Here is a 53,483-nt window from a genome sequence, read left to right as displayed (position 1 = left end):
CTTCCCAGTGTTAAATCAAGGTATAGCTGTTATGCAACATGTTAAATATATTCATAATAGAGATTTTTATTAAACTTTCTTCCTGACTTTATGTAATACTCAGAATTTTGGACAAGTTTAAAATCAAAATTTGCTTTAAAATTGTTTTCAAGCTAAAAACATAAATTATCTATTAAATTATAAATAAGTTTTGGTCTTCTTAACAAACAGAAGCTTGAACTGTATGTTTAAAGATTGAAATAAAGACAAGCCCATGATTTTTATCAGGCATTAAATATTTTATTGATTTAAAAGGTTTGGAGTTAACACCCTGTTAACAGACTCAAATAGCCTACAAAGTGCAGAACCAGGAAACCATTTATATTTCAAATTCAAAATCAAGTCGACATTTAAAATATGAATTTTTCTTCTCTTAACGAGAAACATGAGTATAAAGTGTAAACCCTGTGAATCTAAAACTGGGAACGAATCTAAAGTCTGGGAGAAAAGTGTAAGTGCTTCACTGACCTCAGATCAAGGATCAAAATTATTAAAATTATCGAGAACAGATAGAGTGTCAAGGTTGGGTAATTTATTTTTCTCCGGGGTTTTTGTTTCTCCAAGAGTTCGGGTCTTGGATCCACTCCTGTTTCTTTTGATTTCCAAGATCTGCTTGATTTCTAAATTCTTTCCTTTGTTCCAGGGTTCTAATGAATTCCTTGGTTCTTCAAGTTCTCTAGGTTCTCTAGGTTCTCCAGGTTCTCTAGGGTTTACAGGTTCTCTAGGTAATCCAGGTTCTTCAGGTTCTCCAGGTTCTCCAGGTTCTCAAGGTTTCCCAGGTGTCCCAGGTTTCCCAGGTTTCTCAGGTTTCCCAGGTTTCCCAGGTTCTTCAGCTTCAACGAGTTTACGAGTTCTTTGCAGGTTCTCTGGGTTCTCCAGGCTTTCCGGATTTTCCAGGTTTTCAAGAATCTCCAGGTTTCCAGATTCTCCAGATTACCCAGATTTTCCAGGTTTTCTGGGTTCTCCGGGTTCTCTGGGTTCTTCTGGTTCTCCAGGTTCTACGAGTTTTACGGGTTCTCAAGGTTCTCCTAGTTCTTCGAGTTTACCGGGTACCCAATACATCTTGATTAATTTCTATGCATAGTATATACATATATATTTAAGTAACAGAACATGGGATGAGCAAAAGGATTAATCAAAAATAAAACAAGGTTAGTTTGAATTTCTAGAAAAATAACAATTCGGTTAATTTTTTGTTCAGACCATTTTCATTCATCTCAAAATCCCCCCCTCCTCACACGATCTCCCCCCCCCCTCACACCATCTCCACCCCCCACTCCACCATTGCACTGTAAGTTGCATTAGGAAGAATTTCCCGCCAGTTTATCCTAAGGGTTCCCTCCCACTTAATTTCATGTCAGGATTTCACGGTCGATTTTGATCGTTTTATCATCACATCCGTTTCCTTCTTTTCATTGATTTACTGAATAGTAAATGGTAGTTTTTTAGGACTGCAGGGGGGGGGGAGGTAGTAGTAAATTCAAGGATAAATATACAAATAAATAATAATGAGAACATGAGCTCTGAGGAAAACATGAAAGAGAATCAATAAAAAATATGAAAAGGAAACAGAAGTTAAAGGAAATACTTTATGTTAACATTTTTGTATTTTACATGAAAGGAACTTTTAAATTGACTGAAGACGACATTTAAAGTGAATCAATGTAAAGAGAGTCACATGTCCGAATCAAAACAATATTCTATAAACCTTTATCATGGTAAAAATAAGGAGATATCGTCGTTTTTCCACCTTAAAAAGTGTAAAATTTGCACAACTTGCTTAATTGTCACGGCATAATCCGCAAACCTCTTTGCAGAGAAAATTAAAGGATGTATTATTTACCCTTGATCAGAAAAAGGTAAGTTTGAATTAGGCTACTGGAAAAGTATTTGACTAATAACAATATCAAACGTAAGATGGCTGAAATTTCGTCGATTTATTCCACAGTTTTATGGGTTCACTGTAATCAAATTATTAGCCTACTAAGTTTAACATAGAGCGGGTTAAACCAATGATGAATTAGAAATCTTATCTTTATAACTGTACACTAGTATAAGTTCTACCAGACATATACTATAGGCATAATCCTCCTCCCGTCAGGGATAGATATTCTTTATCTCCTAGATTTACAAACCATTCTTCTCTCGTATGAACCAGGGTACCCGGAGAAGGATAATGTTTGAGCCATCTGTTTCTATCCCTGGCAGCTTAATAGAGGTGCATCAGGAACCCTGACCGAGAAGGATAGAAAGATAGAAAGTCAGAGAACGAAAGAAAACCAACTCAGCAAAAGTGAAAATAATTTACACCAGACACGTGTACTTTGCACCAGACATGTGTACTTTAACGCAAGCTCTTAATTATTTTGTTTGCAAAAATATTTAGCCTTATTCACGCCATTTTCCTTGACCTTACTTTAATCCTATCATATTATCATATTAGAAATAATCCCTCCCTTAACTTTCATTGAATCGTTTCAACCTGATTCCTTTATATCTAATTTCTAATCTCAATAATCCTGCCGGTCTTTTGCAATACTTTTAATTGCTTTATTGCAAATCTAGGCCAATTTTTCAAAATACGCCTGATTTCTTCTAATCATTCTAGACCACATATTGTGAAAGGAATTGAGTCTTTGCAGCAAACTCAAATTTTCTATATCTTCGCAACCCTGTGTCCCAGACCTTTGATATTCTAAACTGATCCTGTTCTGATCAAATAATCTAAATATGAAATATCAAAGGTTTACATCATAAGGTTGCTAAGATATATGGATTAGTAAATTTGAGTTTGTGGCAAAGACTCAATTCCTTAGTCTGATTTCTTTAATAAAATCAATCTAGACCATATATAGTGAAATTAGTCTTATTTCTTTAATTTAATCAATCTAGACCAGATATAGTGAAAATAGCCTGATTTCTTTAATTTAATCAATCTAGACCAGATATAGTGAAAGTAGTCTGATTTCTTTAATTTATTTAAAATTCGGTGATGGTGATGGACCAAACCTCTGTAGAGTAAAAAAAGTAGATGTAGTTCCACATTTATTAAAAATATATTTCGGTCTGGGTTGACCCTCGTCAGTTCTTACGATATAATAACCATCAAAATCGATAAAAAAAGTTTTTAAAAAATTGTTAAAAACCACAAGAAAATAAACAAAGAAAAAAGATTTTTTAAAATAAAAATTTGGGCTGATAGAACAGATATAGTGTAATTAGTCTGATTTCATTTATTAAATCAATCTAGACCAGATGAAGTGAAATTAATCTGATTTCTTTTATTAATCAGTCTAGACCAGATAAAGTAAAATTAGTCTGATTTCTTTAATTTAATGCAATCGATAGTTTTTAACCAAACTGCATAGTTTAGTCTCATTGATACTTATGATAAATTTTGAAAGCATGTAAAGTTTTGAAAATTATTTTACGGTGAAATGAAACAATTACCTTCTACATATTTCTCTCCGTCCAGCGTTGATCGCATTTTGTGAATTTGTGAAATTATGAAAGAAAGGCAAACTTGAGCAGCGGGGGCCATGGCAGATCCCACTAAAATTTCCATTATCTAAATTCTACAGCCAGTCAACATTTAGAAGAGAAAATGGAAATATAAAAATGTCAGAAGCTATTAAAAGTATTCGTGTCAATATTTCAATACATGAGAATATTCTGAAACCAATTACGTGAGGTAATTATGTCTAAATACTTGTAATATAAATGCAAACCACTAATCAACTAATCAACCTACATTTACACATGCATTCATGTTTTGCAACGTTGCAAAAACCCCATTCGCATTCACAACTTTATTTGCATTTGCTACTTTATATATCCAGCTCCTCCAGATACTTTATATACCCATCTCCTCTAGCTATTTTATAAATCCAGCATCTCAAACTACTTTATATATCTAGCTCCTCCAGCTACTTTTTATATCCAGCTCCTTTAGCTACTTTATATATCCAGCTCCTTTAGCTACTATATATATCCAGCTCCTTTAGCTACTTTATATATCCAGCTCCTTTAGCTTCTTTATATATCCAGCTGCTCCAGCTACTTTATATATCCAGCTGATCCAGCTACTTTATATATCCAGGTCCTCCAGCTACTTTATATATCCAGCTTCTTCAGCTACTCTATATATCCAGGTCCTCCAGCTACTTTATATATCCAGCTGCTCCAGCTACTCTATATATCCAGGTCCTCCAGCTACTTTATATATCCAGCTTCTTCAGCTACTCTATATATCCAGGTCCTCCAGCTACTTTATATATCCAGCTTCTTCAGCTACTCTATATATCCAGGTCCGCCAGCTTCTCTATATATCCAGCTTCTTCAGCTACTCTATATATCCAGGTCCTCCAGCTACTTTATATATCCAGCTTATTCAGCTACTCTATATATCCAGGTCCTCCAGCTACTTTATATATCCAGCTTCTTCAGCTACTCTATATATCCAGGTCCTCCAGCTTCTCTATATATCCAGCTTCTTCAGCTACTCTATATATCCAGGTCCTCCAGCTACTCTATATATCCAGCTTCTTCAGCTACTCTATACATCCAGGTCCTTCAGGTACTCTATATATCCAGCTTCTTCAGCTACTCTATATATCCAGGTCCTCCAGCTACTCTATATATCCAGCTTCTTCAGCTACTCTATATATCCAGGTCCTTCAGGTACTCTATATATCCACTAACCAGCTACTCCAACTAGTCAGTTCAAACTTAATCTTAGTATATTTAGATTTATTTACTTGCTCGTGTGAATATAAATCATATGATGTTTGATATATTCCAACTAGATATAGGACCGGAAGTTTAACAGTTAATAAAGTGGAACTATTACAATCTATCTGCAAAAACAAACTAGCTTTATATGGTTGACTGGCGTGCTTTAATTCTATCGTATATTCAGATTTCATGATTTATTCACCTTTTGACAGAGCACTGCTTCATGATTTATGTACAACAATATTTCTAAATTTAAACACTATCAATTCTCAATTATATTCCAGTTTTATTTTTCTAGTTCTAGGTCTATATTTATAGTTCTAAGTTTATATTTCTAGCTCTAGGTTTATATTTCTAGCTCTAGGTTTATATTTCTAGTTCTAGGATTATATTTCTAGTTCTAGGATTATATTTCTAGCTCTAGGCTTATATTTCAAGTTCTAGGTTTATATTTCAAGTTCTAGGTTTATATTTCTAGTTCTAGGATTATATTTCTAGCTCTAGGTTTATATTTCTAGTTCTAGGTTTATATTTCTAGCTCTAGGCTTATATTTATAGTACTAGGTTTTTATTTATAGTTCCAGGTTTATATTTCTAGTTCTAGGTTGGTGGTTTAACTTACCAGTGTTAAATCAAGGTATAGTTGGAGGTCTAGCTTGCCAGTGTTAAATCATGGTATAGTTGGAGGTCTAGCTTACCAGTGTTAAATCAAGGTATAGTTGGTGGTTTAGCTTTCCAGGGTTAAATCAAGGTAAAGTTGGTGGTCTAGCTTCCCAGTGTTAAATCAAGGTATAGTTGAAGGTATAGCTTGCCAGTGTTAAATCAAAGTATATTTAGAGGTCTAACTTCCCAGTATTAAATCAAGGTATAGTTGGAAGTCTAGCTTGCCAGTGTTAAATCAAGGTATAGTTGAAGGTCTAGCTTGCCAGTGTTAAATCAAGGTATAGTTGAAGGTCTAGCTTGCCAGTGTTAAATCAAGGTATAGTTGGAGGTCTAGCTTACCAATGTTAAATCAAGGTATAGTTGGTGGCTTAGCTTGCCAATGTTAAATCAAGGTATAGTTGGTGGTCTAGCTTGCCAGTGTTAAATCAAGGTATATTTGGAGGTCTAGCCTACCAATGTTAAATCAAGGAATAGTTGAAGGTCTAGCTTGCCAGTGTTAAATCAAGGTATAGTTGAAGGTCTAGCTTGCCAGTGTTAAATCAAGGTATAGCTGGAGATATATCTTACCAGTGTTAAATCAAGGTGGTTTAGCTTGCCAGTGTTAAATCAAGGTAAAGTTGGTGGTTTAGCTTACCAGTGTTAAATCAAGGTATAGTTGGTGGTTTAGCTTTCCAGGGTTAAATAAAGGTAAAGTTGGTGGTCTATCTTGCCAGTGTTAAATCAAGGTATAGTTGTAGGTCTAGTTTGCCAGTGTTAAATCAAGGTATAGTTGGAAGTATAGCTTCCCAGTGTTAAATCAAGGTAAAGTTGAAGGTATAGCTTGCCAGTGTTAAATCAAGGTATAGTTAGAGGTCTAGCTTTCCAGTGTTAAATCAAGGTATAGTTGGGGGTCTAGCTTGCCAGTGTTAAATCAAGGTATAGTCGGAGGTCTTGCTTGCCAGTGTTAAATAATGGTAAAGTTGGAGGTCTAAATCGTGGCATAATGGTGGGTCTAGCTTACCAGTGTTAAATCAAGGTATAGTTGGAGGTCTAGCTTGCCAGTGTTAAATCATGGTAAAGTTGGAGGTCTAAATCGTGATATAATTGAGATTAATCTTACCAGTGTTAAATCAAGGTGGAGTTGGAGGTCTACCAAATGAATGAACCCCAATATTTGGAAAGAGAGCTGATCGAAAACTAGAATATTAGTTTGGTTTAAAATGTTCGGATTCCAAGTTATTTATCGTTGAGTGTACGACAAAGTAAACAAATGTAGTATTTACAACATAATCCCAGAGTACTGTGACGAGAACCAGGGTGTCCCAATGCTTTGATTGATATTCAAAAAAGATACCAAGTAATTTAAATTAAAACATTTTTTTCCAAAATCGAACAGATTTGTAAGAACCTAGTTTTTGTTCAAAAAGTTGTTGAGCGCCCTGTATGTAGAGTTTATCTCCCTGAGGGTGTATATATATATAATAAGACTAGGCTTGACATTTATACCTGGTACTGTAGGGATATAATAATCAGGAAGGGTGGGACCAGGCGCAGATAGTTAGATAGATAGAGAGAAAGGGGTCATATAGATATTTAGATAGAAAGAGAGAGAAGGGATCATACAGATAGTCAGACGAATAGAAAGATAATGGTACCATACAGATAGAGAGAAAATGGGCCATAAAGACAGAGAGACAGGAAAAGAAAGAAGGGGGCCATAGAGATAGAGTTAGATAGAGAGAGAAGGGGCCATACTGATAGTTAGATAGAGAGAGAAGGGGCCATACTGATAGTTAGATAGAGAGAGAAGGGGGCCATACAGATAGCGTTAGATAGAGAGAAGGGGGCCATACAGATAGTTAGATAAAGAGAGAGAAGGGGCCATTCTGATAGTTAGATAGAGAGAGACGTGGCAATACAGATATAGTTAGATAGAGAGAAGGGGGCCATACAGATAGTTAGATAGAGACAGAAGGGGGCCATACAGATAGTTAGATTGAGAGAGTAGGGATACAGATAGTTAGATAAAGAGAGAAGGGGGCCATACAGATAGCTAGATAGAGAGAGAAGGGGGCTATAAAGATAGTTAGATAGAGAGAGAAATGGCCATCCAGATAGTTAGATAGAGAGAGAAGTGGCAATACAGATACAGTTAGAGAGAGAGAGAAGGGGGCCATACAGATAGATAGAGTTGGGATACAGATAGTTAGATAGAGAGAGAAGAGGGCTATATAGTAAGATAGAGAATATGGTTTTATACAAATATAGAGATATAGAGAGATGGAGAGAAAAAAAATCATATAATGAAAATCTTATCTGAACTCTTTTGTTTCAGAAGACTTTTTAAAGAATGGCCGGTTATTTTTTCACACACACAATTATGTGTATACAAGTAGGTACATCATATTTACATAATACAGAAAATATAGAAATATCATTGAAACATTTTAAGTATCTCGGATAAAAAGGTTTTTTATAATTTTGAAATGAATTTATCAATAGACCCGTCCCTACAAATTGCCTACCATCCCTTTAACACTGATTTTAATCCAAGTTAAATCCATTATGCGCAGCTCATGCAATATTTGTTAAATAAGCCTGGCAGATAAACTCTACTCCTATTGTTTTCCGTACTTTACTGTCCATGGTGTCCACTTCCCTCTTCATTTATGACACGTGCACTGCAGACGCAGTTGTATTTATGACAAGACGCAGTTGTATTTATGACAGGTGCACTGCAGACGCAGTTGTATTTATGACACGTGCACTGCAGACGCAGTTGTATTTATGACAGGTGCACTGCAGACGCAGTTGTATTTATGACACGTGCACTGCAGACGCAGTTGTATTTAGGACACGTGCACTGCAGACGCAGTAGTATTTATGACACGTGCAGTGCAGACTGACACGTGCACTGCAGACGCAGTTGTATTTATGACACGTGCACTGCAGACGCAGTTGTATTTAATTATGATTGAAAATGGCATTCCTTCAATAATTTATAAACAATGTAGTTTCTTGTTGCAGATTCTAGTGTTATTCATAACAATTAATAATTATCTAATTGTAAACAATTAGAGCAATTAGAACGCGTCTATTCCGCGTTTCTTGTGGTTAATCATGCTACTCAATCATAAAAATAATTGGTGCATTATCTTTAAACAATGGCGCGGGTTTATATTTTTCCTTGAAAATTCGCACCTAATATTTCTTTGTGAGATTTGAAGCTCTTCTTGTTTCCTGTGATATTCCGCCTTATAGGGATTCTTTTTTTTTTTATTAAAATAATTAATTTTTTTACAAAATAAAAAAAATTCCAGAGGCAACTCCGGGCACTTCAGATAGTAATTAATAAAAAGTAAAAACGCTATTAAATGCAAAATGGATTTATGCAAGAAAGAATCCTAGATAAGATATGCTGTAATGTTTTCCAATTTTGGGATATTATAGTTAATGTTTCAAATAGTTAATACAAATCTAAACAATGCCCTTATTTTATATATTTTTTAATCAAATAAGAGGAACTTATTACTGTGAAAGGTCTTTGATCCATAGTTATTTTGACTCTGAATATTAAAAAATGAATCGTGTTCAACAAGATGTCAAAAGATTGTTTTGAATTGCGAAGGTTCCGTGATTATTTTATCAGGATGAAATTGAACAAAAATATTATAATACATTGTCCGCAACAGATTTACAAAATTTTATTTTCAAAATTCTTATTTTCCTGTTTTTCCTTTCCCCTAAACTCCAGAGTTGAATGTTTATTGTTTTGTTTTATTATTGTTTTGCACAAAATTCAATTCAAATCAAAAAATCTAACCTTTCAGGGTTCTCCCGGGTACCTCAGGTAAAATATTTACAAAGAGAATAAAATATGTGGAGTACATCCTAAAAAAGATAATTGAGTATCTGAGTGTTGCCCCTGTATTAATATGTAAATTTGCATCTAATAATTCCGTATTCCCATTTTTTCTAACATAAAGTGTTATTCCCAAAAGCTTGAAAAATGGTAGGATATCACGGGAAATAAGCATTGAAAATATTATCTTGAGCATAAAACGATGAAAAATTATCAAAAATTATGCTTTTTCTGTTACGTTTTGCCAATTATTGAGTGAAAGCTAAACAATACTGCAAGAGTGCAAAACATACCAGCCTTACTGCAGAATCCGACCCTATGTTTTATTTCTTCAGTTTAGACCTTTAACTGGTGTTTTTATAATAAATTGACAAAACACAGGATTCCGGAATTATTATATGAGTATTTGTATAAGAAGACAGGGGCAAAACCATAATACTCAATTCTTTTCAGGCTTTACACCAAATAATTCGTTCTCTTCATGAATCTGTTACCATTCTTGCTGTTACCTAGGGTATACCTGGAAGAACCCTAAAAGGTTAGGCTGACCCCCCCCCCTAATACCCCACTGTGCCCCCCTTCCTCCAGATATTAAATCTATTAAGAAGTAACCTATCACTAGGATACAATGAAAAGTTTAGTTTGAATTCTTTAAATAAACTTTAATTATGCCCTCCAGTATTTTTCATGACAATAAGGTTGAGAATACCAGGGTTCAGGTTTCAAGTGCTGGAGTGTCCCAAAAAATATGAAGATTCTAGTGTAAATTCAGGATCAACTTTGTTAATAATTAGAGTTGTCGTACCTTATTTCAAAAGTCAAAATAAAGTGACGTCTGTTAAAGTGTGTAACCGTTATAAGAGGCTGATTTATTATTCTACAAAATTCTATAGATATTATGCAATATTGCTCAAAAGTTAAACTTTACTGTGGTTGTATATTATGATTTTCTTAAAAGTCAGTATGAAATTAAACAACACATAAATATATCAAACGACGTCTACGGATTGCAGATCACCAGAACATTCCTGTATGCCGGGTCCATTAGTGCCTGATCCAATCAGGATTCAATCATATGTGTTTGTTGTCGATTCTAAACCAATAGAAATTGTACGGCGGTAACATCTATCTTTCTATCTATCTCATTATCCAATCAGAGTTATGAATTCTTCAATCGGCGCTATCAGTAAATGTAAATATTAACTTCTACTGAAACTATGGTGAGAAGGCATCACATAGTAAATCAGAAATCATAAACAAAGACGATTTTGAATCAAATTATTATTGGAACACGCTGTACCGTATAGGGGTGATATTTTTTATGGAATGTTGGGGTGCGGGAAATAATTCCTTGTCATTCTTTTTTGTTCGAAATGTATAATGTTTTATAAGACTCTGCCCTGGGTCTATCTATTGGACAGGTCGGATAAATTTAATTAAGATCCCGAGATCCTTTCTAACCTTAAAAGCATTTTTTTCTATGAATTCCATACTAAATATATTGAAACTTATTTAGTTCCTGGGAACCCAGCTTTGCCCGGAAGCTATCTTTCTCTATAAAAGTCAACATTTTCCGTGGTTCTACCAAGTTCCCCTGACAATATTTGATGCAAGTCGGTCTAGGAATTCATGAGTTATGATCGGATAGAAATATTTGATTAGATTACATCTATGTGTTTAAAGTAGTAATCTATGTCTGTCCGATCATCTATATATATATATATATATACTTGGCTTGTTTGTTTTATCCAATAAACGTCAAAACGGCTGAACCGATCGTGCCCAATTTGTTTGCAGGACCTCGCGTGACCTTGGGGTTTGGTGATGGATGATCGAATTTTCAAAAATTTCCCTCTAAAAAAACTCAATTTTTGAAAATTTTGAAAATCCACGAATTTTTTTTTGTAAATCCGCGATTTTTTTGTTTTGCTTTTGTTTTACAATGTATAGTTGTTTACACAGCGAACATGTTCACACTTAAAGCCTAGTAACTCATAAACCCCTTGACTAATTTTTCTCTAATTTTGATTGAAGAACTCGTTAGAACCAAAGAAATGTTCTTAGCTTGGTATAACATGTTTAGGTTGAGCGGTTTCACTTTATAAAGAAATTTTAGTTTCCATGCAAAGCTGGATTACCAATAATAAACGTGTATAAGTTTCTACATTACATTTCCCCTCCTATTTAAAGGGACTGTAAGTGTAATTTCAAGTGACCCTACATACAAAAATTGCAATACACGATTTAACGGTATACCTTTAAAAGCTTTCTCTGATCAAGTTTGAATTAGAACTCCATGTTTTTGATTTTGAAAACTGTTTAATTTGCCTTGTGGTTGACTTGGGCAGTATGGAGAAATTCACAGATATAAACCTTTTTCTCTCGTTGGTATCCGTGACATACCGACTAGAAACCTAATTACATAACTGAATTACGTGCAGCGCGTGACGTTTTTTTATTTTTCTCAAACTATCTTTATTTCAGTAAATTTCACGTCAGATAGTAGATCATAAAATAGCAGAATATTTCAGTAAATTTCACGTCAAATAGTAGATCATAAAATAGCAGAATATTTCAGTAAATTCCACGTCAAATATTAGATCATAAAATAGCAGAAACACCTGAAACGTGGGACTCTGGTTTAGAACTGAAGGATAATTATATTAAATCCTGATTTCTCTGATCTTTAATCTCAACTCCAAACAAATAGAAATGATTGCGGAGTCGTGCAACCCTAACTTTATAAAACATGCTCAGTGCACACCTTAAAACTAAACCAAGGGAGAGAGAGTAAAGATAAAAACTTTATACCTCTCTGTACTATTATTACATCTTTAAAAACAAGAAAATTTGGATTTGTTTCGAGTGGTAATTATATATTTCCGACCATTTTGCAGTAATTGTTTTACATTTGTTTAATAAAATAAATTTTACAGTAATTGTTTTACATTTGTGTAATGAAATAAATGTTACAGTCATTGTTTTACATTTGTTTAACGAAATAGATTTTACAGTAATTGTTTTACATTTGTTTAATGAAATAAATTGGGGGAATTCTAAGTTGCGAAATGTTCACGTATGGTTGTTGATTTTTGAGTAAATATTTGAGTATTTTTTATTATTCCTAGTCTACACATTTTACATCTACAGATTTTACGCAGTTCTGTACCATTTTTGTTTCAATAAAAGTTTGAAAGAGAGATTTTTCAAGGGGAATGAGATTCAGGAACAGTAGGGGGGGGGGGGGTCCTCCACCACCCCATTTCCCCTCTGGGGGTCCTCCACCTCACCCCCTTTCCCCTCCTTGGGTCCTCCACCACCCTCTTTCCCATCACCTCTTTCTAGTTGCACAATACACAATAAAGAAAGATCAATTTGAAATTTGAATCATGTCAGATAATTAGTTTTCGATAGTTCAGCCAATCGGAATCCTTTATTTACTAAAACCTCAATAAACAAATAATCGGAAAGTGATAAAACACATAGTTTAATTACTATTTAAATATCAAGAAGATGTACTATGACTTATGAACACTTGCCTCAAAATCAAATGAATTGAGTCTTTTCCACAAACTCAAATGTTCTTATCCTTGCAACCTGATAATGTAAATTATAAAATTATAATGTAAAATGACAATTCAAACTTTTACTATTTGATTAAACAAAATTCATAGTTTGAAATATAAAAGGTTTACGACATTTGGTTGCAAAGATAAAGAGACCGGAGTATTAGAGTTTGTGGCAAAGACTCAATTCCTTTATAATCTCTTTATCTTTGCAACATCCTGATATTGTAAACCTTTTATATTCAAACTTTGAAAATTTGATTGATTCAAATTCAAAGCCCAAAATATCAAAATTTTTATGACATCAGGTTTAGAATTAAGATTAGAGTTTGTAGCAAGTGTTCAGACTTCAGATCTTTTGTTTGTTTGGACGCATGTATATCAGTTTAACTGGGAGGGGGGGGGGGGTACAAAAATTCCCTCCACCCCTCCTCTTGGGATTTTATTGCCTCTCCTCAAAAAAGAATTTTTGGCTCAAAAAATGATAATTCACTACACCGTTAAAAAAACGCATGAAGGGGGAGCATGAAGCGGAAGTACGCCACTTCAGACTCTTACACCTCTTTCCCCCAAACACTTCTAATGGGCAAAAGAAATTTAATCCTGTATACGCCCCTGTACTATCCAGCTTCATTATGACGTTATTTTGAAATGTTGTAATGCCTTTTTTATCTTTCGTAACCTTTAATAGTCTATGTAAAAGATGCTTGTTTAGATGAATAGTTAATTTGTAAAGGTTGGCCTCTCAACTCTTCACATCTAAACCTTCTCATTCAAGATCTAATCCTCGGAGCAGGATGAAACTGGTCCTGGATGCTCTCCTGGTTCCTCGGAGCAGGATGAAACTGGTCCTGGATGCTCGCCTGGTTCCTCGGAGTAGGATGAAACTTGTTCTGGTTGCTCTCCTGGTTCTACCTACAGTACTAGGATCACAAACAACACTTGGAGGAAACTCAAATATAGGGAAACATACTGAACATTCTAAAAACCATAAATATCCTTTTAATAAAAATTGGGGGGGAAACCTAACTCTTAAAACATAAATCATAAGAACTGAAATCATGTTGTTTCTCTATGAAAAACCATTTTTAAAATCCCTGTATTTTATAAGAAATAGACATTGCGCTTCCCGCCCTTCTATTTTTTAAACCATCAATTGTTGTTCTATCTGTGAGCATCTTTTCTTTGTAATTTATAAACCAACTAGCTGAAGATCCCGGCGTTGCCCGTTGAAAAACAAAATTTCGAATTTTGAGAAAATTTTCTTTAGATTTTTTAGAGAAAAAAATTCGATTTTTGAAACTCTAAGCATCCTTAAACCTTTCATGGGGTGGGGTCCCACAAAAAATTAGGCCCGCGATGGGTTCAGCCGTTTTGACGTTTATCGGTTACAAAGAAACAGACAAGCAAAGTGTATGTATATATATATTTAGATAAAGAGACTTGACAGCCTTGGCTTAAAACATACATCAGTATAATTGTCATATGTCATAATCATTATGATGTTCACACCATTTGTTGCTCAACATTTCTTTAAATTATTAAATGCAAACTTCTTCTTCGTGGTTAAATCTCATAAAGATAACTTATCAATATCTGTATGTAATGTATGTTATCATTAGATATGGACAAATTATTAGAATCTATTAGTTCTCTTCTTGGAGTTTCTAACTCAATACATTGTACTCTGGTAGTTGTTGGGTAATTCATAGTTTAATAAATTTGATAATAATAATAATAATAATAATAACAATCATAATAATAATAATAATAATAATAATAATAATAACAATAATAATAATAATAATAATGTCCAGAAATGTTCCTGTATACCCTGAAATCCCCGTCCTTTTCCTATCGAATGAATCAGATCTAAAATCTATAATGGGCCTGGAGAACGAATTCAACTACATCACCCCCAGCAACTGCTGGATTGGGTTCATCAACAAGTATACAGAGGAGAACAGAAACCTATTGTATAAAGTCCAGAACATTCTGAAAAGTATTCCGAAGGTTTGATTTTTTTTTCACTACTTTTAAAGGTGTTGCTTAGATATCTTAACTATATTACTTTACATTTAAGATTTTTTCTTTATACAGTTACTAACAATATATTTAGTTTTCATATATTAATTCGCAATTTTTCTGATTTTCTTTATAAAAATTGATATTTAAAACAAAGAAACTGAGTTTTGCCACAAAACAAATATTCTAATGCCTTTTATCTTTGCAACCTTATGGTTTAAACCTTTGATATTTTAAACTTAGATTATTTGAACTAACAGAATTCATAGTTTGAAATATCTTAGGTCCTCAACGTTGGGTTGCTCAGATAGGGATTAGAAAATCATAGTTTGTGGCAAAGACTCAATTCCTCCCCGGCTATATAAAGGGAGAGAGTGCACACCTACTCAATTTGCTTAATTTGCCATCACCCAAAAGTGTTTTGTGGCATGCGCTTTTCTCCATATGAAATCACCACCACTTTTAAACCATTATTTTCTACGGCTATTTTATATTATTATTGCACTTTTTGTTTTGTATTTTTTTACGAGACGTTTTCTTCTTAGGAAATCATGAATATGATGAAACAGACAGTGTTAATTACGTAAAGTTGTCTCTGAAGTCTTATCCTGAATGGGTTACCCTTTACACAAGGGTGACATACAAGGAAATTCAATTGCGGTTGTGTATACTCTGTGTACATATTGAAACCAGTTCTCTCTGGGCGGAATTTGTAAACAAGAATAGATGCATCAGTGTTCGTTTAGTATCCTAGGAGGTTAAAAGCATTAAATTTTGATAATTCACATAATAGTTTCCTATGACCAGAATATTTCATTGATTTTTTTATGTAAAAGATGGATCCCATGTCAGGCTTCGATATCCGTCTTGTGTTTACATTAGCGCCCAGAGACAGTACACTTCAGTACAAAAGATGTGTACACTTTGAAATAACTTTCCCTGCATCTCCCTTGCCTGTACATAAGTATGATGAAAAAGACAGTGTTAATTCCGTAAAGTTGTCTCTGAAGTCTCATCCTGAATGGGTTACCCTGTACATAAAAATGATGAAAAAGACAGTGTTACTTCCGTAAAGTTGTCTCTGAAGTCTCATCCTTAATGCTTTACCCTGTACGTGTTAAATTGTATATAGAGTGGATCCAGGGAGTTACATTGGAAAATTTGTTTCCCCTGGACCTTAAAATGCAGGGGAAATCAGTTCCAAAACTAATGTCCCCTGAAATGGGAACAATGTTCCCTATTTTCCCCATATAAAATATTTACTTCTAAGTTCTAAGGGGTTCCTTGGAAAATTTAGGGGTAACACGAAGGACAATATCTTTGCACTACGCGTATACCAAATTAAATAATTTCTCTTAAAGAATTCCTGTATCTTGCATCCTGTATCTTGTATCCTGTATCCTGTATCCTGAATCCTGTATCCTGTACCCTGCCCTGGTTGACAGGCACTACTGTTTCCTGCCCTAGTTTACAGGCACTAATTTTCTCCTGTTGCAGTTTGTAATGGTCAACTCAGCCAAGATGTTGCTTGACGACCTGACCTGGGATCGGCCGGTTAACTGGGTCAACATAGTCGACCTTCATTATTTGTATATCAGATGTGCAGAATGCAGTACAGTTTACAGGTATACAATCCACCCAAACAAAGCTTTCGGTGTGTACTGCAGTAATTTGCAGAACTCTGAACGAAGTAATAAATAGTGGGTTTTAGATTCAACTATTTCTTTCTATTAATCAAATCCGTTCTCGTAGAATATGCAGATAGTTGGTTTTTGAAGTTTTGACTAAAAATGTTGACTCACTTAAAGAATAAATTGAAAAAAGTAACCAACTCTAAACAAACAAAAAGCATTTCTGTATTTTCTATTTTAATTTTTCACAGATGTTCAGGAGATGATGGAAACTTCCCAATGAACATTATTTTTTTAATTATTGTTTAAGTATCTTTAAGCATCCGTTTTGTGTGAAAGTGCGAGTTTAAATAAAATGACATACTGTAAAACTCTGTCTTAAACTATTGTTTACTGTTTATTTGTACTTTAAAAATACACTAAAATATGTTTAGAGTTGATAATTTTCCTCATTAAAGGCAAGTTTTAGCGCAATTATGCCCGAAATTTGTGTTATCCTTCTGATATCCATATCAATAGAAACATTGGAAAAAAAGATTCCTTTTCTCATTCATAAAGAATTTTAAATTTTGAACTTTTACAGATAAGTTACCCGGCTACACATTTTTGTGCTTTCATATTAATAAAAGTTTATTTACTCTAAAACAGTCAATATTCAACATTATTGTAGAGGATATTGGGACCCTGAGAAGAACCGTGTTTCTTCCAACCTTGAGAAATATCTAACCTCAGGACTCTGCTGTAATCCTCATTTTCAAAAAGAACTTAGGTTAATAAAAGTTTATGGAAATTTTGAATTTTCTCTTGTAATCTACCATTCGCCATTTTGAAAAAAACGCCATTCTAAATTTAAGAAAGTAAACCCTATGTTATGCATTTTAAACAAAAATTGCCACTTTAAACAAAACTATTATGTGTAAAAAAGTTTTAATTATTAATTGAAACTCAATTTGAAAGAATAAATTAAAACTAAAATCGTAAAGACACGAAACAATTATTTGTTATAAATTAGTTTTTCATGCAATTATTTCTTTTCTAGTTTTTTCTGTCACTAAAAAACAATAAAACAATATCTGGAATGTAATAATCTGATTTCAGGGTTTCTTATACAACTTTTCCACCGTACTTTGAGATGCCTGATGTCAAGGGAAACTTCATCAACTATTTTATTGTCAATGTTTTTGTAAATTTTACCTATCCAGAGTCTAAAACTAAAGAATGCACGAAATTTAAGTAATAGCTTAAAAGTTCTGTAAAATAATGAGTTGCTACAAAAATATTACTTTCTCAATTTAAGCTTGAAAGTAAATTTGAATTTCCCGGGGAAAATCTGAACCAATCAGAGAAAAGAATTCACGTAACGATCGCTCATCAGCTGTTTTTTTAATTTTAAGTAATTTACGTAACCAAAAACAAAACATTCTCAGCTGAATTATGATTGATTAATAGACAAATAGGAAAAATGCAGAATTTCTAGACTTTAACCCTGGTGGGTTTAAATTTTAACTCGTCGATTTTAGCGAGTTAAATATTTAACCCCAAGGTTAAAATTCAGGTTTAAATTACGTCAGAAGAGGCATTTAAGCTGAAACTTAAAATTTAAGTCGGAACTTTTCATTCTTTAGTTTTAGACTCAGCCTGCAAATATTCAGATAAGTAAAAGGTTTATACCAAAAACAGTTCAGATTGGAAAAAATGTTATGATAGAAAATTATGTAATTTTAAAAAAATATTCAGAGTTACAGATCTTGTTGTTCGGATTAGAAACTGATATCTGATATAAAATTTCAAAACTGTCATTTAGAAACTCGATTTCGAAGGACAATTCGAAATTCACATTTTTGGATTAAAAACACTTCTGAGTTTGGGTTAGGAACATATAAATGTTTGTGATCAAACCACCTTTTAATTAACTTGCGCGGTTATCAGCATCATTTCTTGTTGAAGCTTTTATGCACAGTGATAATCAGAAAACTGTAGAATAGGAAGACGGCATTTAATCAAATTGAAGTGTTTAATGTGTTACAAAGCATATAGCTTTACTAGCAAGTTATTAGGCCACTTTAGTAAAACGGGTTTGTACACACTTCACATTGCTGTTTCTTTTGTTCTTTGGACTATAATAACTTGATTCTATCAGTCGATTTCCTATTTCAGAGTTTTCAAAAATTAAAATTACCAATTTTATTTTGTAAGGTTTTTTCTCAATTTTTCAACCTTAAGTAAGATTATTAAAATTATCAGCATAACTTTAAATTTGTATTCATGTTGATCGCATTGGAATAGAACTTGAGCACCTTGAACACCAACACTCTGGAGTACTACTACCTCTCACTCTTCTTAGAAAAGAATAGGTTCGTTTAAACATTTCTAAAATATAGTTCAGAACATTTTAAACAAAAATAATATTCAGGTCTCCGTAATTTAAACGTTTACTTAGGTCATTACATCCAAAGTAATTCCGAACTTCCTATTTCTACTTTTCACNTTGCAAAGTTATGTAAAATGTTTCTCTAAAAATAAGTAAGATTTAGGTTGGTTTTATTCTCAATAGAAAAGAAGTTATGCTTGAAAGTGTGTAAGATTTACAAACTTACAAAATAATGATGTGTTGGTGTTGTAAGGAGCTATATCTAATCAAAAAGCATGTTTTTTTTGTTTAAATTGAAAGACAACAAATTTAAAAATCTTAAAATCCCACGACCTGGAATGAAGTTGCCAAAATATAAAGAACACAACATTCTTCAGAATATGTATTGTAGAGTTTGAAAGATGAAAGCTAATCATATATACCATATGTTAACCTTGTATTTAACTATATACGTAGGATGACTGTCAGCTATAGAGACGCTAACTTCCAGTGGGGAGCATGGGTCAACGCAACTAACTCATGGAATGGAGTTGTCGGAGATGTGAGTAAAGTTAAAGTTTTTCATGAAAATAAGTTATGAAAGGTTAAATCTTCCTGCTTACAAGAGAAATGTAAATTTCTATCTAATAGGCTAGGAAAACATGAATTATTTAAATTCTGTTTGTTTACTTCGAGACATAATCAGTTTATAAATTTAAACAAGGTTTATCAGTTAATAACACGTTGAGAACCTTGGATAATCGTCCCGTAATTCGCGCATATTAACCACGGAACTCTTTTTATGTTGATTCTTTGGATCAGATACCATGTTGGATACTTATTTGAGGATATCCTCTATTTTGGTCGTGGATACAATCTCAGGGATTTAGGGATATTCCCTTTTAGGCTGGATACATTCTTAGTAATCTCGGAATATTTCTATTTCGGTTGGATACACTCTCTGTGATCTCTGGATATCCTTTATTTAGGTTGGATACAATTTCAGTGATCTAGGGATATTCCCTTTTAGGATGGATAAAATCTTTGTAATCTCGGAAAATCTCTATCACTATTGGACGCTTTCTAGAATATCGTCTATTAAGGTTGGATATAATCTCAGTGAACTAGGGATATCTTCTATTAGGTCGGGTTGCAATCTCAGTGATCTAGAGATATCCTCTATTTATGTTGGATACTATCTCAGCGATATATCGATATTGGATATCTTCTATTTAGGTTGTATATAATCTCAGTGATCCAGGTATATCTTATATTAGGTCGGGTTGCTAGTGATATCCTCTATTAGGTTGGATACAATCTCAGTGATCTCTGGATATCCTCTATTAGGTTGGATACAATCTCAGTGATCTCTGGATATCCTTTATTTAGGTTGGATACAATCTCAGTCATCTAGGGATATTTATATCTACGTTGGATACAATTTCAGAGATCTAGGGGTATCCTTTATTTAGGTTGGATACAATCTCAGTGATCTCGGGATATCTTCTATGGGATATTCAGCAATCAGGCAAACCCATGTTGATTACACACATCATCTTCTTCCAATGCACTTCAGATGGATTTCTAAGGCTCCAGGTAAACTTAAAAATAACCTTGCCTGGGACAATATGAAAAAAGTTCCAAAATCAAAAATCTGTAAGGGAGGTCGATTTTTCAGCTTTTTCAAAGCATGCCGATATGGATATTTAAAGCTGCGCCTCAAACCAGTGACTATTTCCGATTTTTTTTTAATTGTTTGATCTGGGGCCAAAAAACAAGGTTTTTGGAGGATTATTTCAACTAAAGAACAATTTTTTTGAATATAATTGGTTCCATTTTTTACAGATTTTTATGATTTCAACGTTTTTGAATTCAGTGTTTTGAAGTTTTGTCCATTTTGACACACTTTGATAAACTATATATTTTGCTTGAACTAGTGAATTATTCTTTTACAAAAATGTCATGTTCTGGGTGAAATTTTTTTTTATAGTATAATAAACTTTTACGTCACATCACACTCTGAAAGGATCTCAATATTTTTAACAAAAAGTGACAAATGCAGTCCCACCATTAATAAAAAGGCACATAATAACTTTTGTTCATTTTGGTGCAAAAATGTATTAAGATTTTGTCAAACACTTCTGAAAAACTGAAGTTGAAAAAAAGATTAAAAACATCCAATATTTTTCTTTACCTAGGCAAGGTGGCTCCATACAAGAACTTTATTCTCTGCTTTGATCCGATGGTTTGGCTCGGATTCATTAGCAGTTTAATTGCAATGTCCTTAGCAGTAGCAGGAGCTGTCAAAGTAGGCCAGGTAAACGGCTGTCATAACCGGCCAAGTAAATAGCTGTCAAAATCGGCCAAGTAAACGTCTGTAAAAATCGGCCAGGTAAACGACTGTTAGAATCGGCCAGGTAAACAGGTGTCATAATTGGCCAGGTAAACATCTGTCAGAATCGTCCAGGTAAACGTCTGTCAGAATCGGCCAGGTAAATAGCTGTCAAAATAGGCCTGGTAAATGGCTGTCATAATCGGCCAAGTAAATAGCTGTCAAAATAAACCATAAATGGCTTTCAAAATCGGCCAAGTACATGACTGTCAAAATTGGCCAGGTGAATAGCTGTCAACATTAACCAGGCAAATATCTGTCGACATAGGTAAGATAAACAGCTGATTATGTCCACTAAGTAAATAACTGTCAAAATTGCCAGTATTAACAAACAAAAATAAACTGTGAATAAGTAGAAAGAGCTGTTAAAAAAAATTTTTTTTGTAAAATTATATAAATTCACAAGAAAATAATCTCCAATTTTTTTAATTGTTTAATTATACTGTAGGAAGAGAAAACGCTCACAAATAGAGTAACAATTAAAAGTTGAATTAGAAGATGAGCACGAAGCGCATTAAAAGAAAAAAAATGTTGGCAGCAACTAGTTTTCTAATTATGTTTTCTAAATATCGCTTTTTTCATGTGGTGAATGTTCTAATAATTTTTTTTAAATTATAGCTTTACGGTATGCAGTACAAGGATACATACTGGGCACTGTTCGTACCAATGGCATACTTATCTCAAGAAGGTAAAAACAGAGTTAATTCTTTACAGAAAATATGTCTGGTGAAATATTTATTAAAATGATGAAAAGAGAAGTCCGGAAATATCTTACCTCAATCATTGATAAGTCAGAATATTTTCTCTATTAATAATAAACAAAACCAGAAAACTGTGGAATAGGAAGACGACATTATAGCAATTCAAAATTAGGTGATCAGAAAATGTTCAACTCTGCGAAGAACAACTCTGGGCGAGGGTTCTCTGGAAACTTTCTCCTTCTCAACTGGGGATTGACTGGCATGCTGCTCACTTTCGCCTACTCCAGCAATCTACTGTAAACAAATTTATCTTATTTAAAGGGAGTGTCTAGCTAGACATGGTAGTTGAACTGAGAATGCAGAATTGTACAGACATTTTTTAGGATTCATTTGAGACCTATATGAGACGTTAAATAGTGCATATTTTCAGTAAGAGCACAAAAATAGTTTTTTTTTAATTATTTCATAACGGCGATCAAATATGTCACAAAATTCTACATTGAACTAATTATTTGTTTAGGAACATATTTCTCAGATGCTTACCGCTCTCAGAGGGGTACGGAACTCTCTCATAGCAGCTCCCGGCTGCACAGTTTGAAGGAGCACTGGGTTTAGTTCCCCATGATGCATCCTACAGGAGAGTAGCAAAACGTAGGATTTAAATAGTAAGAAAGAAGTCCATCTTTACCTTTGTTCATATCAACATCTCAGCTGAAAAGTATAACTCCTGATAGTTATACAAGCCATGCTCAACGATACCGGCTGTGAGGACTGGACTGCTGTGAAAGATTCCACCTGATGGGGCTTTAAGGCTTTCAACAACCCATTTGGCATAAGCATTGCAGTTATGGGTCTCCTTAAAAGTTCACTTAGTTGGAAAGACTTTAACATGAAGGAAAGCAGGGGGTTTCCACTGAAATCCCTCATACCCTCCCTCCTCCAAACCTCCTTATCTCTCTTCAACTCAATGTCACAAGAAATATTTGGAGAGGTCTAAAAACGTAGAAACAAGAAACAAAAAGAAAAAAGAAAATTGAACAGGAAAAATTGAAAGAGAATTCTCTGATGATAAGGTTTACACTATTAATTTTTCCTATGGCGAATGAAGACAGAATCGAAAGATAAAAAATACACTAGAAATGTGTGTTTGTAGCTGAGTCAGCTCAGCTCAAATTTAGTCGCTGAATCATCCAATTATCAAGTCCAAAATAAGAAAGACACCTTAACCTACATATAGTTATAAAACTGACATTTTTTGGCAAACTGCTAGGATGTCTGAAAAATATTCTTTTTTGAAATTGGCCAAATTATGATTGAAAGATGTACAAACAAGAAAAAAGGAAGAACAGGGAATATAGAAATGGCAAAATATTTGCATCTGCTATCATATAACTATTTAAAGAATGGAATATATTTCTCAAAAGAAATTTATCATTAAATCAATGTGAGAGTCAATTATTTCTCTTTTATCATTTTATTTCTTATTCTAAATGAATTTGTTTGCAGATTTTTTCAAATTCTTCAAATGTTGTATTTTCAATAAAACTTTTAGGAAATCTACGCAAATGTTTGTGAACATTGAGTCATTACAGAAAAAAATAACGAATAAGATTACTTATTTTAGATGATATGAGTTTATTTTTATTTTCTCAACCTTTTCCTGAACATCTAGTTAGTGAAAACCGATTCTCAAAATCATTCCTCCAAAATGAACAATCTTTAAGGATTTTAAGGATTGAACTGGCGCTCTTGCTGGACAAATATGCACCGTAAAAACGTCCCATAGGTCTCAAATGAACTCTAAACATTTCTCTACAATACTGCATTCTCAGCTCAACTACCATGTCTAGTCTGAAACTCCTTTTAAGTCCTAAATCTTAATCAATTTCATATCTTAAAAGTAAGTAACTGGTGCAGGGTGGAGTTCTCGATGAGTATGGAGCTGCGTTTTTTTTGTAGTTAGAGCATCGTAAATTGAAATCAGAACTATGTAAAATTTAAAACAATTGAGTTTTTGCCACAAACTATAATTTTCTCTTATATCTATATCTTTGCAATCCGATGTCGTTAACCTTTAAAGTTTTAAACTATGTATTCTGTTAAGGTTGCAAAGATAATAGAGATAAGAAAATTTGAGTTTGTGGCAAAATTAATTTCCTCATGCATAGAACGTTGTGTTCTGTGTCAAGAAATTTTTTAACAATTTTAGAAACATCTGACAAACACAATAACAGATTTTAAGTGGGATTTTTAAAATGTTTTAAATTAAACTTTTATTTTGTCAGGGCTTTGCTTACCAAAGCAGAGTATGGAGCTCCTATTAATAATATGGAAGATGTAGTTAAATCTGGTCAGAGGATTCAGGTAAATATAAATTGGTGTGCTCAGTGCCACTTCTTATTTTGGAAATCTTTTAATCATGCAATGAGGACAGTCTTGCAAATTTGAATTATTGAATAGAAAAGTCTTCTTGATAGTATTGATAAAAATGCTAACCACTGTAGTTTTAGGTCTTTTATACCAAAAATTTATTCTAAAGCCACAGCCTGATAGAGATATACCATAAAAATCAATCTTCCTCTAGGTTGCTACAGCTAGTTGGATACAAGGATATATTTCAATCTTGTTCTAGGTTGCTACAGCTAGTTGGATACAAGGATATATTTCAACCTTGTTCTAGGTTGCTACAGCTAGTTGGATGCAAGGATATCTATCAACCTTGTTCTAGGTTGCTACAGCTAGTTGGATACAAGGATATCTATCAACCTTGTTCCAGGTTGCTAAAGCTAGTTGGATACAAGGATATGTTTCAACCTTGTTCTAGGTTGCTACAGCTAGTTGGATACAAGGATATCAATTAACCATGTTCTAGGTTGCTACAGATAGTTGGATACAAGGATATCTATTAACCTTGTTCTAGGTTGCTACAGCTAGTTGGATACAAGGATATCTATCAACCTTGTTCTAGGTTGCTAAAGCTAGCTGGATACAAGGATATCTATTAACCTAGTTCTAGGTTGCTACAACTAGTTGGATACAAGGATATCTATTAACCTTTTTCTAGGTTGCTAAAGCTAGCTGGATACAAGGATATCTATCAACCTCTGGTGGATACTGGGAGCAAAAGGCATCTGAAAAGCTTCTGGTAATCATCATAAGAAAATAATCTACTCACATTTTTGTTTGTATCTCTAGCACAATTTCCTTTAATATGTAAACGGAGTTTAGTTCAAAACCTTCTTTATAGTTTTCTTTTGGGTAAAAAAGGTTAAAAACTATATCACGGAATTGCTTTCTCTGTATAACTAAAGATTTGATGGAAAAAGGTAAAACCTATATCACGGCATTGCATTTTCTGATCTGATTAACTAATATCTTATTTTCTGATCTGATTAACTAATATCTTATTTTCTGATCTGATTAACTAATATCTTATTTTCTGATCTGATTAACTAATATCTTACTGGTCAAAACTTTTAGAATTCTACTAATGAGAGGTCGGTAAAACGCTGGGGGTTAGCTACAGGTACATATATAATGAAGTATAATAAAGAGATGGAAAGGATATTAGCTACAGGTATATATATATAATGAAGTATAATAAAGAGATGGTAAGGATATTAGCTACAGGTATATTTATAATGAAGTATAATAAAGAGATGGAAAGGATATTAGCTACAGGTACATATACAATGAAGTATAATAAAGAGATGGTAAGGATATTAGCTACAGGTATACATATAATGAAGTATAATAACGAGATGGAAAGGATATTAGCTACAGGTATACATATATAATGAATTATAATAAAGAGATGGAAAGGATATTAGCTTCAGGTATATTTATATAATGAAGTATAATAAAGAGATGGAAAGGATATTAGCTACAGGTATACATATAATGAAGTATAATAAAGAGATGGTAAGGTATATATATATAATGAAGTATAATAAAGAGATGGAAAGGATATTAGCTACAGGTATATATATATAATGAAGTATAATAAAGAGATGGAAAGGATATTAGCTACAGATATATATATAATGAAGCATAATCAAGAGATGGAAAGGATATTAGCTACAGATATATATATAATGAAGTATAAAAAAGAGATGGAAAGGATATTAGCTACATGTATATATATAATGAAGTATAATAAAGAGATGGAAGGATATTAGCTACAGGTATATATATAATGAAGTATAAAAAAGAGAGGGAAAGAATATTAGCTACAGGTATACATATATAATGAAGTATAATAAAGCGATGGAAAGGATATTAGCTACAGGTATATATATAATAAAGTAGAATAAAGAGAGGGAAAGGATATTAGCTACAGGTATATATATATAACGAAGTAGAATAAAGAGATGGTAAGGATATTAGCTACAGGTACATATATAATGAAGTATGATAAAGAGATGGAAAGGATATTAGCTACAGGTAAATTTATAATGATGTATAATAAAGAGCTGGAAAGAATATTAGCTACAGGTATATATATATAATGAAGTAGAATAAAGAGATGGAAAGGATATTGTCTACAGGTACATATATAATGAAGTATTATAAAGAGATGGTAAGGATATTAGCTACAGGTATACATATAATGAAGTATAATAAAGAGATGGTAAGGTATATATATATAATGAAGTATCATAAAGAGATGGAAAGGATATTAGCTACAGGTATAAATATAATGAAGTAGGATAAAGAGATGGAAAGGATATTAGCTACAGGTACATATATAATGAAGAATAATAAAGAGATGGTAAGGATATTAGCTACAGGTATATTTATAATGAAGTATAACAAAGAGATGGAAAGGATATTAGCTACAGGTACATATACAATGAAGTATAATAAAGAGATGGAAAGGATATTAGCTACAGGTACATATATAATGAAGTATAATAAAGAGATGGAAAGGATATTAGCTACAGGTACATATATAATGAAGTATAATAAAGAGATGGTAAGGATATTAGCTACAGGTACATATATAATGAAGTATAATAAAGAGATGGAAAGGATAAAAGCTACAGGTATATATATAATGAAGTATAATAAAGAGATGGAAAGGATAAAAGCTACAGCTACCTATATAATGAAGTATAATAAAGAGTTATGAGACACCAAAAAGGAATTGATCACTCAAGACAAATCATTATTAAATCCAAATATCTTAGCAGCCTGATGTCGTAGACCGCTGATATTTCAAACTATGAATTCTGTTAGATTAAATAGTCAAAGATTTACATTATCTGGTTGTAAAGATGTGGGACTAGAAAGCTAAAGTTTGTGACGATTTGTCAATTTCTTTAAATGAATATGAACTTAGCTAAATAAGAACTATAAAATATTATTATTTTATTTGTTTTTATTAATTCATGTTCTACATTGTTTCTGGTTTCAGGACAACTATAGATTTCTACGGACGGTTTATCTCAGGAGACCCTAGGTAGGTTTGTAAATATCTATCTAAAATGATATTTTGAATTGCTACTAATTGGATAAATACTGCTCGAGTTTTGCGTGAGAAAGTGCACATCAATTGGTTTGCAGTGAGTGAGCTAGATTCATTATGAAAAGTTAGACTAGGGAAAAAAGAAAATTTTACCAATAGATAATCCGTTTTACTCCAGGTACAGCAAACTACCGAAGGTTCACTTTAGCAAAGAGATTATCCGTCCCTACTATACAGGCTGGGTGGTACAGAAGATATCAAATCTACTGGATCCAATGAATATGCATATTCTGAGAATGCATCAGGTTTCTCAAATCATACACACATGAATTTCCCTAGTAGGAGGGTCTAATTCATTTGGTGTACTGTCTATTATAATCTGTGTGTGTACTGTACAGCTCGCTGAAGCAGAAGAGCCCGAAATTTAAAAGAGTATCGTTGAAATAAACTCACAAGTTTCCTTTATGGGGTATTAGCAATTGTGTAGATTTTGATTTTTGAAAAAAATGGAGAATATAAACAAACTGATAAAAATAGTATTACATTACAAAAATATTGATAATCACAAAACTGCCTAACCCCATTCATGAAACCCGGGTTTTAAAACTGGTTTTCATAACGATCACCCTGTCTTAAGTTTTGGGCTTTGGTTAGATGTCGTTCTAGTTCTTGTGCATTTCATTTAATAAAAAGTATCATTGAACACTACAAATGAATGTCAAAAACTTGCCTACTAAAACACACATTAATGCCTGCTAAAACATTAAATAAATACGTACATATAAAAACTCCTAGTTAATACCTAAAGCGTTAAAGGAACTAAAAAATTGCCTCAATCTTAATTTCCATCGCTTCATTATATCAACGATGTATGAGATGAGGTTTCTAAAATATAAGGGGTAGAAAAAATTATTTTGAACTAGTGTCTAGCTCCTAAATACAAATAAAAATAATAAATGCCTAAAACTTTAAAGTAAAAAATAAGTTTCTGAAAGCGTCTAGATTAAAACATGTCAGAGAATTCAAACTTACAAAAAAAACTCCCAATTTTTATTTATTTTTTATTTAATAAAGGCTGGTCTTGTGAACAAACCGGTTGATTTTATATTACATAAAGCTGCTCTAATAGAAGATCAAGATAATGAAGATAAACTAGAACCTCTCAGGTAAAATAATAAAAAGAATACAAAGTAAAATATTTAATTGAAATCTATATTAATATATCTATAATATATTATACTAGCTCAAGTATGTATGTTCGATCATAACTCATAAAACCATTGACCGATTTGCCTCAAATTTTAATTGAGGAACTCGGCAGAGCTATGGGAAAATTCTTAGATTGGTTTACAGATTCTAGGCTGAGCAGAGCTGAAAACTTTAGAATGGTGGATATCGGGATTAATGCTTAATCCACTCTTTTTCTTAATCTCGAGATTACATATTGCTTGTTCTCCTCTCATTTTTAATCTCCAGATTAATTATCCGATCAGGATTAAGGATATCCCATTCAAAAGTTTTCAGCTCTGGTTGACTTTATTGGGAAAGTTTAGTTTCCAGGCAAAGCTTTCCAAGCTAAATAATAGAGATGGTAAAAACAAAATTTCCTACACCAATTAATTTTTGATTAGTTGATTTTATCTAAAGTCGCTTTTTTTTATTCGGAAAGAAACAATTAGACAAAATAAATTAGACGATGTTAAAAAAAATCCGATTTGTAAAAAATAGTTTTGTTTCTGTTTAGTGTTCAGAATCTGATCGGAATATTTATTGTGTACATTGCTGGTATGGGAATATCATTTTTAGCATATACAGCAGAGATACTTATCCTAGCATTCAAGTAAGTTCTATCCATCCAGTAAAGATACTTATCCTAGCATTTAAGTAAGTATTATCTACCAAGCAGAGATACTTATCCTAGCATTCAAGTAAGTTTTATCTATACAGTAGAGATGCTTATCCTAGTATTCAAGTAAGTATTATCTACACAGCAGAGAGACTTATCCTAGCATTCAAGTAAGTTCTATCCATCCATTAGAGATACTTATCCTAGCGTTTAAGTAAGTTCTATCTATACAGCAGAGATACTTATCCTAGCATTCAAGTAAGTTCTATCCATCCAGTAGAGATACTTATCCTAGCATTTAAGTAAGTTCTATCTATACAGCAGAGATACTTATCCTAGCATTCAAGTAAGTTTTATCTATACAGTAGAGATACTTATCCTAGGATTTACGTAAGTATTATCTACACAGCAGAGATACTTATCCTAGCATTCAAGTAAGTTCAATCTATACAGCAGAGATACTTATCCTAGGATTCAAGTAAGTTAAATCTATACAGCAGAGATACTTATCCTAGGATTCAAGTAAGTTCAATCTATACCGTAGAGATACTTATCCTAGGATTTAAGTAAGTATTATCTACACAGCAGAGATACTTATCCTAGCATTCAAGTAAGTTCAATCTATACAGTAGAGATACTTATCCTAGTATTCAAGTAAGTATTATCTACACAACAGAGATAATTATCCTAGCATTCAAGTAACTTTTATCTGTACAGTAGAGATACTTATCCTAGGATTTAAGTAAGTATTATCTACACAGCAGAGATACTTATCCTAGCATTCAAGTAAGTTTTATCTATCCAGTAGAGATACTTATCCTAGGATTCAAGTAAGTATTATCTACACAACAGAGATACTTATCCTAGGCTGTCACTATATAGACTTGAATAGAACTCAGTAGTAAAAAGCCAAGATTGAGTGGAATAATGAAGCATGGTTGCACACAATCTATATTTACATTATAACGATACAAATGATTAGTGGCGGACCAACTAAAGTTGATCCAAATACACATGATATTCGCCTGGGCGAATTTATTTTCATTTGACTCTTCTGATCAGATACTTTGCGCTAACTGCTGATTCTTGGGGGATTCCAGGAATAAGATGGCTGACGATACTGCTAGATTAATGCCGTTTCACCCCTTTCTGCAGCATCGATCTTACCCTAGCTTCGTCCTTTAAGCAGCCCCTTTAAACAGGACCGACTTGATCTCTCCAGATAAGAAAGGGGTTCAATACCCTTGCCAGCCTAGCCTGTTAGGTACTAAGGCTGCAAACATACTCGGGGTTCAATACCCTTCTGGACTGAATCTGGATTGTTTGGCTTTATTCTTGGATTGCATATGTTAGGCATTATTTCTCCAACTGGGAGCAATGAACCATACAATACTTTATACCCATGGGAAACCCCTTTTCTGGGTTCACACTAGCATTCAAGTAAGTTTTATCTATACAGCAGAGATACTAATCCTAGAATTTTAAGTAAGTTAGAGATACTTATACTAGCATTCAAGTAATTTTAGTCTACACAGTAGAGATACTGATGTTAGGTAATTTCCCAAAGGCATGGTCCCAAGGGCGTCTTCCCATATGACAATTTCCCAAGTGGAAACTTCCCAAAGGTTAGCAACTTATGTTAGGCCTTCTGAGGTGCCGGAAGCTGCAATGGGGGCCAAGCGCTGTGGGTAGGAAGGGCAAGTGCTGTGGCTAGGACAGATTGGGAAGTTGATACTTGGGAAATTGAACATTTGGGAAGTGGTAAAATACCCTTGGAAAACATCGGAATACTTATCCTAGCATTAATGTAAGTTTTTTGTTGGATACTTCTAAACTAATGTCGGAAAAAAACTTAAAATAAAAAATAAAGAATATTTTGTTACTCTAGATCTGACTGGAAGACTGGTGAGGGGGAAGTATTTAAGACTAGGGGAAGGAAAATTACAACCGCACATGTAGCATCTTTAATCTTCGGTAATTCTAAAATAAAATTTTGAAACCAATAATTCATTTTAGATTTTTCATTAAAGGAACTGATCTCTTGTCCCATTCTCAATATTTTTACAACCCTATTGGTTTAAACTTTGATATGCATGTTTAGTCTAGTATAATTTAAAGTTGTACAAAATCATGCTACAAGAAAAAAGGATTAGAAAAAAAGAGTAAGATTAGAGTGATCAGTTACTTTGTATATTTATTGTATATGTTAGGGGAAGGGGTCATTTGGTCTCATTTTATAATTGAACTTAAATTTATTTAGTTGGAATAACTACTGGAACTATATCTATCCTTGTTACAACCTTCATGATGTATATCTAACCCTTGCAGAGAAGAAAACCAGGAAGCTACTGAAAGAAAAACATTTTATAAATGTAAAAAAAAAGAATAAACATATAAATATAAGACCATGTTTCTTTAGAATAAATAACTGCACAAATAATTCATATTCATTCTATGGAACAGTATGTTTTCAACCATCTAATTATTGCTTCTATCTGATGTTTCTCTAAAGAGAATTTTGGATAAAGCTCCTTTCACGGAATCCAAAGCCTCTTTTCCAGTACTGACCGATAGGGATGTTAATCAAACCTTTAAGAATCCATGAAGGAAGGTTTCAAATCAGCTTTTCTTTCAAGAAACACCAGATCAAAACCAATGCCAACAAAAATGACGCTAGCAAAAATATTGTATCCCTGATAAAGATGTTATTCCTCCAAAATGACAAATCTGCAAGCTTTTCACAATAGTTTTGAGCTGGCTAAATGCCCTCAAAGGGACAAAAATTATCCATTTCCTATCAAGAAATTTGCCTCCTACTTATATCATATTATTTGTATCTCTAACTGCGGTTAAATATTTTAACATTCTCTTTAAACAGTTAAAATGCATTATTTGATTGCTTGTTTGTAAAGTTTATTATTATACATTGCAGTTGCAGTTGCAACAGCTATATGGAGTGAACTATGCATAATTGGAGTTTGAATTAGTTTTCAGATTTAAGTACTTAACCTTATAAAAACAATATATTTGCTTCATTTTGCATAAATTAAGTTAAGTATATTCTATTTTTTACTTGCATTGGATGGACCATACCTGGCAGGTCCGCTTTCGTTTTTTTCCTTTTTGATAATTTGAATTCTTAAAGCTGCGAATACAGTTGTTTTCCGTAGTAAATTCTAATTTATAAATTACAAAGTATACCGCATCTATTCCGTCATATTCATTAACTGTTTCCAGTATAAATACATGACTGGTTGGAATATACGAATTCAAGAAAACTTAATTTAATGGACTTAATAAAACATATTATATATTTCCTTTCATATACAATAAGATAATCTTAAAGAATATGGTATCTTATGAAACGATTAACTTTCAGAGTCATTGCTGTTAGACATTGCAACATTGCAACTCATTTAGTTTTTTTTATTTTACACAAGAGATAGAAAAGCAAACTATTCCAGGTGCGATGACGGATTAAAATCTTTCATTCTCATCATAATTTACTAAAAACTTAAGGAATCGAGTTTGAAAACAAGCAATCCTTCAACTTGAAATTAAATATACTGAAGTTTAATGTGAAGGCATTTAAAAATTCCTAAACGTCATACATTTCATTAATTGAATGTTACAGCTATGAAGTATATCCTGCATTAAGCACCGAACAATGTTTAATAATCTAAAACCTATTCCTGGAACTGTACGGCGAAGCGGTTGTGCAGGTACATAGATTAATAACAATACAGATAGAACACTAGATGTCGTCTTTTTAAGATTTTGGGGTTTTTCGTTCACAATAACCCTGAGGCATAATCCCAAAGGATGTACGCTTATGCTGCGTTGAATTAAAAGACAGAGAGAGAGCATGTGCGTAACTCCTTTGGGCTTCTGCCTCAGGGTTATTGTGAACAAAAAAACCCTAAATCTTAAAAAGGGAACTATTAGTGTTCTATCTGTATTGTTATTAATCTATGTGCAAATATTTTTTATTCTGATGCAAACTTTAAGGGACTATCAACTTGATTTGAAGTACAGTATCCGAACATATACAAAGCTCTGGTATCACTTTAACTATTTACAACACTATTATTTGGGTTCGTAGTGTTATAAAGTTTTAGGACTGAAATTTTCTCTTTATCGAGAAGGTTCAAGTCTTTTTAGATTTTATTTTGTCCCGAGCTTTAAGTCCAAGAACGTTACAGCACGTCGTGCCAAAATAATATTGCTATTGGTAATTTTATGAAACGTTTGTGTACTTGTCTTGCAGCAATAGCTATTTCTAGATAAATAAGCTTTTTAAGAAAGCAGAAATGAAAACATAAATTTAATTTCAATTTAATTTTCATTTAAATTGAAAAAAATATTTTGGAAAAATCCTAATTTTATTTGGAGAAAATCCGGGAACCAACCAAAACTTTATAGCACACGGGCTACAATGTACAGCTAATTTAACTTTATAGCAAGATGATTACTTTAAAGAACGTTAATAATAAAATTCAACATGAAGTGAGTAAGAATGATAAAGTGCACATTAGTCTCATACATTTTTTATCTACACTAAACATTCAGCTGTGAAGTTTTTAAAATTAAAATAGTAAGTTTAAATTATTTTGGAAAAGAAATCATGGATTTTTTTGAAGTAAAAATACTGTATTTTGAATGATTTAAATTAAAGGAATATTTAAAGAGCCAAGTAAAATCTTTTAATGATAAATGAAAATTCCTTTGCTATTACATTAAGCAAATAGCAATTTATAAAGTACTAGCTTAGAAACCCAGCTTCGCCAGGAAACTAAGATTGCTCAAATAAAGTCAACATGATTAACTTCAGAATTTTTAAGCAAAGCAAACAAATTTCCAAATCAAAATTTGAGGCAAATCAGTCAAGGGGGTTAATGAGTTACAGGGTGTCCCACGAAACATGACAATAGGAAGACGACTTGAAAGTCGTCTTTGATATTTGAATTTATTTGTGACGTTTAGTCTTCTATCTACTTTAACATGTATGATTCTTGAAACAATTATCACATAATTCTCCTAGCCCTGGCATTTCCAAAAAGTGGTCTGCGTTTTTTGTGCTTTCAATATTACCGGAGATATAAAGAGTTTGGTTCAGATTTCAATTTTGTTAAATAAAAGCAAAATTGTCGAAATCTGAACGAAATTCTTCATATCTCCGGCAATATTGAAAGCACAAAAAAGGCAGACCACATTTTGGAAATGGCAGGACAAGGGAAATTTTGTGATTATTTTCTCTAGAAATTTACTTCTAAAATTAGGTTGACAAATAAACGCAGCAAATTATATCAAAAATCAAGACGACATTCAAGTCGTCCTGCATACTGTCATGTTTTGTGGGACACCCTGTATGATCGGACCTACACACAATTCATCCGAGATTACTTCTTTAAATTTATAGATTATTGTAAACTCTGGAAACTTAATGGAAGTACAGAAAAAATTTAATAATATTTTCACATATTTTGTGTTGTAAAAAAACATTAAAGAATTAAGAAATATACTAACGTATAAAAGTATGCAATTAAGACGCTAAAGCGTATTTTGCTTGTGTCGCATCCTTTCCTTGGAATCAGAGGAAGGGTTGGATAACCAGGAACCCCTGGGGTATCCAGATTCCAGGTCCCCTGAGGTATCCAGGTAACCTCTTGGTTAGGTTACATCAATTCAGTCTTGCTTTTAATCCTAATTCTATTATTAGTGATATTCCTGAGATTCAGTATCCAATGAATGTCCATTTTATCTTTTTCAAAAGAAAAAGTGAATCCTTATTTTTTCCAATCTTATTTACTACTAGCGTTGGCCAAAAGTTTCCCAAAAAAAAATCCAATGTCACCCCTAGGATTCCTAGGGTACTTACAGGCTCAACAGATTTCAGTTAATTTAGTCCAGCTGTTTGATTAGCTATAGCGAACATTCAAGCTACCTTGCATATGAGCGAAAAGCTTTATTAAATAGATTTTTTTAGATAACCTTTTATTAAAATTTTCTTTTAAACTTTCCAATCTCAGCTTTTTATTGAAATCTTTCATTATCCATCTATCTATTAACTTGCTTCTCCATATTTAATAAATATTTTTCTTGTAGTTTTCTAAAACTTTATAAATCACTACTCAGTATATATTTTAAATCTTAATCTTCTTGTTTTTACAAACCTTTAATAAAAGTTCTGCTTTATCTAAATTTTTTATTTTTTGTGTGCTTTTACTCTTTTTACTTCTTATTTATGTTCTATGGTCAGATTTTTATATGTTGCAACCATACAGGGTGGCGATATTTTTACATAATCAACAATTGTGTATTTAACATATTTTAAGGGTTTCATATTTTTACGATCAAAAATGAAATAGACATCTTCTAGGACTAATTAAAATGGCATTTTCGTCATTTTCCGTATGATGTACTGTTACTTTTCTTTTTATATCATTAGTTATACATTCAACCTTCTTTGACACGATTTATTTAATTATTAATGAAAAATGATATTTCATCAGGAAAAATTTAGCGTGAAGAAATTAAAAGATAACCGTAAGAAGGTCAGATTTAATGAATAAAGAAAATTAGTTCTCAAATGTCATCGTTCACACTAGTAGTACATAGTACTCATTAAGGATGCGTACTGATATTACGTTCAACTATCAACTATCAACTATCAACTATCAACTACTTCTTATATTTTCTTGTTATTTCTATAAATAATCTAGGTTATAAATGGTTTGTTTTTTTTATCTCATATTTTCATGGATCAATTTTGCATTTACTTTCTTTTCTCGTGTTTACAATTTGAGTAAAAGTAGGGTAACAAATTCGTATCTTTATTTAACATTATAATAGAATTTGATAGATTTATGAATATTAAAACTTTTCATTTTCTTTCTTATTTTCTTTTCCTCTTAAACCTTTCAGGTTTAGTGAAATATCGTAAATATGGTTGGACTCACATTCAAGATCAGGCTGAACCCGGCGGGATAATATCCGGACACATTCTAGCATCTCAGTCTTATTCTTCCCGCCAGAGTCCGTCTCAAACCTATCCTGAGTTTCTTCATCTCCGTCCAGCTCTTCTTCTTCTCTGGTCTTTAGAGGAGGTTCGTCTTTAGACTTACTATCTGTAACTTCATTTTCTTTTGTCTTGCTCTTGTCCCTGTCTTCTTGTTTCTTGTTGACATTGAAGTCTCCTTTATTCTTGTCATGTCCCTCCCTATTCTTGTACAACTCTTCTTTGTTGGTATCTTTAATTTGGTTAACATTGGATATGTTGATCTTGTTGTTCTTGTGTCCAGTATGTTTGTGTGTATACAGACAGCAGAGGAACCTGTTAGCACTCTCCGGATAGTCTCCTGATACAAGATGGTTCTCTAGCTCATCCAACCAGTTTCCGTCAACAATCTCCAGGATAATCCGCTGATCCTCCTCAAGAACGGACGGAATCAACCTAGCTCTGGGTATCTCAGCCAGTCCCATTTTCTCTCCTATAATAGCCCAGAGGTAGAGAACAACGCTGAACACTCCAAAAACTAGAATTGTTTTAAAGAGAGTGTATAGGTACGGATTCTTAGCTCCGAACTCAAACAATCCCGTAACCCAGTTTTCTATCAGAGTGGGTTGTATCATCGGACCAATGGCTCCAAATCTAGCTGGGAAAATATCTGAGCAACATGGTATATCTCCTTGTTTGGTATCACAGTAGTGTCTACAAACTGGAGTAGGTTTCCAAGATTGTGTATGCTGAGGAAGATCTCGAGGCTGGGTTTCAGGTACAGGACGAGAGTCTAACATCTCAATGTGGGCCTTACTATACTTCAAGGGCCAGACTAAACCAGTCTTCACGAAGTAAGGTCTATTTTGGGTTGAATATTCCTGTCTATTCGGATCAAAATTCATCGGAGCTCCCAAATCATCACCGTTCCTCTGAAAAGTTTGAAAACTTTTGTCCGAATTCTGCGCGTTTCTTCGTTTTCTTGGCCCGTGAGAAATCTTCTGAAACTCCCCCAGGATCAGAATATTCTTCTGGGATTCAGGATAAATTGAGGATCCGATCCAGGATTCTGGTGATATTCTGTCATAGCTCCCTTGTCCTGTACTTGCCTTGTTTACAGACCCAGAGTTGTAGTAAGACCAGAACAAGTCAGAATCTAAACCTTCCTGTGAAACAACTATTTTCGGGGAATATTCTTGATTTTCACCTGCGGGGTTTTTGGGTTTCCGGTCAGCGTTTGTCGGAGCTAAAAATGATTCCTTCCCAAATGGAAAACCAGGTTGAGGTTCTCCAGGTTTGGAATTTGGGATTCTAGACACATTTTTTACATTGGATGATTTAGAAATGTAGGGAAATGTTTTTCTGACTGGTTCATGTATTTCGGAGCGAGCAGGGTATGTTTTCACTAAAGGATTTGTTTGAATATTTTCAATTAAAGCAGGATTCGTTCTTCTATTAATATAAACAGGGTTCTGGCTTTTAACTGAAGATAAAGGATATTTTCTTAATCCTTCAAGAGTAGATTGATTGGATCTTATTCCATTCCAGGGTTCAGTTCTTCTTCTTGCAGTTTCTCCATTAGATCCAGGAATAGATTTGAAGGTTCCAATAATAAGTAGAATTGTCACAGGTCCAGGATACATGGTTAACTGTGTAGGTTGACCGTGTTATTGAGTAACCTGCAAGGATGATCTATAAATTCAGCCAAATATATTTCTAAAAAAATTTTAGCAACAATTTTTTATTTCGTTACAATAAACCATTATATTTTTTTTCTTCCTCTAACATTACGATTTTTAAATAGGCTTTCCTTTTTTACATCACCCTACGCAGCAGGGGGGGGGCTAGAGGGGGAAGGGGTGGTGTAATACCTCAGAATTCCCAGGTTACAGAACTTACATAGCGGTCATTCTATGTAAAATTTAATAATCTAGCAGTCCTGAACCTTAAAGGGGGTATGGGAGGGGGTGTTTTAAATTTTCATTTGTCATTCCTTTGAATATATATGGGCGGACTTTATATGTATGAAACCCGATTTTTTTGGTCATTTCGATAAGTTTGAAGGAGTTTAATAGATATGTAAAAACCACTTCTAATGAAATAAACAATCAGAATTTAGATAAAAGAAAAATGGTACGAAAATCTTGACTCGGCTTTCGAGGCAGAAAATAATATTAATGGAACAAAAATAAATAACAAGCTGAATAATAAACCTTAGGGATAGAAATAACATTATTGGACAAAAATAAATAACAAGCTGAATAATAAACCTTAGACATAGAAATAATATTATTGGACAAAAATAAATAACAAGCTGAATAATAAACCTTAGCTAGAAATGGAAATAATATTAATGGACAAAAATAAATAACAAACTGAATAATAATCCTTAGGGATGGAAATAATATTATTGGACAAAAGTAAATAACAAGCTGAATAATAAACCTTAGGGATGGAAATAATGTTATTGGAAAAAAATAAATAACAAGCTGAATAATAAACCTTAGGGATGGAAATAATATTATTGGACAAAAATAAATAACAAGCTGAATAATAAACCTTAGGGATGGAAATAATATTAATGGAACAAAAATAAATAACAAGCTGAATAATAAACTTTAGGGATAGAAATAATATTATTGGACAAAAATAAATATCAAGCTGAATACAGAAATATTTATTATTTACCGCTGAAATCTCCAATGAACCACAAATTCAAACTGTTATAAAGTCGTGGTTGATATCTTATTTTTTCTGAGCTGAAAACTTTTGAATGGGATATCCTTAATCCTGATCGGATAATTAATCTGGAGATTAAAAATGAGAGGAGAACAAGCAATATTTAATCTCGAGATTAAGAAAAAGAGTGGATTAAGCATTAATCCCGATATCCACCATTCTAAAGTTTTCAGCTCAGGGTAACCCTCTGTATGCCAGTTCTCCTTCTTAAGCCATGTTCTAGAAGCAAAATAATAATTGATTTAGGTCGTGTTAAAGGAGTTACAGGAGCTAGGAAGGGATTAAAGCAGAGATTAATTATAATTAGATATATCAAACTGGCAACTATAAATAATTATTTGAATTATTGTATCAAAGCACAAGATAATATAAAGCCTGCTATACAGAAAACACGGATTTAATAACTATCCCTCGAACTCGAATTTTCTAATTCCTATATATTTGTAACCAGATGGTGTAAGCCTTTGATATTTCAAGCTTTATATATTATTTAAACTAACAGAATTCATAATTTGAAATATCAAAGGACAAAGGTCTTCAAAATTTGGTTGCAAAGAGTGATTAGAAAATCAGATTTTGTGACAAAAACTCACCCTGTATCTATTGGAGGAGGGAGGAGTTTAGGCGTAGCAGGATGATAGAGATGTCAATCATAGATAGTTTTACAGGAAGAGATGGATCGTTCAATAAGTTGTTAAACATTTTTAAACAAAATGCAATCAAACATTTAAATGCAGTTCAAATTGAGTGTTATACAACGGGTGTTCAGGATTTTAAAATTTCTGTTGCACGTCAGAATTAAGTTGATTGAATGTTCAATCCTGACTCTGCTTATCATAGTACATAATTGTGATATCAAGAGTGAACCTGAACAAGTTGAAAGTAGTTTTTAGCTCTAAATTATACATCATGCAAAATATGTAGATATAGTTTTAAATATAATTATGTTATCTATTTAGGCGGAGGGGGGGGGGGATAAATTAAAATGGAAAGGAAATGGGATGACGGAAAGGGGGGGGGGCAAGAGCACTACTACACCCCCTGTGTTTTACTGGTTCCAATGCATGTTACACTGCACATATGCAGTTGTTATGCAATATACATACATATATGCATTCTGAATTGGTATCAGCTATAAAATTTAGCTGCTGGTAATTATGCCCTCGGGTCATGCTGGTTAAGTAGTTTAGCTTTATATGCTTCAAATACAGGGTGAAACACAGTAAATAGATCTAAAAATCCAGCATGATCTGACACAACAAGCCTGGCAAAGTATGCCACAGAAGTGGTTCAATTGTGAATAATGCGGTTTTCAGAATCCAGCAGCATGCCCCGGATGCACATTGTGGTCCCTCAACATGGCCAGCATGCCTCTGCTGTATGCAAGTAAACTGCATTCTGCATGACTATTTGTATTTCTATAAACCAACCACACCCAACCAGGAAGATGGAGGGTAGTATATCTGCATATAATTATAATTATATACTCATGATTAACTAATTAGAAGAGAACCGTCCCCTATATTCTGTCCGGCCATTAATTAGATGTTTATTCAGACTAATTTAACAACTAACAAACCCATAAATCAGAAACGTGAATTCATGAAGAAGGATACCCGGTATATTTAGAAAAAAGACATTTAGTTTAAGGGGCGTATACAGAAATTTGCACAGGGGAGGGCTTAAACTTTTTTTAACAGGAAGGGGGGGCTGAATGAATGAGGGGTGGCTGCTCTCAGGGTTTTGGAAATTCCCCGCCCTGTATACGACCCTGAAAAGTTTAGCATTAATTGAGCTCTCAAATATCATGAAAAAGGGTCGAACGGATTTAAGGTAAAAATATTTGGGTGACCTTAATTTTTTTTGTAAGGGAATGCCAGATTCACAACGGTACCCTTTAAAGCCTAACCACATCTATAATGTGGAAGATATCATCGTTTTCTTAGCTTGAAAAGTGTTTGATTTCGACAATTTTCTCAATATTGTTTGTGAATGTGAAGAAGTGTATATCCATTCATAATAAGACAAGGCTTATAAAAGTACCCAATTGTAAATCGGTCATTCCACGTTATATAAATGCATTTATATAATGGCATAACCGATTCACCAGGGTACAAGTTTTGTCTAATCATAAATGCATAGATTCACTTTAAAATCTCGTCTAAATTCCCTTAAATAATATTGTCTCTCAGTGCTTAAAATATGGCGTATAGTATACCAATATTTATATATTTTCTTGTCATCTTTAAGCATAGAAAAGTTCCAATCTCTATGACCATATTTGAACCCTTCATCCTACAGGGTGTCCCACATCATATTAGACCGAGAACGGGTCTAAATTACGATTTTCGGGGCTAATTAGAAAATTTCATTAGAATGAATCATTTTGAAAAATAATATAAGGCTTATATTAGAATTTTCTTGCGGAAAATGATAAGTTTTTCGAGTATTAAGGGTTCAGTTTGGTGTTAAAGATTGGAGATAATCGAATACGATACGCTCTGTATTTTTTATGCGAGTTCTTATTCTCCTGACGAAGTAAGCCATAGATCAAATCTCTAAATTTAGTAGAAAAATGGGACAATTTCGAAAAATAATTTGTTATTTAAACAAACGACATAATTTAAACAATTTGTGTAGATATTTTAAATATTTAGAGTTATTATATTTAGTATTTGAATTATATGTTAAGAATTAGGCATAAATTGGTTCAAAGTTTATCCCGGACAATTTTGAATATTCATCATGATTATATTACACCATAATCAGGGTGGCCAAAACTTTTTTGAAAAAATCCGTACATTTTCAGAAGAAATCCGTACAATCCGTACAATTTTCGAAAAAAATCCGTACAATCCGTACAATTTTCGAAAAAAAATCCGTACAATCCGTACATTTTTTCAAAAATCCGTACAATCAGTACAATTTTCGAAAAAAATCCCTGCAATCCGTACATTTAAGAAAAATAAAACCATTTTTGAAAATATTATTTATCACTGTCTCACCTCCCCCCCTCCCCATCACCCCTTTCCCCCCCCCACCCTTCCCTCAGCAACCAATGATGTACCCTCTAACAACCTATATTCCTGGTAGTAAAAACTACTGTAGGTATTTGAATGCTTGGATGAGAACCCGGAAATAATGAAAAAATAAGATCAACTGAAGAAACTCAACTTAAACTCAATTTTAAAATCCATTTATCTTTGCAACCTGAAAACCTTTGGTTTTTGAAACCGAAGCCCAATTAAACTGGCAGAATTCACAGCTTATAATAACAAAAGTTTACCACATAAGGTTGCAAAGATATAAAACTTAAACATTACTATTAAACACTAGAGAGCTGGAGAACTAGAGAACTTGAGAACTTGAGAACTAGAGAACAAGAGAACAAGAGAACAAGAGAACAAGAGAACTTAGAACTAGAGAACTAGAGAACTAGAGAACTAGAGAACCAGAAAACTAGAGAACTAGAGAACTAGAGAACTAAAGACCTAGAGAACTAAAGAACTAGAGAACTAGAAAACTAGAGAACTAGAGAACTAGAGAACTAGAGAACTAGAGAACTAGAGAACTAAAGAAACAGAGAACAAGAGAACAAGAGAACAAGAGAACTAGAGAACTAGAAAACTAGAGAACTACAGAACCAGAGAACTTGAGAACTAGAAAACTAGGGAACTAGATAATAGAGAACTAGAAAATTAGGAAACCAGAGTACCATAGAACTAGAAAACTAGAAAACTAGAGAACTAGAGAACTAGATAATAGAGAACTAGAGAACTAGAGAACTAGAGAACTAGAGAACCAGAGAATCAGAGAACCAGAGAACTAGAGAACTTGATAATGGAGAACTAGAGAACTAGAAAACTAGAGAACCAGAAAACCAGAGAACCAGATAACCAGAGAACCATAGAACCAGAGAACCAGAGAACCAAAGAGCGTTGATTCTAATTTTTTAGAACTGTTTAGATCGGTGTGAATTAGCCCATTTAACAAACAAACAATTAAGTTATAATAAGAAAGAGTGGAGTGTAGATTTAGGATATAATATAATTAAAATTAGCGTGTTACAGGGGTTGCACACTCTATTAAAAGAAAGTTAATATTAAACTAAAAATGAAAACTGAAAAGATTTACAGATAAACGGAAGAAACCTAAGAGGATGTTCTCAGATCTGATAAAGAGACAGATAGATAGATAGATAAACAGACAGACAGATAGATAGACAGAGAAATAGACAGACAGATAGATAGACAGAGAAATAGACATACAAACAGATAGACACATACACATATGGATAAACAGAGAGACTGATAGGATATTTTAACAGATAGATAAACTGACATGCAGATAGATATACAGATGGATAGACAGATAGCTAGACATATAGCTAGACAGATAGCTAGACAGATAGCTAGACAGTTAGCTAGACAGATAGCTAGACAGTTAGCTAGACAGATAGCTAGACAGATAGACAGATAGATAAACATTTTCTCAAATGAACACTTCTTGGATCTCGAAAATTATGAATAAATTTTGATTGTCTATTGCAACATTAATCAATCTAATATTATTTAGAATGCAGAAAATAAGTTAAACTAACTTCATTTTGACGAGAATTTTTGGTGTACTGTCCCGTTTTGCTTGGTATAATCTGTATGTGTACTGATGTACACTGTACAGCTCGCCTTCACTGGTTAGATGTCGGTCCGGTGCATAAATTGAACCGGACTTAAGTCCCATCTAAAATAATAGATGTACATAAGTTTTTAATTAGAACAACATTCTCAAGTATTTAAATTTATTGCTTTATATATATAAATATATATAACAACAAAACAACAAATAACATTATTCTTTATTACATAACCATAGTTTGTTTTTGATGTTTTTTCCCTAACAATTTGTGCTCTTGGATGGTTATGAATACAGTTTTCAACCTAAGGATGAATATTGAAGATAACATAGACTAGGAGTAAATTACACAATATAAAAATAGATTAATCACTGGGACAGCATCTTTACATCTGGGAGATAGTAATAGGTTGTCTAAAGTGACCCTTTAATAAAAAATACCTCTGATTCAGTAACTTTTCCTTAACATATATAACGGGACTCATGTAATTATCTTACTGTAGTCGAGAACGTCGCTACATTTTTAGATGTTTTACTTCTCGTTGAGACTCGTTGATGGCACTTTTAAATTGAAGGGTCGCTTCAAATTACGTTAACAATCCTTTTAATATATAAATATAGACTAACAATATCTTTTTTCCTTTTCTTGAAATGTTCAGAATTTTAAATTTTGACGAATCTTAAATATACATTTCATAAGAATTATGCTGAATTAAGCTTTCTCAAAATATTTCTTGTTCACCGGTCTCACGAGGAAATGGAGTGCGGCACCTGCGCTCACTAACCCCGCCATTGTGTACATAGTATTGTTGTACAGGAAAGGAGAGGGATCAATGGTACCTAAATATTAAAGATTTGTATCCAAAGAAAGTATTTTTGATATAACTAGAACTTTATATCATCGAAAATATTGTTTGAGTTGCTGAGGAAAAACAATTTCTTCCAAAATGTAAAATTACAAAAAGTGATAAAATATTTCAAGTTAAAATATAATAAAAAATTATTTAAATTTTTGTTTTGTTTTTGTCCTCTTGTAAATGTGTTTACAATGTAAATAAGGGAACATAATTTATTTTATCTTAGGTAAATATGAGGTTTATAGGGAATTTAATAATTTTGTAATCGGAAATCTCTACCCATTACAATAATAAATTTTACTCACAAATATTACGTTTTTGGGCCAAATTTCTTTCTTTTAAAACACTTGACTTGTTATATCGATCCGAAATTTAAACACATTATTTTCTTTAACTGATTTAAAAAGTCCACAACAATGTGACAGAGCTTTACGCAACCATATGTTTATATGCAATATTTTTATTTACCACAGCATTGTGGTAGGCTTCTCGTCGAATTTTTGGGCCAAATTATGCCAATTTCATCCCGATTATACCCACCTACCCCGTCCCCGTAAATATTTCAATTTAATCGCTTTTAATTTTCAAACGAACCGAGTTTTAGCCACAAAATCAAATTTTCTTATCTCTGTATCTTGTCCACCTGATATTGTAAACCTTTGACATTTTAAACTCAGACATTTTATCTAACAGAATTCGTAGTTAAAAATATAAAAGCTCTACACATCGGGTTGTAAAGATAGGGATTAGAAAATCTGATTTTTGTGGCAAGAACTTTATAGATTTTTAAAACTAACCTTGAGGCATAATTGTCATAAGTTTGCTGATGGTCAATGTTTTTGCCTCTATCAAGGTATTTGCCTGACTCAGGTCAACTCCAAATTTTTCAACAAAAGCCGAAGGGTCAACTTTAGATAATAGATCTAAAACAAATGTTATCAATTGGGTTTCTATCTATAAAAAACTGAAAGTAAAAAAATAATTTTTTACTAATATATTAAAAGATAAACACGTAAAAAAGTAAGCTTTTTAAACAATTATTTAATCTGAACCGAATTCATTTTTATTGGGACACCCTGTAATTTCTAAAGCTTGCATACTTTAATCGAATTTTGGGATATAATTGCGTGAAATATCAAATCAAGTTTCAACCATGGGTTTTTTCACCTTTAATAGCATCACTCTCTGCCATTTTCCTGAGGTTAAGGAGGAGTCCAGGGCCCATTATGGTGGAGACAGTAGCAGCCAAAAGGAACCTTCCGTGAATAGCACCAACGTACTTCGGTCCGTACAGATCAGCCTACAGTACAGTACATTATAGTTATGTAAAAAAAAACAATGCAATAAATACAGTATTGTACATTACATAAATATACTGTACAGTAATGTATAATTCAGAACAATTATGACCTATTTTACCTCGTAGGCAGGCAGTACAGCAAACACACCTCCCATTATAGAAATTGCGGCAATAGTTGAACCGCAGAATGCCGCAAGATAATATGGCGCCAAAGGTCCGGTAGGATCAGTAATGCATTGAGTGATGAGATAAGGAAGACTACCAAAAATAGGAATTGCCCCGAGTGTGAAGATGTGGAATGTATTCCTACGGCCTTAAACAATATTTAGTTATCAAAGCACAAGCAAGGTTTAAGCTTCATAATAAATTTTACCTATTTTATCTGAAACTGCTGCCCAACCTAACCGTCCAGCCAGATTTCCGCCGGCCATTGCCATTAGGTAAGCAGAGGCAAAAGAGGAAGTGACTAATAAAATATCATTAACTCGAAATTCCTCCAAACTTATAAAAAAACAGAACTCTTAATGCAGGCCACACATAAAATATAGATACCAGGAAATATGATAGTATTTAAAAAATCTTTCTAAAAGTATAGTTCAAGAATGAGAATTTTTCATGTTTATTAGGACACCCTTTACTAAAAAATCAAGTAGAAAAAGGAATTTATTAGCGAGTTAAAGTTTCCTAAAGCTGGCATAGCGTCGGTAAACACATTTTGTATCATTGGTTTCGCAACAGACATCAGTCCCATTCCACCTGAACAAAACTTAGATAAGATTTTAGAGCCTGACTTTTTATTCATTTTTGTATTTTGTATTTCTTCAAAAAGACGATTGTTATCAAGATATCTAAAGCTGGATAAACCTGTAGCTAGGAGGGTACTGGTTGTGAACAGGAACCAGAACTGAGGAGTTTTCAGTACTGTGTCCACATGAACGTTGGCACCTCCGGAAGTAACTGAAGGAGGCGTATATCCCTCTGGTATATATCCAGGCGGAGGACGGCGGATCAATAGCGCGCTTCCAACCACCATTGTAGTGTACATGGCGCCTGAAAACATAAAGTTTAAGGGGATAGTTAGACTATTCTAAATATAGGTGAAGGTTCAAGTCTTTTTTTCAAGCAATCTCAAGATTGTTTTATTTTTAAAAAATGAAATCAGCACTGTGACAAGCTATGAGTTTAAAATAAATACCTGTATTTAAAGACTCTTATTACGAACAATAGAAAAACACTTCCAGGGTTTACAAGTCCCTTTTTTAATTTGATCAAATATAAAAACTTTTTTGAATCCCTCCACAAATATCAAGTGTTAAAATTTGAATTATTTCATCTTCAAATGATAAAAATTAGAAGTTTATGATTATTAATTCAAAATTCTTTAGATTATTTACCTATTGAAGCTAAACTGAGTGCAACTCCTGTATTCCCCGTGTTAACAAGATAGAATCCTTCAGCCAAACCATCATATGGTAGTTTAGCTAGTTCGGCTGTAGTAGCGTACACTACCTCCTGTACATAAAGTGTACATAATTACTTACAATATAAATATGTTCAGTAGTAGTACTGTACACTGCCTCCTGTACATACAGTGTACATATAGTGTAAATTATTACTAACCACATAAATATAGTACACTACCTCCTGTACAGTATACATTGCAGTAGTAGCCTAAACTTCTTTACATGAGGTATCGAAAGAAAAGTCACGCCTACCTTCAATTGTCCTCCAACTGTAGCAAACTGTTTCCCTCCCTCTACCACCACCTCCACGCTGTTGCCTAGGTAAGTGGGTAGCTGGCTGAACTTGTTGGTCAGGGTGTTCATCATCGGTGTGAAGAAGAGAGCCCCGGATCCGAACCCAGCAATAACTAGACCACTTGCCAATCCTTTCTTATCCGGGAACCAATCAATTAATGCCTACAACAAAAAGGAACTTTCGTATCTGGAAATTTTGAAACTTTTAATATTTGTATAAAATCACCTGAATAGGAGGAGTATATGAACATCCATATCCGATTCCACACAACAGATTGCCTGAAGTTTTCAAAACAGTTATTTTTTTAAAAGAAATTATATATCCCTGAATGTACACAACATACAAGGCATTCAGGGCTTTTCGTGCCTCTTCTCTAGTAACAATTACAGCTTTTTTTATTGAAAAAATCAAATTTTATAAGTTTTCTGAAGGATTTAAAAAAAAATAAATCCCCAAGTACGACCATCCATGTAATTTAATACAGTGTGATGCATGCACACTGTACAGTCTACAGATAAGATAACAATTTGCGTACAAGCAGTACAGTTTCCAGTTGACCGGGGTACCTGCGTAGAGCACTGGAAGACTATGATTCATGACCCCGACTGCAGATACACAGAAACCAGCTCCAAACAGTAATCCTCCAGTAGCTAGAGCTCGTCTAACACCAACCTTAAAGGTTTATTTTAACAATTTGTAAATAATACCCACATTTTGGGTATTAAGAACAAAACTATTTCTGCAGGCCAGAATTATCTATGAAGAACCGTAATATTTTTTTTACCGAAAAACCTGGATTTCGATTATTTATCATTTAGATAGTTTCCTTCCTATGGACTGTCAGATGTCCAGTGATCAATAATAATACAAAGTGTATGAACCAATCTAAATTTTGAGGGTCATCTTTGAGCAGTAAGATTGGCCTACTTTTGCTAATTATTGGAAGAAAATGGGGTATTATGTTTTTTCTTCTTCTTTAAAATATGTGAACTATCCCTTTTTTATGATTTTTAAACTCCGTGGAAACAACAAAAACGGGTCTTTGATGTGAAAGTTTATATTTTGCATCTAAAATTCATATTTTTTGGCAAATTGCCTAGTTTTATCTTTACCAGGATTCAAGCTTATTTTCTATGATTTTTCCTATCTTTTCAAAAAACTATATCTTCCAAAATATGTCAAGACAAACTTCTAGATATATTTGTAAAGGTGGGATTTTAAGAAAAATTTTAATCTTGAAAATTTGTTGCGAAGAAACGATTAGTATCTAGCTGTTCACTCATTGAGGGAAGGTGAAGGACGGAGAACAATTAATAAAAATTAGTCTAAATTAATTATCAAACTAACCTTCATCGTCCACTTGCCGAACAATGCCGCAGAAATACCGCCGGCGGCAATCATCACCGACATCGGATATGTTGCGAGGTCTAGAGCCCAATCAGAGGCGGCAGAGCAGACTAGTCCATTCTCCCTTTACCAGGTTTAAGGTACAGTGTACATAAGGGGCGTTTTTTTAAAACACTTTTTTGAATTCCCCCCTTGGAATCATTTTTGAAACTGACCCGGAGAGGAAATAGGGTTCAACTTCCAACCCCCCCCCCCTGTCCAGATGTACATACAATTCTTCATTATAACTATACATGACATGTCTATTTGATATGTTTATTTAAAAATAAAGATTATTTTTAAATAAACATATCAAACAGACATGTCATGTATAGTTTATAATGAATAATTGTATGTACATCAGTAGCGTTTATCTGGAGAGGGAGGGTTGGGGTTGGAAGTAGAGCCTTATTATTAGCAGTTAATTTGTATGTATTTTGATTATAAATAAAAATCATTGATATCTGATACTTTTTAGAAATGTTCAAATCTCAAGACAAAAATATTTACATCTTGTTTTCCCTCCACTTTTGTTTTTTAATATATTTTGTAAACTTTAAGCAAAGTTTTATTTTCTTTTCTCATTACTTTTTCACCCCACATACCGTCAGAATTTACTTCCTATTTTCATTTCCTTCACTACCATCTCACAGTTTATTTTTAAATCATCAAAATCTGGTTTTGTTTCGCTTAGTATACATAATAAATTGTGTTGGGACACTTAATAGAAAGACATTTCATAGATAACAAAATCATAGACACAAGAAGATTTTTCTTCAATATGTAATTTCATAAACAGAAAAAGTTCATAACACGTGAAAATTCATGGCAGGATTACTTTGCAAAAATAGTTTAACATTGTCTGTGAAATGTCCTGTCTTCGAAGTGTCCTATGTATTAAATGTCCCATCTATTAATTGTCGTGTCTATGAAATAATGTCTCCTATGAAATTTCCAAGGTCTATCAAATGTTTATCAATGAAAGGTCCCAACATTCTGTATCATATTTAAACAACCAGCGGTGCTGAAGAGATCATAGATATTAGAATTTACAAAATATTCATGTTTACATTTTGTTATAAAAAAGCGTGAATAAATTTGTTTATTTGTCTATGTTCAAAGCAATATTGTTGTACGATGAATATAGTTACCTTGTTAATAAGGATGATATAGCAGACCAACCGTACGGTGCTCCCAAACAAACATGAGTAGCAAAGGCAGGAACAAACATTGTCCATCTAAATTAAATATTTAAAGTTAAGAAAGAGAAGGTTTGGTTCCATTGAATGGATTTTCTTGAATGTTTATAAGTGTAACCTCTAAATATCTATAAATACAATTGTAAACTATTAGATTTGTTTTTAATTGTACAGAAACAATCTTTAAATCCACCTCTTAATCAATTCAATTAATAATGGAGAAAAAATATTTTAAGCATTGGTTGATACATTTTTTGAATAAAAGATATTTATTTGATATGAACCAACCTGTTTGTGTTAGGTCCAGCTATATTGGACTCAAGTCCAAATACAGAACTTAGAAGCCCGGATTTTTTCTTCTCTTCCTACATCATCAGGGATATATTTACTTTTTATATTATTTTCAAAATATTATTTGTATCTGGAGCTTAATGAAGTACTCTCATTTATCTCACAGATTGATCTTCAATTTTCTGTATTTACATGAATAATTATTGCTAATTTTAACAAAATATTTAAACACATTCTTTTGTTGAAAGCTATTCTTTAAATGTATGATCAGGAAATGGTATTCTAGGAAAACATAAAAATAATTATTTAATCATCTATCGCCATTTAATTAAATATTTAAATTTATTTTAAACAATTTAAAACATTGAAAATAAGAATTTAGGAAAAACGAGAATTTGAGACTTCACTAAATATTTTTTTTTTTCGGGGGGGGGGGGGGCGGATTAAGTGATTGATTGATTTTCAACAAATATATGTTTTCTAGCCTGCCTTGTTCTCAGGAGCAGTGCTGGAGTATCTACCGGAGACGGGACTAGAAAACCCGGCGGAGCCGGAGACAGGATATTTAGACCTCGTTCCGCACCAGCTCCGGTGCACCACTGCCCGACATGACAACATTCTACTTCTGAAAATATTGTTCAACAAACAATACAGCAAATAACACCTTTTTTGTAGTACTTATCTCCATTTTTGTAAAAATTAAATTTAAATTTATTTTTTACATTTTTTTTGACTAAAAATAAAAATTTTTGGTTTTCACATTTTAGAGGTTTTTTTCCGTTAACCTTAAAGAAGAGAGCGTTCATGAAATTTTAATGGAGGTACATACTAGTTCACACATATGGATTTAGCTAAGCATATTTTGTTTCGTATCCGATTGAAATAAATATGATACCGATAACTGGAACGTTTTTCCTATACCACCCTTCAAAATTCTTGAACATACACTTTAAGGTTTCTCCCCTAGACCTTGGTTAATACTGATTTCTTTATTTGCTTAAAAATACTCTGGTTTTAAAATAAGTTGTTTATGTAAAAACTTGTTTTTATCAAATACACAATTCAACAAGTTAAAAACTGAGACTTAGTTGGAATGAAAATTAACATTGAACATATTATCACAAGAAATACACAATAGAAAAGTAAAAATTCTAGATTCAAACCACTGTTACATCGTGCAATGGACTAATTTTTATTACAGTTTACATAAGAAAAAGTAAATCATGACACTTTTGTTCATTGACTAGCAATATAGAAGACTAGAATGAAGTTTGAACAATAAAATTGCTGCCCCCCCCCCCCCCCCCCCAGAAAATTAGCACAACGGAATGTTTAATCACTTGTGACCTATTGTCACAGAGAAATAAAAACGGGTACAAAATGTTCTTCCCTAAGTAATACATAAAATACTTTTGGATGGTCGGGGTCTTTCAAAATATTGTAAAGCTTTAGGATCAAATTATTTTTGATTTCTGAGACTAAACCTAACATGGTTAATAATAACAGCACAAGCAGTTGAAGCTCCATCTCTCATTACAGATTGAATCATTAGATTCCTTGATGATCATCCATCTGGACAGATCAACCTCACTTCCGGAAGAAGCCTCGACGTTGATCCATTCACCTTCGTCCTCGTCGGAGATACTGTACTTCTCCTCCAGGAATGGATTGAGCTGAAGATGACCATACTCTCGTAGAACTCGTCTCTCTCCGACTCCGGAGATTGAATTACAGTATTCTATATCCAGAGATTTTAGTGAGTCTCCACACAGCTGAAGAATCTGCATAAGACCCTGGTCGGACATTTTCGGGCAACCTTGCAAATTCAGAGTTTCAAGTCGTGGCAAGGATCCAGTATAATCAGAGAGTATCCTACCTTTGATTTTAGTATGGCTAAGATTTAAGGATTTGAGTGAACCACCAAACATCTGAAGGACCTGGAGAAGTCCTTTATCTGTGAATAAATCACAGCTCCAGAAATTCAGGCTCTCCAGACTAGGGAGAGTTTCTAGAAACTCAATGAACTTTGTCCCAGTGATTTGTGTATTGCTAAGATGAAGGATTTTAAGTTTACTCCCACTGAGCCAGAGTAAATTCAGGAGTCCTTTGTCTGTCAAATTGGAATTCCAACCGCAGTCAAGATAGTTCAAGCTGAGCTGAGATCCTTTATACCTGAATAGGGTTTCTCCAACAATATTAGTACTGCTCATATCAATGTGTTTAAGAGTGTCCCCACACATACTTAATATTCGTATCAGTCCCTTGTCTGTCAGTTCTCTACAGGCCTCTAGGTTTAGCTTCTCCAAGCAAGACAAAGATCCGTGATACTTCATTTGGAAACTCCCTGTAATATTTGTACGACTAATGTCTAAAGATTTTAACGTTCTCTTACATAAGGTTAGAATCATCATCAGTCCCCGATCTGTAAGCTCCTTACAGGCCTGACAGTTTAGAGTTTCTAAACCAAGATCTGGCTCACTATCATTTGATTGAAACTCTCCAGTTATATTTGTTTTACTTATATGGAGAGATTTACAGTTCCGTCCTAACATAACAAGTATTCTCAGCAGTCCTTCATCTGTTAGTTGTGAACATGAGCTCAGATCTAGGGTATCCAGGTGTAACAGATGTGAGTCCCACGTTTTACCGGTAATATTAGTCGAACTAAGATCCAGGTATTTCAGGGAACCTTTGCACAGACGGAGTAAATGGACCAGTCCGTCATCTTTCAAGTAGCCATTAAAATGTGCGTTTAGGTTTTCTATACATGGCAGGGTGCCTTTGTATTCAGATAGAGTCTTCCCTGATATACTTGTCATTACAATATTCAGTGACTTCAGTTTTCCTCCAAAGGTCTGAAGAAATTTTAGAAACCCTTCATCCGTTACTTGTCTACAGGACACCATATTCAGATTCTCTAAGGAAGAGAAGGTTTTATAGTTCTTATTCCCATTTATTCCGGCAATGTTGGTATTACTAATATTCAAGGATTTGAGAAGAGTACCACAAGCTTGGAGAATATTTGATAAGCCTTCACTGGTTAGTTCTTTGCAGCCTTGACAAACTAAG

General features: G+C 33.2%; 2 protein-coding genes across 2 annotated transcripts; one reads left to right on the top strand and one right to left on the bottom strand.

The window, feature by feature from the left end:
- The first annotated feature begins 1,869 nt into the window (after positions 1 to 1,869).
- On the top strand, positions 1,870 to 31,695 carry LOC111700771 (uncharacterized). Its single transcript, XM_023471808.1, has 23 exons — positions 1,870 to 1,898; positions 13,580 to 13,806; positions 14,466 to 14,544; positions 14,661 to 14,856; positions 16,366 to 16,493; positions 17,170 to 17,268; positions 17,598 to 17,646; positions 18,786 to 18,853; positions 19,327 to 19,411; positions 20,322 to 20,445; positions 21,048 to 21,166; positions 21,860 to 21,929; positions 22,115 to 22,238; positions 24,228 to 24,306; positions 25,007 to 25,087; positions 25,423 to 25,439; positions 26,362 to 26,385; positions 27,359 to 27,403; positions 27,588 to 27,714; positions 28,484 to 28,575; positions 29,154 to 29,249; positions 31,144 to 31,229; positions 31,516 to 31,695. The coding sequence occupies exons 1-23, from the start codon at positions 1,870 to 1,872 to the stop codon at positions 31,572 to 31,574; spliced, it is 2,103 nt and encodes a 700-aa protein (XP_023327576.1). The 3' UTR covers positions 31,575 to 31,695.
- A 12,132-nt stretch (positions 31,696 to 43,827) lies between these two features.
- On the bottom strand, positions 43,828 to 51,039 carry LOC111700759 (oxalate:formate antiporter). The gene is made up of 15 exons (XM_023471795.1): positions 50,904 to 51,039; positions 50,412 to 50,488; positions 50,076 to 50,162; positions 48,886 to 49,009; positions 48,105 to 48,210; positions 47,764 to 47,816; positions 47,496 to 47,699; positions 47,175 to 47,292; positions 46,645 to 46,830; positions 46,465 to 46,536; positions 46,154 to 46,246; positions 45,900 to 46,093; positions 45,648 to 45,780; positions 45,278 to 45,403; positions 43,828 to 44,463 (listed from the first exon to the last, which is right to left on the bottom strand). Exons 1-15 carry the CDS (start codon positions 51,030 to 51,032, stop codon positions 44,336 to 44,338), a joined length of 1,830 nt encoding a protein of 609 aa, XP_023327563.1. The 5' UTR covers positions 51,033 to 51,039; the 3' UTR covers positions 43,828 to 44,335.
- Positions 51,040 to 53,483: the final 2,444 nt, after the last annotated feature.

This window comes from Eurytemora carolleeae, unplaced genomic scaffold (genome assembly GCF_000591075.1).
Source record: "Eurytemora carolleeae unplaced genomic scaffold, Eaff_2.0 scaffold243, whole genome shotgun sequence".
Classification (NCBI taxonomy): domain Eukaryota; kingdom Metazoa; phylum Arthropoda; class Copepoda; order Calanoida; family Temoridae; genus Eurytemora; species Eurytemora carolleeae.
This window is presented reverse-complemented; position numbering and strand designations above follow the sequence as displayed.

Bases quoted from the DNA above. Each gene is read 5' to 3' on its own strand.
- LOC111700759 (XM_023471795.1), bottom strand. From the start codon at position 51,032: ATGTTGTCATGTCGGGCAGTGGTGCACCGGAGCTGGTGCGGAACGAGG. The intron at 47,817-48,104 runs GTACCCCGGTCA...TGAAAACTTCAG, and splicing joins TCTTCCAGTGCTCTACGCAG to GCAATCTGTTGTGTGGAATC. The intron at 46,247-46,464 runs GAAACTTTAACT...ATATTTTATTAG, and splicing joins CGACGCTATGCCAGCTTTAG to TCACTTCCTCTTTTGCCTCT.
- LOC111700771 (XM_023471808.1), top strand. From the start codon at position 1,870: ATGTATTATTTACCCTTGATCAGAAAAAG. The intron at 1,899-13,579 runs GTAAGTTTGAAT...TAATTTGTAAAG, and splicing joins TTACCCTTGATCAGAAAAAG to GTTGGCCTCTCAACTCTTCA. The intron at 27,404-27,587 runs GTAGGTTTGTAA...GTTTTACTCCAG, and splicing joins TTTATCTCAGGAGACCCTAG to GTACAGCAAACTACCGAAGG.